General features: G+C 38.8%; 2 protein-coding genes and 1 long non-coding RNA gene across 3 annotated transcripts; all 3 read right to left on the minus strand.

Annotated features, from left to right (window-relative positions):
* Positions 1-8,772: 8,772 nt before the first annotated feature.
* On the minus strand, positions 8,773-13,768 carry LOC124881061. The gene is made up of 8 exons (XM_047386550.1): positions 13,642-13,768; positions 13,374-13,558; positions 13,036-13,173; positions 12,344-12,485; positions 11,164-11,341; positions 10,605-10,746; positions 10,096-10,228; positions 8,773-8,877 (listed from the first exon to the last, which is right to left on the minus strand). The coding sequence occupies exons 1-8, from the start codon at positions 13,753-13,755 to the stop codon at positions 8,773-8,775; spliced, it is 1,137 nt and encodes a 378-aa protein (XP_047242506.1). The 5' UTR covers positions 13,756-13,768.
* A 21,661-nt stretch (positions 13,769-35,429) lies between these two features.
* On the minus strand, positions 35,430-35,936 carry LOC124880254. Its single transcript, XR_007041275.1, has 2 exons — positions 35,691-35,936; positions 35,430-35,616 (listed from the first exon to the last, which is right to left on the minus strand). It is a non-coding gene; the product is annotated as an uncharacterized LOC124880254 (long non-coding RNA).
* Positions 35,937-40,918: 4,982 nt separating this feature from the next.
* LOC124881062 lies at positions 40,919-50,586 on the minus strand. The gene is made up of 8 exons (XM_047386551.1): positions 50,564-50,586; positions 50,296-50,482; positions 47,962-48,019; positions 47,411-47,552; positions 45,421-45,558; positions 44,036-44,094; positions 43,859-43,944; positions 40,919-41,688 (listed from the first exon to the last, which is right to left on the minus strand). The coding sequence occupies exons 1-8, from the start codon at positions 50,584-50,586 to the stop codon at positions 41,617-41,619; spliced, it is 765 nt and encodes a 254-aa protein (XP_047242507.1). The 3' UTR covers positions 40,919-41,616.
* Positions 50,587-70,929: the final 20,343 nt, after the last annotated feature.

Genomic DNA, 70,929 nt, shown 5'->3' on the forward strand with positions numbered 1-70,929 from the left:
CAGTATTCAGTTTATGGCTTACACACACACACTCTCTGTCTGGTTCTTTAAAACTCGTTTGCCACAACAAAGACAGCAACTGCAACACTGGTGTTTTGCTTCTCAACTACATGCAGAAACAGATCAGGAGACGGTTTAAGGTTTTCACATATTTTATAGGAATTTTATTCTTGTAAAAATGACCTTGCCATTGGCTGAACTTGTACTGTGACTAACTGTAGTGCACCCTACCATCCCATAGACCTTTAAAACTGTCTCAGAGCTTATCTGCTTAGTTGTGTTTCTCTCCTAGATGAAGCCAAATAAAGAAGCCACTAGTACTGCCATTAACGTTTTACCTTTCTTAAACACAGAAAGTACTCGTGAATCAGCGCTTCTGTGTCATTTTGTGTTTGTGGTCTGTCTTTACAAACCAGTTGTGACAGATGGCCGCTCACACTTACAATCATATTCTCTTAGTTGGCAAAACACACGATGTAACGCTCTAACTTCGACTCGCAGTAAACACCCACCTCTGTCCAGGTCCTGGTGGATGCTGGACTACATTGTGTGGTCTGCTATATATATATATATATGTTTAGAGTTAATATATAACTAATTTTGAAAATAAAATAAATATTAAAATTAATACTCTTCAGTTTTATTACCTTTTGGAAGATAACCTCATATATATTTTCCTCAGAAACAAACTTCTAGGTTGAATTAAAATAATCTAAAATCTAAATCTGTCAGGGGCATTAATATTTTTTAGCTTAACTGTATATGACTAAGGAATAAAACAAGAACAGACTAATTTATTTTAAGACACTAATAATTGTTGGAATTATGAATCTGAGAATATTATTTAATGTTAATATTTTAATATCTTATCAAATAATATTTCTGTCTGTTAAGGGTTGTCCTGTGAATACCAGCCCAGTAAGGCGATGGTATTAGGACAAAATAGAAAGGTGGGAGACGAGCTCTGACATTATTGAACAGCAAAACTCTGCACACATATGTAATGAATTCACACAATTTCTTAAAATACAAGAATTTATTAACAAAAATAAGTCAACTCAAAGTCAAACGTATTTCAATCAACAAACTCTTTACTATGCTAAAACAATCCAACTAAACTACCAAGCAGAATTAAAGAATAAGGAAGACTAATGGGCTATGTACAATATAAACAAGTTGATTAAAGATTATTGAAAATTATGACCAAAAGAGTGATGCAACATTACCATGCAATGTTTATGTTTGAGAACCAAGGATTATCTTGAAGAATCTGGAAGTGAAGTTAAGTTAGTCTTGGAACCAACTTAGAAAATAATCAGCAGACGTTTAGACAACCCTTCAGATAAAATATTATTTTGATAAAATAATGTTTTAAATAATGATCTGCTGAATAAAACCAACCTTCTGGATGACTAATTCTCAACAGTGTCTAATTAGCTGCCTTTAGTTATTGAAATAATATTTAAAGAAATATTATTAAGGGAATATTTAGGAAAAGAGCCAAATCTTTCTGGAGAAATGGGGCTTAATGGTGTTTACTTAGTTATCAAGTTTAGTAAATGATGTTTAGGGACTATTATTTACTAGATTGAAAACTAACAACCTTTCTGTTAAATATTATTTAGCACCAGAATCAAACACACACCTTTAAAAATACCATTAATAAAAGGGTTAAAATGCATAAGCGCGGACGGCGCATTATGATCAATCTTCTGTATTTAAAATCACCCTTCAAGTAAAGTTTGACTTAACTTTAAAAACACACACAGAACACAAACAGGGCACGTGTGCTGCAGATAGTCTGCTAGCACTAAGATAACCGAGTTTCACACAAACAAAACCAAACTTCATAGAATGAAAACGTTCAGTTCATTTCATCCTAACTGTTAATCTGCCCAAACCTAACCTCTGACCATGATGAGGAAATGTTGTCCAAGGGGCGGTCTCTGCTGTCTTCCTTCCAGACTGGGAGACCGCGTCTTTGCAGGGGTTTCTCTCGAACACCGTTTGCTTCTGCAGGCCTTGGAGAGAAAGTCAGCAATGCTTATACTTTAATTTCCCCTCTTGAATGAAATCACCGGGTACACAAACAGTGCTTCACTCATACTTAACTAGTGCATATGATCTAATGTCCTGATCTTATGACACTCTTGGATCCAGTTTGAAGAGTTTATGTCTGTTTGCCAGCAAAAGACATTGGCGCACTGTTCCCCTCCTATCCCGATGAACACCGGTGTGGAAGAGGGCGGATGTAGCAACAGTTGTGCTTTTATTTGGGTAGTGGCGTCACAGGAAATCCGCAGTTATCCCGTTTCCTGGCTGTGCCGGAAGAAGGTTAATGTACTTTATTTTGAAAAGTTCCACAAGAGTTTGTACCGGAGTTTAATGTTGAAATCCATGGCTGGGTCCCAACATAATAATGATGATTTTATGCAATTATTAGGAGTTGTAAAAGAGAAACTACCTCAGAACAGGAAGGACTATGGTCAGCAGTGACGTGTTGGGTTTTGTGGGTTTTGTGGTATCAGAGCAGATTCTGTCCTCGTCCTGCATTCTGACTCTGAACGAAACAATCCCCTTTCTGTTGTCTGTCCAGGTTGCCCCAGAAAACTTACAGAGGCACATAGAACATTTTTAAATGTTACTACGTTCTAATTTCACTCTTTCATTTTTTTATGTTTTAAACTGATCAGCCCTGAATGTATTTCTGTATAATTCTAAGGGGGAATTCATCCAGACTGACTTAGCAGGCTCCCATAATTCACCCTGGTATATATTCTTTCCTTCTGACATCAGTCGCCACTGATTTCCTGGATTTGTTCAAGATAACTTCTGAATTGTTGCAGTTGCCTCCACAAGCCTCTGCATCAACGTCTGCACATGTGCTGAAGCTGTAAAGGTAGCGAACCACAGTCTGTGCATTTTAAATAAGAGCCTGTTTAATACAATCATGAGTTAATATAAATAGCTATTAAATGCTTAAACTCACCAGGTATCCACCTGCTTGAAGGTCTTTAATAGAGTAGCTGTACACAAAGCCATAATAAGCAGCCGCAGTACAAAGGACAGCATGGTGACTGAATCAATGCCTTCAAACACACAGACTGGACATTATTTTAAAAAAAACAATTAGCTTTATCCTTGAAGAGAAAGCCTCTCAACCACTCCTTGTCTCTTTGTTTATTGAGTGTCAGCAATACTGAAAGTTACACAGGTAAGGATCTGGGATCACCCCCTCAACAGTCAAATAAATGAGTACATAAACTTCTATAACAATCATACAGTTATTGTCATGTTCATCTGAGTTTCTGCAGTACCAAAGAGCAGACGAACGGTCGGGAACAGCATGGTGAGTTGAAGAACTCATTTTAACAACTAAAACCGAAAACGACCTACAGGGAAAACAGACAAGGAGCCAGGTATCATTCAGTGTAATACACAGTGTAGTATACAGTGTACAGGGTAATTTCAAGGTAGATAGCAGGTGGAACCAGTGGCTAACAATGAAAAACAGAGGCCCAGTTTCCCGTACAGGGATTAAGCCCAAGTTCTAAATGAAATCACATTTTAAACCAGGACCTGAAACAGCTTTTGTAGATATGGATAATAGTGGTTCCAGAAGACTTAAATTAAACCATGCCAGAGGCAGGTTTAACTTCATGGTAAAGGCTGTATGCTTCACAGGGCAAAATTGATTATCTTGACTACATCAATGATGCTGGAAGACCACCACCAAGACCAGAGGTCAAAGTTGGAGGCTGGAAGTATGCTGTGGGGTGCGGTCTAAGCCACCAGGTGAGATGAAGCAGAGAACATTTGAGCGAGCCAGTCATTATCAAGTAGCACTCCTTGGTGTTGTGCAAAATATTTTCCCCTCAGGTTTGTTGATGTTTCATGAAAATTGGATTTTACATATTCTTAAAAGGTGCTTATGTGATTAAAAAAAGAGAAAAAGAATGTTCATCATATAGTATCCAGAAATCTTTATTTCTATAGCAACATCCATAGCTCATGTCAACAGAAAGCAAAAATGACAGGTTCAAGTGTAAATAATGTGATGTCATAATTGATGCTACTACTGCCCCTTAAGTATGTGTGGCTGGAAGTTCGAAAGCATTCTCACCACATACCAGATGTGATTTATGATTCCTAATCTTGTATTAGGAATTTTGTCTGACACAATCTTAAACTTTTTTATTTTAGCAATAGCGCTCTCTACATGCACCCTGTGCTTTGCAATGCACTTTGTCTCCAGAACATCTCCTGATGGCATTTGCCTCCTGGACCTCGAAAATGGTGGCAAGTTTAACTGCAGTCTGACTGCTCGCATTTCGTCCTCAATCAAAAAGCCCTTATCAGCCATTATGCCATCCCCCCTTTGAAAATAACCATTGTCTATGAGTGTCTCTAGCAGTGGGATGATTCCACACTGTCTGACTATCTCCTTGTCAGACATGGATCCTGTGAAAAGGGCAGATGAAAAATTATATTTTATCTGATCTTGCATTGTGAATGGTTGCCTAAGTTAGTTCCAAGACTAACTTAACTTCATTTCCAGATCCTTCAAGATAATCCTTGGTTCTCAAACATAAACATTGTATGGTAATGTTGCATCACTCTTTTGGTCATAATTTTCAATCATCTTTAATTAACTTGTTTATATTGCACATAGCCCATTAGTCTTCCTTATTCTTTAATTCTGCTAGGTAGTTTAGTTGGATTGTTTTAGCATAGTAAAGAGTTTGTTGATTGAAATATGTTTGACTTTGAGTTGACTTATTTTTTTAATAAATTCTTGTATTTTAAGAAATTGTGTGAATTCATTCCATATATGTGCAGAGTTTATGCTGTTCAATAATGTCAGAGCTCGTCTCACACCTTTCTATTCTGGGCTGGTATTCACAGGACAACCCTTAACAGACCGAAATATTATTTGATAAAATATTAAAATATTAATATTAAATATTAAATAATATTCTCAGATTCATAATCCTAATAGTACACTTGCACACAATTTTTGAAGGAACTGGGCTGGTAGGTTGTTTCAAACATCTTGGAGAACTAAGCACAGATCTTCTGTGGATGAAGGCTTTCTCACATCCTTCTGTCTCTTCATGTAAACCAGACACACTCCATGATGTTGAGGTCAGGGCCCTGTGGGGCCATACCATCACTTCCAGTAAGTCTTGTTCTTCTTTATGCTGAAGATAGTTCTGAAGCAAGTTCTTAATGACTTTGGCTGTATGTTTGGGTTTGCTAGCTCTTGCTAGCATTTTGTAAATTTATAAATATGAACAATAATTTATATTTTTGAAAGTATTCTTTTGTTTACAGCATTCTTTACTCCTGCCTAAAACATTTGCACAGTACTGTACATTTACTGTACATCCTCAATCTCCTGTTGGATCCAGAGATCCATGGAGCTTGCCTGCTCTTTGTCCACGATGTCCTTATTTGGTGGAACTATTCTTACAAGAAGGTCGTTTTCAGAGCGGACCCAAGTGCAGATGAGCAGGCAAAGACAGCAAGGTGAGTTGTGACGTTTTAACAGTATAATCCTATGAGGAACAAAAAGAACTGAAGAGTACACCATGGCATAGGTGAGGCCAGTGAGACTGAGGCTTATTGCAATATGATTGTGGCAGCGTAGCAACCAATAAACATGAATTAACAAAGCAGAAGTAGGAAAACAATCTAACCAAAGGAAGCTCGTACAGAACTAAGAAAATAAACTAAAGATCACTATGAACAGAATGCAAGAATTATTAAGGAAGTAACCCTAACTAAAGCACCAACTGGAAAACAATGACCAGAGGAAAAACACAAAACAAAACACAAACACCTTTAAATCATGACACCTTGACTTACAAAACTGTATGGAGTCATATTCAAGTGTTTTTGGATGAGTTTTAGTACTTTGTAGTTTGAAAAGGTTTGCGCGTAATGCCACACACTTTCACGCAATGTTAATTTTTATACATCCCGAGTTGTGCGTGAAACATTGTGCTGCAGCATTTTTTTGTGCACAAGATTTATACATTAAGCCCCTGAACTGAGTGAAACTAATAATGATAGTAAAAGTGAAGGAACTAACCTGATTTACAATGATCAGGTTAGTTCCATACATACCTTAATATACACTTTGGTTTCTGACGATTACATCGCAGACACATATTCATATCTCATTACCTTCACATAACATCAACATGCAGACTGAATAACCTGCAACATTTACTTTACTTACATTTACATTGTCTCTCTGCAGGCAGTAAACAGCTTGACATCCTAATGTCTTGTGTCCAAAATTATTGCTGCTGTAGTTGCAGCTTTAACTGTCATGAATCTCAAATGGATAATGTAGAATTGTTGGCCCCCAAGTGTACACTTTTGCTGCATTTCACTACCAGGTTAAATATAGTAGAAATGTGTTTAAGGCAGCAAAATCTCCAGACTGGGGCATCAATTTACCCACCAGCAGGACAATGGTCCTAAACATGCAGTCAGAGCTTTAATTTGTTGGTTTAGATCAAGGAGTATTTATCTGTCAGAATGGCACAGTCAAAGTCCAGACTTACACCAATGAAGAATCTGTGGCCGGACTAGAAAATTGCTGTTCATAGTGCTGCCTGTATTTGTTTGCATCCACACATATGTCTTCTTTAGCTTTGTGTCACACTTATTTTTTTCAGATCATCAAACAAATTTCAATATCAGAAAGATAACCTGAGTGAATACAAAATGTATTTTTCAAACGATAATTTCATGTCTTAAGTGGAAAGTTATCTAAACCAACCTGGAACCTTTGTTTAATCATGAATAAACTGTGAATAACGACAAAATCTGAGTTCATTTTCCAGTAGCCACACCTAGGTCTATTACTGACAGACCTGCTGAATTAAGAAACCACTTAAAACAAGATCTCAAAATCCCTTCATGCCTGAAAACCCACCAATGTGGATGAATTGAGATCATTCTGGAAATCAGAGGGGAACAAAATTCAGCAATATTTTCTTAATTTCTTTACTTATTTTGTTTTATTTGAATATTTTCAGGTTATCCACGGCATAACAAAAAATGTATACATTATAGATTAGTTTCACATATTCAAAGGAGTGGGTGGAAGTATAAACATTTTTCATCACAGTCCATGCTTCAAGATTATCACACCTTACTGTTCTAATTTATATAGTACATAGATTAAATATAAAAATACTATATTATACATATAATAAGTCGTGTTGCTTGGAAGTTTAAAAAATATAAGATTATATTAACAGAGAGCTTATAAAGTTGTCAAACTACAAATATTGATGAGATAGCTTTGGGTCAAAATATGGGAGACTGAAAACAGTTTTAAAAATGAGGAGCAGTTTCTCACCTTGCTGCACTATTCAGGTACCAGTGGAAACAAACACATCAGCAGCAGGTACAGACGTGATGAAGAGACAGATAAAATATTTCTTTACAAAGAGATCCAAGACCTGATAAGATTAAGAATTACTTTAAACTAAGAACATTTAAGAGTAAATCAATAAGCAGATTGTGAAAGATTAATTCTTCTCATGTATTTACTGATATTCTGATTAACATGTATTACATGAAGCCTGTTGAAGTTAGGGTTTATTCTCAAAAATAGGTTATGATATCTCCAGGTACAGTGGGCCCCTGTGCTCAGTGCTTCTTCATGTAATGGTTACCAGCAGGGATCACCTTCATATTCATGGGTAGACACCAGTGCGCAGCGGTCCTGTAACTACCACTGACCCGTCGTTCAGCAGGTGTACAGTTATGCCTGGTGGAAACCCTCGTCTCATCAGTTCTTGTTTTATCTAGAGAAGGAAACACGATGTTTAGTTGGGATACAGTCAAGACTGAACTGTGTCTTTGATCAAACAAAAATAATTTGTATAAAAAAATCTGGCTTAATGATATTGGATGCTAAAAGTTTCCTTTTTAACAGTATTTTTGTCAAAATTCAGCTTGAGATAGAAAACAGGTGCAGCGGAAATAAACAAAAACAACAACAGCAAAATCAGTCTAAACAGGGTGGTTTAAACTGTTATTGTTTGCATTAATCTCAATGTAGTTACTGACCAAATTTTGTATGATGTCATGATTGTCCTTCAATGACAGCGCAGTTGAGATCTTCATTTTCATTTTCATTTTCAGAACGTTAACAGAAGTCACTGGTTCTGTGAATACAAGTGCAGAATAGCAGAAACACGATCAGTTCAGGAAATAAAGAAAATTCAATAAGTACAAACAAGGGAAAATCAGACTTACTGTCTCTAACTGTCACAACGACACATCGAAGCTCAGACTGATACACAGAGCTGTTGAAACTGGAGGTAGATTTGTAAAGCAGCTTTATTATTAGGATACTAATTATGTTTGCTTTTATACATTTACCACATTCAATAAATTACATTGTTTTCAAAAGTGCTCTTTAAAACTTTGAGTTACGTTAAATTACTGATTGAAATAACTGTTTCATGTAGTTTCACACTGTAATGCAAAGGTGGTTAGAGGTAACTTGAGGCCCCTGAAAAGGTTTTGTGCGGCCCTTCCAACTACAATTCAACAATGATACAACTTTGGCCCCCCAGCACAGGGTTGCTGCAGATGTAAATGTTTTCTTTTTAATCAGGGAAAAATTATTCCCCAACAGATTAAAATCTTCTCACAGTGGAAAATGGCTTTATGCATTGTTCAAACTCCTGGGTACCACTACGTCTCAATATTTGAAGGGAGAAAACAACATCTCTTCCATCCTCAAAAATGAGGAGGAGGTTCTTCCTGCTGAGAAAGTTTGGTCTGCCAAAGCAACAACTTCTTCTCCTCCATCACATTGTGCTTTGGAGTAGCCACCAAGCATGACTTTAATGAACAATAAGGACAGCAGAAAAGATCATGGGCCCTTCTATCCACAACCCCTGCAAGACTAGTACACCTTAAGGATAAAATGCAGGCCGGAAAAACCATGTGTTTATTACCATTGTGTTTATTAAATGCTACTGTCTGGCACAAGATGCAGAAGTGTGAGACAAGGACCAGCCACCACAATAGAGTACCAGAGTGTATGTCCTTTAATTCTCCCTAACTTTAAAATATTGCACTCAACTAAATAATACTCTGATGTCTGCAAATATAGACCTGCCATGATTTACCTGAACTTTGTCTGTTTTAAGTCTGTAAATTCTCATTCAAAATTATTTGGCTCAACTGTATACTTTTAATTTCTTGTATCACAGACTCTTCCAAATACCAGGATATTTTATAGAAAGGTATGATGGCTTAAAAATGGTTCTTTGAGTGTTGAAGTCTCAAAATAATTTAATACAACATGAATGTGCTTCGTACAGAACCGTAAGCATTGAGGGAGAAAAAAAGTTAAATAATCTTTCTTGCGCACGAGGGGCCTGATCTTCAGAAGGTTTGCATGTATAAAATCACTTGCAAATTGGATTGTGTGCGCAAAGCTGATCTACAATCCAGATGCAACTTGAATGGCGTATGTAAAATAAGTGGAAAAGCAGGCGCAAACTTTTTAGCGTATTTACCTTCAACAATATGCTTTAAAAGGCAGGTGCAAACTGGCATGCAAAAATGTTGTTCTGTGGTATTTAACAAACAAAACTGAACATTAACAGCCACAAGAGACCAGGAAACGTTGGGAGCCAAAGGGACATTGAAGGAAAAACAAAGTAAACTGTCCTGTGCGCTCCTTGTGTGCAACGCAGATTACTTAAACACTTTTTCTCTATCAATGTTCCTTTACGGCTCTGTACGACAAAGCTGTTTAGAGCTGTATTTTGATGTAAGATTGACAGCGTCTGTCAGCTTTTCTAGGTTTTAAAATGGATATTTCATGGTTTAACTGTAGCTTTTAATATGATTATGTCTTTAAATGTTTTCAGAGATGTTTTGTAGCACTTTGAGATACTTGTGTAAATGTAATTTAGTATCATTACCTCCAACTCCATGACTTCAAACTTCATCGTTCTTTACGTTTTACACAATGTCCGAACTTCATTGAAATTGTGGTTGTATTTTAACATTTCTTTTCATACACTTTGTCCTAAATACTGACCTTGCCTGGACAACAAAACAGATGGGATGGCTCTGTCCATCTTCACTTGCAGATGGTTTCCACGTCAGAGAAAAGCTTCCTGATCCTGAAGAACTCTTGACCACATTGTACGGCCCGCTGACCAGGAGCCCAGTGATCCTTTATTAATCAGGAAATATGCCTTTTCAGCACCTACAAACAGATCGGCTGTTTTCTTTAAGGTATTAATATTGATATTTTGACAACTAGAGAACATGTTTTTTATATTTATTGCTGTTTAAACTAGAACCTATTTTCATAAATAGATACATTTTAGAAAAGCTGTGAAAATATTAAAACAGAACAGAAATTGGGTTTACTACATATATTTGCCAGGATTTGTATGCATGTTGTCACTGACACAGCAGATAGGGTCTAAGTCCAGTTTAGGTCAGACGTCCACAAAAGAAACCTTTTTTGACAAGGAACTGTGGTGTTTACCATCTTTTGTTTCATTTCTACTGAATCTATTTTCATGCATTTTGCATTTCCTTACTCAGACTGAGTTGCAGCTGCTGTGATGTTGATCTTCAGAGCCACACTGACGGGAGTGTAGAACTGAGCTCCGTGTTCTGGAGTTGGTACCAGAAATCTCGGCAGATAAACACCTTCTGAGCAGGATGGTGCTGCAGGATCCACTGGAACACATCAGGAAAGAAACAACTTCAGTCATCGAGAACTGAAAATGTAAATGCAGACCTGTTTATCTAGAAATCATGTCCATGCCTCGTCATGCTAAAGGACGGTCATGTGTGTTTATACATTTTCAAAATGTTTTAAATTTCTTCTGCTAATCATGAAGAAACACTCTTTAATTTTGCTGCACTACAATTGTATCCACAGCAGATTGACAATAAACTTGGACAACATTTCAGCAATAAAAGTCATTTTTTATTGGTCTTATGCAATATTCTATTTTCCTGAGAAACTCAGTTTTGGGTTTTCCTTTGATGTAGGAAATAATTATGAAAAGGTTAACAGAACAAAAATCCTAAAATAAATCACTTTTAATGTAGCTCTTAATGGCTGTAAATATGATAACCATCAGAGTTTACCTTGAAAAGCAAACTGGATGGGTATCTTGCTGATTGCATCGCTGGTAGTTTTCCCAACCTTTGACCTGTCAGTCTGAGTCAGGGTGATTGCCTTTCTGGGAAAGTCCTGCATCACCATCTGGACTGCATACCAACCTTCAATACTGTTTGAATTTGCACTGAATGACAGGGTACAACTCTGCAAGTACATAGAAAATAAAACCACAACTTCAAGACAAGCTCAATGTTTTGTGCCATAATGTTTAATTGTATTATGCATTGAAATAAATCCCTTTTTTCCAACCATTGACACAGTTTTAATCCCAATAAATTACTCTATGAACAAAGTAGCTTATGCCAAAGGTGAAAAAACTGGAGACACAAATATAGATAAATGTTTAGTTTGGCTTTTGAAGAGAGATCCTGTGAATCAGTAATGTACTCTCAGCTGTAGCAGAAAGATGTCATATTGCCAGGAGCTTGTTGGAAAATTAACTACATACTCGCATGTGGTGGGACATAAACTAATCAAAGGGTTGTGAGTCCATTAGAACATTATTCAAACGTGAGCCCAGAAAGCACAGGAACAAACCATCCTTGTTGCTGCTGCAAAGCTGCATCAAGGACACCAGCCAATCAAAGACTGGAGTTTGACTACCTTGGTGTTGATTGTTAAGCTAAGACAACATTTTATCCCCATAATTTTGTGTTTTTTTAGTTTAAAGACTGTGGACCTCTGACTAGCTGTTAGCTTACCACTCCTAGCATTTAATTAATTTCTGACAAGCTCACAATGATGAAAAATCTTCACTTTGAAAAATCCAAACTATTTTAAACAATAATCTGTAATAAAAAAAAATACACAAAGTTTAGTCATATTTGTTGACCTGAAGCTTGATACTTGAAAAGAGTGCAGGTTTAATCCAAGGAACATTTATGTAAAAAAATGAATAATTGTTCAATTATTTTAATTCAAATTTAAAACATTTTATATATATTTAAAGGTTTATGTTAAACTTAAGAGTGAAAAGTGAAAAGGTTTACAATACAATCCAAATAGACAAAATAATTAAAATGATTTAGAAAATGCTGATTATTTGCTAGTGCTTCTACAAAATCACTCTTATGCAGCTTTTCCATTTATTTCTGATTCCTATAAACTATGGATTTGTATAACATGAGATTAGTATTTGTTACTTACAGAGGAGAGGCTGAGAACAGGTGGAGGTGTGCAGGGTGAGACACATTCTTGCAAGTACATGTTAGCATATCTGCATTTAACCTCATCTCCATCGGGGTCAAAGGCCAACAGGTTAATATTTCTCTGACAGTTTGAAGGAACTCTGAGGGAGAAAAAATATGTAGAAACCCGTTACTGTAGAACATCGCTGTATTTATTTGTTGCCGTCCTATAAAAACTTTTTTGCTCTTTATTTCAGCCCTGATTAATCTTGCAGTCAAATCATACTTTTTAAGTTCTCTCATCAAACTGAGCCAATATTGAGGCAATTATCCTTCTCAGCTGATATAAATCCTGCTAAAAAAATATGAAAACAAATACCACACAATAAATTAAAGGTTCTGGTGTAATCAGTTGATTTTCATAAACATTTTATAAACAACCATACCTTGTAAAATAAAAAATGAGTTGAGATATATAATTTTTTTCTTGTTACTCCATGTGATGTTTTTGTCAAACATCAAACCTGCTTCTGACAGGTAACTGTAGGAGTTTAACTAACGCTATGAAGGAAAAATCTTATGTTCAAATGTTTTTGACAATTTGTTTATTGAAGTAAATTTTCTGTTTCTGTATACCATTAATTACATATAAATACATCATTATCTTATAATATAATTGCAAACATGTGATCTAAATGCAAACAGAATGACCTGAGGGCTGGAAACATGGTGGTCTGTGGTGATGAGTTGGGTCTGTTGGTGTCGGACCGGTTCCTCAGTTCAACGTCAGTCACAGCTTTCCAGTATACAGCGCCATTTAGATTATCTATCCAGCTATTACCAGCATGTCTGGAATGAATGTTCAGGATAGGTTCTCAGCTTGCAGACAAAGACCACTCATCTAATTTCAGTTTTCTCTCAATAAATCATTGAATTATAAAGATTTAGTATTTAGTTGAGCAAATGAAGCTTCTGAGGTTCTAATCTCTCTTCACACAGAAGCTTTAAACAGCCAAATATTGTTTTAAACATTTTAAATGTGGACTCACTCAAGCTGAAACATAGAGTTGTTGGGAAGCAGCCGAGATGTGATTCTTTCACTCTGACACCAAGTACCATTGAGTTCCTCACATTTGGTATCTGGAAGAATCCATCTTTCCACACCACAGTTGCCAGAGCAAGAAACTGAACCAACTAAGCAAGTTTTGTAGTTAAACTTGTAGCGAAGGATCACCTGTAGGTTTTAAAGAAATATCAGGTGTGATCAAATTATAAAAGACTTAAACATACAGGAATTTATAAATAATCTGTACTTACAGAGACTGATCCATTTGCATAAGTTTCCTGAGGGTAGTAGGTCATCAAAGTGCCATAATAATGACTGGCTTGTGTAACACTGACCAGCAGCAGCAGCACCACAGAGAACAACATGTTGAACCAGTCAATGTTTCCACACAAAGATTGAGTGACTAGAGACCAGGAGCATTTATACTCCCAGACTGCCTCTCATCCAATCCCTCCCATTTACTACTTACAGTTTTAAATAGGGAAGATTTTCATGGTGGAGTTTTAACCTGAACGTGGACCTGCAAGAAACAGATAATATTAAAAAAATAAGAATTGCAGGGAGTGAACTGATGTGATCAAATTTCTGCTTCAATGCTCTGCATCCTTTTAAGAAGTCATGCTCGTTCTCAACCTCAATGAGGCTTTGTTTTAATGGCTGCAGTTCATCTTCCTCATTACTTAGATGAACCTCATTAAACACACCTACTAGATGAACGGATTTCTGATCATTGACTCTTGCTTTTCATTTGCTGTATTTTTTTTTTGTTGGGGTCTGGGAGACTCTGTCTCCTCTTCTGTCTGCTGCTTATTATGTTTCAACCTAGACGGTGCCTAAGCATGGTGGTAGGAAGCGGTGACAGGTATATCGCATTAAGGCTCATCACTGGAGAGTTTAAGAGGAGTCTGCTGCCAGCACTTCAACGCCTGAGTGTTAAGGCAGTTACCGGACTCACCATTGCCCTGGATTAAACTCACTTCATTGAAGCAGCCCTGCATCTCCGTTCCCAGGCTCCACCATCTCTCCCTCCGGCGGTTCATCTACTCACTTCCTGTAAGCACAAGAAGTCTTATTTTACTTCAAGTTTCCACATTCATTCACAAAACCTACCTGTCCTCCTCCTCGTACAGTTGAAGTGCTCCCGGATTCCTGCCTTCATTATCCACTCCTATCACAATAAACTTGTAAACCTTTTTCTGTTTCCCGAGTGTGTTTCCGCATGTGGGTCAAATCTATATCAAAAACCATGACAGTTTTTCCTCTAACTGGGACATAATGCTCGGTCTGCAGCAGCAGTTCATTAGCTGTCAGAGTAAATTCCTGTCCATTAAGGTGGCCTCCCTAAGTAAATGGTTTGCCTTTATATTATGTAAGAAAATGTTTTTTGGTTATTTTTTTTAAGTATGGATCCTTGTTTGAAGAGACAAAATCTGACAGCATGGAAAAGGACTTAAGTCTCTAACAGAGATCTCCTTTATACCAAATTATGCCAGGTCCAGAAGTCATTTGTCAGGTAGGAAATAGTGATGTAGAAGGTAAACTAAAAGAAAATGTGGAAAAGTTGATGACTTTAGTTAAATAAACCAATAATTTCATCTCTCATTCACTGGACATTTCACGGGAAATCTGTATTCTTTTCACATGAAAGAGAAATATGTGCTAAATCAAATTTCCCAAGTTTCGTCACCAACAAAAATAGCATTTTTTTCCCTCAACCACTGAATTTTGACATTTTAACAACTGGAGAGCTGAACATGTTTAAGACTGTTATGATTGTTTTTGCAGGAACTTTGTCTTTACTGTGAAAGAAATACAAAGATTCGCTAATTAAAATTGATCAAATTTCATCACCAACAAAGACAGCATTCTTTTACCTCAACAACTACATTTTGACTATTTAACAACTTGATAGCTCAAGATTTTAAATTCTGTTGTGTTTTTACACCCATGTCTCCAGGTTTGTAGACTTGTTTAAAAGTTTCATTTAAATATAACATTGGTTCCCATCATTTATTTGCATAGCTCCCATCTGTGAAAGGGTGTTGTCACGGAAGGGAATTTTAAAATAGATAATATTTGAGTGAAGCCTTATTCACTGGAAACATTAAAAACCGTCCTGTGTACCATTCTTTGTTTGTATGCAGTTTAATCTATTGTAAATGTGCTTCATATTAACTTATTTAGACTGATTTGCCTCTGCTCTGATGTTGATTTGCATAGCAGATGATGGTGTAGCGCTGAGCTCTGGTGATTAGAGATGGAGGCAGATAATGACCAACAAACTCAGTCATGCTTGTCATGATCTTTGGGTGTTAGGTTTTAGTTGTTCTCACCGTTTGCTTGCTGTTTATTTATGTTCTTCAGTTCTTGCCATATTTAGTGTTTATTATTTTTAGATATACTATATTGCCAAACGTATCGAGTCACGCCACCAAATCAATGAATTCTGGTGTTCCGATCACTTTCCATGGCTGCAGGTGTATAACGTTGGGTGTGGAGAAACTTGACTGGCCTGCACTGAGTCCTAACCTCAACCTGAACACATTTGTAATGTTTACCAAATAAATCTGTACAATATTTGCATGCAGAAGTCATATATGATTACTTTGGCATTGTCTGACTTTACATTTATTTTAATAGATTTCAATTTAAAAACACCAAAAAGCTTTAAATCCATAACTGATCCCAAACTGAAAATAGCAAAGTGGAATGATTATGTTTGAAAATCAGTCATCCGATACTTAAGTGATAGATTGTTGTTATTTTTGGAAATGAGAAGAAGTCTCTCTTGTGTCAAAATGTGACCTAGCTTTCAAATTACCCCAAGTCCACTTCTGATTGCTAGATATGTTACTCGCAATGAGTCTCACCCAAAACCTTGTTTTTCCGTGGAGCTGAGATCAGGACCTCAACAGTTAACTGAAGGTTCTATGAAGAAGATCTCATGACCCAGCCAGGAGGAGACTGATCACCATTTAAAGAGTTTATCTTTCTCTTGTTGTTTGCAACATACACTACTAGATTTTTCTTTTTTTGTGTAAAGTTTTGCAGAATTGCAGATTGTCCTCTTCATATCTAGACTGTGTGCTCAGTGTCATATTATATCATATTATATACATCATACACTGATGAGTAAACTGGGGAAGAGTTTCTTGTCCAAGACCACTTTGGCATGCTGCAGGGATAAAATCCCAGACTCTCCAGAGCCCAGATATCTTATGACTAAACCAAGATACTCGGTTTAATAGTTACATGTTTGGCATCAAATAATGGTCCAGCCAGTAATGCCTAATAATGCATCTACTGGCTGGACAGGAACTGTAAAGGCACTAATAGATTAATATAGAACAGAAATTGTTTTCAATTTCCTGCTGTACAAATCTAATATCAGAGTATCTCGTTGTAGCTGTAAACACAATAATCAGGATATTATGGCTGTCCTGCTGATATCATCATTGGTAGTCAGTCTGAGTCAGAGTGATTTCCTGTCCTTCATCACTATCTGCAGTACATAGGAACCTGGATTACTGCTAAGTACAAATGTGCAAGAAAAAACCAAACAAACACAGTATTCTGCATATTTTGTGCCAGAAAATTCAATGCTATTAAACCAATTATTGCAGTTAGCACTAATAGTTTTATTCTGCAAAAACAGTTAAAAGAACAGAAGGTTCATTATATTTCATTTTACTTGAGGCATGGTGGTTGCAATATTACTTAGGCAATTTAAAGACTCAACTTTCATTAAATTAACTGTAAAATGATTGCAACCTGTTATCAATTACTTTTTTGGTTAAAATATAATTTCTAAATAGTAAAACCTATCATAAATGTGTAACTTAATGAGATTAGTATTTATTACTGACACATAAGAGGCTGAGAACATTTGACACTGTGACAAAGTTGTGTTAGTGGCAAAATGACCAGTTTTACATTTCTTTTTTTAGAGAATATATAAATATATTAAATCTCATTTCAAAATAAATTTTGTCTAAAATATCCAGAAACAGAGAAGAAAACGAGCTAAAAAATTAAAGGATTAAGTTATATTATGAACCACTAGGTGTCACTGTTGTTATAATCTCCAGTGAGCCTTTTGTCCCGCCGACATTTGCATATTTGCTCAGTTGCATTCCTTCTGTACAAAGTTTATCTAATTTCTAATCAAGCAAAACCAAAGTGGTAATAAGATAAAATCAGTGCTACATTAAAAAATACCTGATCTGTGTTTATGCTCTGCCATTTGAAAGAAAACTAAACTGATTCTGCATGATGAAAATCAGTTACTTTTTGACAAAGGCAGCTCAAGCTCAATGAGTTCTTGTTCTAATTTTTGTGAGTTGTTGCAGGAACTTAGTGTTAACAATATACCAGAACAGAGTAAAAAGAACATAGCAAAATAAGCACAAAAACATTAAATGTAGAGAAATGTACATAAATAAATGTGTACATGTACAACAAACTGCAGGGAGAAACTATGATAAAACCTACTCTGCTTTCTAAAATCACAGTGCAGACACCTCATATATTCAAATATTGTTGACTTCAAACAATTAAAACATAAAAATGGAAAAAATAATGGATAAGCAAGTAGAAATCATTACAATAGTGTTTTCTGTAAGTCAGTAAAACATTTATTCAAACGTGAAAGCAATATGTTCATACAAACATACAGTATACACACATACATACACATTTTCGTGATACAAGCAAATCAAATTAAACAATGTATGTAACATTATCCTTTCTCTGTATGTGGACTTTAACTCTACACTAAAATATCATTCATTATTCCCACACTTTTTTAAATGGTGCAGAAATTTAATTTTAATGTATACACCCTTAGATGATAATTTCTTTCCTCTACATCTTTTGAATTTTTCTTGGTAACTGATCATTTTTACAGTTTGAGCTATTTAAAATTTCCCTTAATCAGGAAATGTCAAGATCTGCAAGGATTAGACACATAGGTGTCCTCTAGCAAGTTGTTGCTGTAACCGCCCTCAGGAGGCGAACACTCATGGTTGATGGCAGTCCTCGTCTGACCAGTTCATCTTTAATCTGGAGAGGAAAACACAAGGTTTTGTTGAGTTGAAATTAGTAACACGTTATACAAATACTTGATAACTGACAGTAAAATCAACCTAACTTCTGGGGTTTGACATTTTTGGACTTTGGTTGTGGTTTTGTGTTTTGTTTACTTTCAGCTAGATGTTTCTATTTTGGGTTTTGTAGTCATGTTGTTTATTTCTTTCTGTTTCCTGATAGTTCGGTTCTCTCTCTCCTGCCTCCTAGTGTTCTGTAGTTCTTTCTGGCCATCAGTTCCCTTGGCGTTGTTTTATTATATATTACTTAGAATACCCCTCCTTGAACCGCCACCTTAACGTGGTGGAGGGGTTTGAGTGCTCAAATGATCCTAGAGGCTTAAATGTCTGGGGCTTAAATGCTCCTGGTAGGGTCTCCCATGGCAAACAGGCTCTGGGTGACGGTTCAAGAATCCTTCATGAGGACTAATATATCGAGGCATGTGACGTCGCCCGGTACAGCGGAGCCGGGGTCCCACCCTGGAGCCAGGCCTGGGGTCGGGACTCGCCGGAGAGCGCTTGGTGGCCGGGTTGCTCCTCGCGGAACTCGGCCGGGCCATGCCCAAACGAGAGACGCGAGGCCATCCCCCAGTGGGCCCACCACCTGCAGGGGGAACCGTGAGGGACCGATGCAAAGAGGATTGGGTGGCGGACGAAGGTGGAGACCTCAGCGGCCCGATCCCCGGATGCTTAGGCTGGCTCTAGGGACGAGGAATGTCACTTCGCTGGGGGGAAAGGAGCCTGAGCAACATGTGGAAGGACGTCAAAGTCCAGACAAATTATAAAACCACTGACCTGCTGCCTGATGGGGACCCCTCAATTTCTGAGGTCCTAAACAAGTTCTTTGCCTGCTTTGACACCCATAGGGAGAAAGGCACACATCTCTTTACCCCGGCCAGGAATGAGACAATGCTGGTACTGGAATTGCTTCAAGTGAGATCCATTTTGAGGATGGTCAATGTGAACAAAGCAGCTGGCCCAGATGGAGTGCCTAGGTGGGTTCTGAAAGAATGTGCCAACCAGTTCACTGAGGTGTTGATTAATATGTTTAACCTCTCGTTAAAACAAGCAGCTGTGCCAGTATGCCTCAGAATCTTTACCATCATCCCGGTACCCAAAACATCCACTGTGACAAACTTCAACAACTACCACCCAGTAGATCTGACATTAATTGTTGCAAAATGTTTGAAGAGGCTGGCGCTTGCACAAATGAAAACCATCATCCCACCTGGTCTGGATAAACATCAGTTTGGAAAAGGTGGATAACCTGGGGTTTCTGGAAGTTACACTGACAAACTAGCTGACCTGGACCAACAACACACTGCACATTTTTCCAACAACACCAGTCTAGTATGCCAGCTGCACAGGTGAAGAATACCAATCTGGAGGTGAAGGCGGCACAGCCCACAGCCCATCATAAAGTCGAAGCTCCCCAGACACTCTGTACACCAACAAACTTCAAAAGAAAGGCCACAGCATCCTAAGAGACATCACCCTTGCCACCTCATGTTTTAACTGTTACCTTCTGGTAGAAGGTTCCAGAGAGTCAAAACAAAGGCAAACAGACTGAAAAACATTACCCCACTCACGCTGGTGAATGGGGTAATGGATGTACTGTATTTTCCTTTACAGTTTCCGTTTTCTGTTTTTGGGTCCCACACAGAGTTTCACTGTACTCTGTATAATGACAATGACGAGTCATTCATTCATTCGATGACTGAAAATAAGATTATGATCAACATTATAGTCCATTAGGTAACTGACCTGGTTCACAATGATTTCATAATCATTTTCCAGTAACAATCTTGTAGAGATCTTGCCATTCAGAGCAATCACATGATCTAGAAGGACAGAGTTAACATTAGTATGCACAATGGAATAGATATAAAAAATAAAAAATGGTTTTAAAGCACAAGTCTAATTCTGGTATTTTGGTGGACACTCTAAAAAATGTACATTAGACTTACATGGTGTTGAAGGATGTGTTGAATTTTTAATGGTGGATGTCATAGGTGAAATTGTTTGGGGTTTGGTTGTGGCTGTCATTGTACCCATGTTTGGGGACTTGGTGGTTGTAGTTGGCATAGATATGTTTGTAGTTGGTGTGGGGGTGGGGGTGGCTGGAGGATGGGTTGTTGTTGTAGTATGTATGGGTGTAGTTGTAGTCATGGTTGGGGCTTGGGTCGCTGTGGTACGTATGGGTGTTCCAGTTATAATTGTAGCTGGGGACTGGGTTGTTGTTGTTGTTGAAATAGGTGTGGTTGTAGTTGGTGCAGGAGTAGTTGTAGTTGGATGTTGGGTTGTTGTGGTAGGTATGGGTGTAGTTTTAGTTGTGGTTGAGGGTTGGGTTGTTGTACTAGATATTGGTGTGTTAGTTGTAGTCATGCTTTGGGGTTGGGTTTTAGCGGGTATTAGTGAAGTAGTTGTGGTTGGGGAATGGGTTCTTGTAGTAGGTATAGGTGTTGTAGTCGTGGTTGGTGGTTGGGTCATTGTAGTAGGTATGGGTGTTGTAGCTGTAGTCATGACTGGGGACTGGGTTGTTATAGTTGGCATAGGTGTGGTTAAAGTTGGTGTGGTGGTAGTTGTGGTTAGAGGTTCAACTGTTGTGGTAAGTATCGGTGTTGTAGTTGAAGTCATAGCTTGGGGTTGCGTTACTGTAGTAGGTATGGGTGCCATTGTAGTTGTAGTTGTGGTTGGACGTTGGATTGTTGTAGTAGGAATGGATATCATTGTAGTTGTAGTCGTGGATGGAGACTGGGTTGTGGTAGTTGGCATAGTTGTGGTTGTAATTGTTGTGGGGGTAGTTGTTGGTGGTAATTGGGTTGTTGTGATAGGTTTAGTAGTAGTAGGGTGCTGGGTTGTTGTAGTCTGTATGGATGTTGTAGTCGTGGTTGGAGATTGGGTTGTTGTAGTAGGTATGGGTGTCATACTTGTAGTTGTGGTTGGGTGTTGAGCTGTTATAGTAGGTATGAATGTTGTTGTAGCTGCAGTCATAGTAAGGGGTTCGGTTGTTGTAGTAGGTATGGATGTTGTAGTTGTGGTCATGGTTGGGGATTGGGTTGTTGTAGTAGGAATGGGTGATGTTGTAGTCGTGGTTGGGGTTTGAGTTGCTGTGGTAGGTATGGGTGTTGTAGTCATGGTTGGTGGTTGGATCTTTATAGTTGTGGTTAGAGGTTGGGCTGTTGGGGTAAGTATGGGTGTTGTAGTTGAAGTCATGGTTGGGGGTTGAGTTACTGTAGTAAGTATGGGTGCCATTGTAGTTGTAGTTGTGGTTGGACGTTGGATTGTTGTAGTAGGAATGGATGTCATTGTAGTTGGTTGGGTTGTAGTAGGTATGGGTGTCGTAGTCGTGGATGGAGACTGGGTTGTGGTAGTTGGCATAGTTGTGGTTGTAATTGTTGTGGGGGTAGTTGTTGGTGGTAATTGGGTTGTTGTGATAGGTTTAGTAGTAGTAGGGTGCTGGGTTGTTGTAGTCTGTATGGATGTTGTAGTCGTGGTTGGAGATTGGGTTGTTGTAGTAGGTATGGGTGTCATACTTGTAGTTGTGGTTGGGTGTTGAGCTGTTATAGTAGGTATGAATGTTGTTGTAGCTGCAGTCATAGTAAGGGGTTCGGTTGTTGTAGTAGGTATGGATGTTGTAGTTGTGGTCATGGTTGGGGATTGGGTTGTTCTAGTAGGTATAATTGTTTTTGTAGTTGTAGTCATAGGGGGTTCGGTTGCTTCAATAGGTATGGGTGCCATTGTAGTTGTAGTTGTGGTTGGACGTTGGATTGTTGTAGTAGGAATGGATATCATTGTAGTTGTAGTCGTGGATGGAGACTGGGTTGTGGTAGTTGGCATAGTTGTGGTTGTAATTGTTGTGGGGGTAGTTGTTGGTGGTAATTGGGTTGTTGTGATAGGTTTAGTAGTAGTAGGGTGCTGGGTTGTTGTAGTCTGTATGGGTGTTGTAGTCATGGTTGGAGGTTGGGTTGTTGTAGTAGGTATGGGTGTCATACTTGTTGTTGTGGTTGGTTGTTGAGTTGTTATAGTAGGTATAGATGATGTAGTTGTAGTCATAGTTAGGGGTTCGGTTGTTGTAGTAGGTATGGATGTTGTATTTGTGGTTGGGGATTGGGTTGTTGTAGTAGGAATGGGTATTGTTGTAGTCGTGGTTGGGGTTTGAGCTGCTGTAGTAGGTATAGGTGTTGTAGTCGTGGTTGGTGGTTGGATTGTTATAGTTGGCATAGGTGTGGTTGTAGTTGGTGCAGTGATAGTTGTTGTTAAAGGTTGGGCTGTTGGGGTAAGTATGGGTGTTGTAGTTGAAGTCATGGTTGGGGGTTGAGTTACTGTAGTAAGTATGGGTGCCATTGTAGTTGTAGTTGTGGTTGGGTTGTTGTAGTAGGAATGGGTGCCATTGTAGTTGTAGTCATGGTAGGTGGTTGGGTTGTAGTAGGTATGGGTGTCGCAGTCGTAGTTGGAGACTGGGTTGTGGTAATTGGCATAGTTGTGGTTGTAATTGTTGCGGAGGTAGTTGTTGGTGGTTGGGTTGTTGTGATAGGTGTAGTTGTAGTAGGGTGCTGGGGTATTTTAGTTTGTATGGGTGTTGTAGTCGTGGTTGGAGGTTGGGTTGTTGTACTAGGTATGTGTGTTGTACTTGTAGTCGTGGTTGGGTGTTGAGTTGTTCTAGTAGGTATAATTGTTCTTGTAGTTGTAGTCATAGGGGGTTCGGTTGCTTCAATAGGTATGAGTGTCACTATAGCTGTAGCCATGGTGAGGGGTTGGGTTGTTGTAGCAGGAATGGGTGATGTTGTAGTTGTAGTCGTGGTCGGGGGTTGGGTTGTAGTAGGTATGGGTGTCGTAATTGTGGTTGGGGACTGGGTTATTGCAGTTGGCATAGATGTGGTTATTGTTGTTGTAGGGGTAGTTGTGGTTGTGGGTTGGGTTGTTGTAGAAGGTGTAGTTGTAGTTGGAGGCTGATTCATTGTAGTAGGTATGGGTGTGGTAGTTGTAGTTGTGGTTGGAGGCTGGGTCGTCGTAGTAGGTGTAGCTATAGTTGGAGGCTGGGTTGTTGTAGTCTGTATGGGTGTTGTAGTTGTAGTCATTGTTGGGGGCTGGGTCGTTGTTGGTGTATCTGTAGTTGGAGGCTGGGTTGTTGTAGTCTGTATAGGCGTTGTAGTTGTAGTCATGGTTGGAGGCTGGGTTGTTGTAGACTGTATGGGTGTTGTAGTTGTCGTGGTTAGGGTCTGGGTCGTTGTAGAAAGTATAGATGTAGTTGGACGCTGGGTTGTTGTAGTCAGTGTGGTTGTAGTTGTGGTTGGAGGTTGGGTTGTTATGGTGGGTACGGGTGTCATTGTAGTTGTAGTCAAGGTTGAGTGTTGGGTTTTTGTAGGTATAGGTGGAGATGTAGTTGGTGCAGGTCTGGTTGAAGTTGTTGGACCTATGAACAGAAGAACACATTACTGGAAATGTTATCAGTTCAGAAAACTGATACAATTTAAAAAAATTAAGAAATATCCCATAAATAATTCAACTCACTGTTTCCAACTGTTACAATAACACAACGTAGCTCAGAATGATACAAAGAAGGGAAGACACTGTGGAAGTAATTTCAAAAAGTACATTTATTACTGATAGTTATAAAAGTCATAAAACAACAGTAGTTTAAAAAACCCAACATACATCACAGATTAACAGTTTACATCAATGTTCATCTATCTATATTTTTATTTGTTCCTTTAACATAATTGAATTTCATTTTTTTGCTCTGAAAAGTAGAAACTCTAATCTAATCTAATCTCGAATTAGTAGAATCCTTAAAAAAGTATTGGTTTATGGTGACATTTCATTCATTCAAGCTTCAGCTAGCAAATCTGTCTTGGTTAACCATTGATGTCACTTTTAGCAGTGTTAGGTGCTAAATATAATGCCAAGCTAAAAACAAAAAAACAGGCATAGACTATAAATCTATCTGACTAAGTCACAGTTTGATATGCTGAAAGGTTTTTATTAGTTTTTTTCCTCGAGACTTTGTAATAATTAAAGGTGCTGCTTATAACTTAAATATGTGGTAGGATCTGGACAAATGTCTTACTTTCTCTGAACAACATTTGTCATAATTTGCAGCTGAAAAAGACTCGCTCATATTAATCCTCTTTAAAAGAAATCTCATTATGTTGGTTTAACAACTGGAAACATTTTAATGCATCAGATTGGACTGAACAAATTTTTCCTGTCTCAAACATATTCATGTCTGTTGTTAGAAGTCCTGGATAATTTAGATGATTTATGTTAATTATATTAATTATATGAATATTATAAAGTTACCCTATTTTATATAAAATATATCTGAACAGGTTTCTTGTACATTTCAAAACAACGTGATGTTCATCAGACTAGATACTGACTTTGCCTGGACAACAAAACAGATGGCATGGCTCTGTCCATTTTCACTTGCGGATGGTGTCCATGCCAGAGAGAAGTTTCCTGATCCTGTTGAACTCTTAACTATATTGTATGGCCCGCTGAAGAGGAGCTCCGCTGACCTTTAACAAACAGGAAATACAGAGAGTAGTTGGAAATATATCCAAATTTCTCCACCTCCAAAATAGCAGTTTCCTGGGTATCAGCAGCTGTTAAATATTCTAAACGTGCTGACAGACATCTGACTCAGGCAGGAAAACTTTGTTTTAGATAAGATCAGATTCCTGACTAGATGGCATGATGTACAAAGAAATCCTATAAATTTCTTTGTTGTGCTAACATTTAATTGTTCTTTTGTGTTTCAGTCTTACGTTGCTTGAGTTGCCTCTGCTCTGATGGTGATTTCTAGCATCTGACTGACAGGGGTGTAGAGCTGAGCTCTGTTTTTTGGCGTTGGACTCAGGAATCTGGGCAGATAGAGACCTTCTGTGCAGGATGGTGCTGCTGGATCCACTGCAACAACACAGGGAAAGCACAAACTCACCCATGTTGATATATACTTAAGGAAATAAAAATTTATCTATTTGTAACCTTGATTCATGTATACAGTCAATATTGTTTACTTTTTGTTATGATTTGGGGTTGTTTGGTTTTTGGTTTCTGGGTTTTTCTTATTTCTCTCTCAGTTTTTGAATCATGCTTCTGTTTATTATTTTTCTGATCATGTTTTAGTCTTTTTCATGTTTTGTCAAGTTTGATTTTTGGTTCTGGTCATGCTTTAGTTTTTGTTTGTATTCAAGAGTCTCTGTTCTTGCTCCATCCACGTTCTGTTCAGTCTGTTAATTATCTTTATCCGGTTCACTTGCTTCAAACTAATCGGTCTCCTAGCTCCACCTGGTTTACTTTCCATATATTCACTCCTGTTCAGTTGTTCTTCGCGGAAACATTATACAGATAATCCTCTTGTCCTGTAGTCACGCCACGTCTGTCTTGCCAGCCGGGTCATGTATGTTTTTGCCTGTTCTGCCTGCCCGTTCGTTGTTTTGTTCCTGCCTCTCTTGAGAGTGAATTTTTGTTAATGAAATTTTTTTAACTTAGTGACATGCTGCCTTCTGATCTGCATTCTGGGTCCTATATCTCGCAAGCCATAACACTTTTGCTGGTCATTCACATTTTGGGACTTTGAGTATTGTTGAATAAGGGTTTAGTATTTGTGCAGCACCTTGTTATTTTTGGTTCCCACCTGGCCCTGTTTCTAGGGGGAGCAGTGTAGGTGAGAGAGTGTTTTTTGTAGAGGAAGCTCCATGTGCTGCCGCTCTGTGTATGCTGTCCTGCCATTCGGACAAAATAAAGAAGTTGAAAGAAGTACAAATATAGCTCGCCTTTCCATGCTACCTGTGAGACTGGAGAAGCTACCAAGAAAATAAATAAGGGTTATGTATTTATTTGATAGTCCACCACCCAAATGTATTAGTTCAGAAGATACACCCTAATCATATGTTTTTCTGTATTAAGCCGGGACAAATAGAGCACACAATACTTCAAATAAAATAGGGGATTCTTTATTCTAAGATAACAATTTTCTCTGAGTTGCAAAAATGTTAAATAAAGTTCAAAACATGGAGCTAAAATAGTCTTTTGTGTTGGCTTATCAGTATAACACTAGCTCAATGCAGCAGGAAGCTGCAGCAAGTTCAACAAAATGACTTAACAAGTTAAAAATGGTAAACATGGCAAAATGGTAAATAATCGATTCCAGACAATTATTACCTAGATTCTTGAATCTTTGCTCATGTGGCCTAAAACATTGTCTTCTACAACCAATACTTGTACTCATCGTCTAACGATTTATCGGAGACCAGGTTGCAGTGATAGCAGACTTAGTAGAGACACCCAGACTTCCCTCACCGTTGGGAGTCAACGGCGTTCCCAGGCCAGCCGAGAAACAAAGTCCCTCCAGCGTGTTCTGGGCTATCCCCTGGACGTCCCCCCTCCCGATGTCACATGCCCGGAACACCTCCAGGAGGCTTCCACCAAGGAAGGCATGACAGCTGGATAGAGGAGATCCTCAAAAAACTCCTTCCACGATAATGTCCCTTGTTGAGGTCAGCAGCTCCCCACCCCCAGTGTAAACAGAGTAGGTGAAGCACTGCTTTCCTCTCCTAAGGCACTGGACGGTTTGACAGAATTGGTTCGAGGATGAGTGATAGTCCTTCTCCACCGAAATCCTCCCATATCTAAGATTTTGCCTGTGCCACAGACTTTGCTGTGGCACGCTTGGCCTCATGGTACCTGTCAGCTGCCTCAGGAGTCCCACAAGCTAACCACAGCCAATAGGATAGCCCTTACTGCCAGTGTCCCCCATCGGGTTCAGGGATTGCTTCCCATCAGGAACCGCAGATCTTACCGCCAAAGCTACAGACGGCAGCTTTAACAATAGAGGCAGAGAATTTCAACCTCCCCAGGAATCTGGTCAAAGCTCTCCCGGAGGTGGGAGTTGAATACATCCCTGGCCGAGGGCTCTGCCATACATTCCCAGCAGACTGTCACTATACGTTTGAGCCTCCTAGGTCTGTCCAGCTTCCTCCTCTTCCAGTGGATCCAACTCACCACCAGGTGGTGATCAGTGGACAGCTCAGCCTCTCTCTTCACCCGAGTGTCCAAGACAAGCAGCCGAATGTCTGAAGACAGGACTACAAAGTTAATCATGGACCTCCTGCCTTGGGTGTCTTGGTGCCAAGTTTACTGATGAACACCCTTATGCTTGAACATGGTGTTCAGTATGGACAATCGGTGACTGGCACAGAAGTCCAATAATGAAAAACCACTCAGGTTCAGATCAGGGAGGCCATTCCTCCCAAACATGCCTCCCCAGGTGTCACTGTCGATTCCCAAATGGGCGTTAAAGTCCCCCAGCAAAATGATGGGGTACCAGAGAGGGGCACTATCCAGCAACCCCAACAGCAAAACCCAGAAGGCCCGTATCATGTGCCTGCAGGTCAGTATGATCTCTGAAAAAAAGTTTCATCGCTTGGGTTTAAACAATAAAAACATCGGGTTTGATGCTCTATCAGTTAAATGAAACTGGTTGGAATCATATTTCAGTGTATTTAGGTGAGGTTTAGTTTTCTGTAGTTTATTATTGTTGATTTAAAAAGTTTGCATGGCTGCCGCACACTTTCACAGCAGGTCAAACATTTGCGTGGATTTTCACACACTTTCACACAACTTTCATTTTTGAACATGCTGAGTTATGTGTAAAACATTGCGTAGCAAGGTTTTTGTACTCAAGCACCCTTCGTACATGAGGCTCCTGGTTAAATGTATATAAAAAGTATCTATTTTTTCAAGTAAGGTCCCTTGAGATGACACCTGTTGTGAATGAGCAATTCAGCTAAATTTTATAAATTTTGTTGTGGCACTAGAGGCCTTTAGTTTTCATTTTTTCAACAGTAGGTAGACAGGAGAGAGGGCAAATAAATTTGGCAAAGGCTTGGTTTGAAAAGAAGGCAGCGATGAAATACGTTTGTACCTTTTAAAGCAAACTGGATGGGTAGTTTGCTGATAGGATCACCAGCAGTTCTCGTCACCTGATGTCCATCAGTTTGAGTCAGGTTGATGCTCTGCTTGGGAAAGTCCTCCATCACCAACTGGACTACATATGAACCTTGGCTGCTACTAGGGGATGAGCTGAATGATAAAGTACAAGACTGCAAGAGAACAGACAGGAGACCAAGCCGTCAAAATAACCTAATTGTTTTGTGCCAAATAGTATTCAGCCTCCTGACGTCAATTTTGTTGTTTTTGTTTTGTTTTTATTTTCAGATTATATATAAAATGTATCTATTTTTCAAGTTAAATGCATGGAGTTGGCACCTGTTGTGAAGCCTTTGAGGATCTTTATAGGCTATAAAGATCATCGAGGGCCGGAGATTTTAGCAGAAGAAATAAATCCCTACTTATAAAATCATAACAAGACCACAATTTCATTGTTTGCACTGTGCTATAATATGATTTTTGACAAACTTGCCTAGCTTATCTGGATCTTCAGACCAGTTTGAGTTACAGTTGAGAAAACAAGATTCAATTGCAACAGTGTTCACAAAAAAGTTTGGCTGCCATAAAAATACAAACAATGCATTGTTAGTCAGAACTCAGTTGTTCAGGTGAAGTAGAACATACGTGCATCTGACAGATTTGACATGAGTTTGGATGTTGGTCCTTACAGAGGAGAGGCTGAGGACCGACGGAGTCGTGCAGGTGGCACACTCTGACAAGGAACTAGATGCATATCTGCATCCAACATTGTCTCCATCGGGGTCAAAGGCCAACAAGCTTATGTTTCTCTGACAGTTGATAGGAACTCTGCGGCAGAAAAGATATACAGAAATTCTTCATAAAGACTCTTCTAGAGTCATGGTAAAAAAACAAATACACTTTATTTTTCATTCAAGGGTTTTTTTCTTCCTGGATATATTAAAGTTGATCTAGTTTTCACCAGGATACATTATTTATATCATATTTTACGTCAATAAAACACAAAGTAAGTCCTACAAAAGATTTGACTGTATAATATTTTGGTATACAGAGAAATCCATGACTAATTGAGTGGAGGGTATCCTGGTCGTGTCCATTACAAGCCCAATACATGACTCCATTGCTGTGTTTGACAGGTTAGACAGATCGACAGATTGACTGAGAGACTGTACAACAGTACATCTCCAAAAGCTATTTCCTGTAACTTTAACCTTTTGGCATTTATTATGAAAATAAAAAAATTTCTTTTTTATTTTTATTTTTTTCAGTCACAGAAATGCAAAAAGTAACTACGTTAATGTATTTAGTTTGTGTAAAAGAACGATTGGTTTTTTGAGCCTAACATCTAACAGAATTACCTCAGAGCTGGGAGGATGGTGGTCTGTGGGGGAGTGTTTGCTTTGCCAATGTCAGATCGGGACCTCAGTTCAACATAAGTCACAGCTTTCCAGGAATCAATCCCATTGACATTTGTTATCCAGTTTCCACCGGAAAACCTGTAGAGGAGTAGATTTTAGCTGCAACGCAGACAGTCTGATGCATTATGCTGTTTGATGTCTTTAATAATTATCACGTTTATTTGTAATTGTACATTACAACAAAATTTGTCCTCTGCAATTACCACCTTTCTTAGGGGGCGGTGGGCAGCTTTTTGCCTAAGGGTCTTGCTCAGAACCCAAAGTGACAGTCTGTGTTTCAGATCAGGGAAGTTGCTGCCCCTCCAGGACACAAACACCCTGTTCTCTAAACAATAGGCCACCGCTCCCCTTATTTAACGTGAGATTTAATTAGCAAAATACAGTAACCATGCTGATCTTTACCATAAATGTCTTATCAAACAGCCTGAGATTAGCAGGGCCGCTAATGTTTTGGAGTAGGAGCGTTCATCTAATCCCTTTCTGTGATATTAGAAGAATATAACTTAGTCAAGTGTTAAGCAGGACTCACTCAAGCATAAATGGAGAGTTGTTGGGAAGCCACCGAGGTGTGATTCTTTCAGTCTGACACCACGAACTAGGAATTTCCTCAACCTTGATTGAGTTAGTATTCAGGGTCTCAAAACCACAGTTGCCGGTGCAATACCATGAACCACCAGTGCACGAGTAAAAGTTCAGCTTGTAGCGAAAGATCACCTGTAGATTTAAAGTAAAGTGGTCTTTAGTATAAATAAACTTTTACAACCAGATTTTGAAATTCATCCTTACTTACTTACGGAAACTTGTCCATTCGTAGAAGTTTCCTGTGGGTAGTAGGTCATCATGGTGCCATAAAAATGTGCAGCATGTGAACCGCTTACCAGCAGCAGTAGAACCAAAGAGAGGAACATGGTGACTGGGTATGTATCTCCACATGGAGACTGTGTTTTAATAGAGACAAGGACCATTTATACGTTTATAATCAGCTTGTGATCCACTCCCTCTCACTGTCTACTGTTTGTCCCGGAAAAGGAAGGTTTTATGCCGGGGTTTTACATAGAAACCTAATATGATGACCTTTTGTTCAACCGTGAGATAATGATCAGATATAAAATAAGTAAATAAAACAACAAGGATGTGCAGGCAATGTAAGCGTCACGGCCAGCATTACACTGAACAGTAAATACACAGATATTTGGATTTAAAGGTACATCTAGAACAATTTTAATTATAAAAACTTTAATATTTTTTGTCCATCATTTCAGAAAGTGAAACTATAGATTTATTATAGAGTGAAATATTTCAAGCCTTTATTTATTGTAATTTTGAGTATTATGGCTTATAGATGATGAAAAGAAAACTCAGTGTCTCAATATTAGAATATTATGAAAAAGTGAAATATTGGAAATTTATGGTGTCACACCCTAATCAGCTAAAGGTTTCCTGAGCCTGTAAATGGTCTCTCTGTCTGGGTCATAGGCTACACACTCATGGGGAAGACTGCTGACTTGACAGAAGTCCAAAAGGCAGTCACGTGTCCATATGGAGGGTAAGCCACATAAGGTAATTTCTAAGGAAGCTGGTTGTTCAAAGACTACTGTATCCAAGCATATTCATAGAAAGTTGAGTGGAAGGAAAAAGTGTAGTAGAAAAAGGTGCAACAGGAATAACCACAGTCTTGAGAGGATTGTCAAGCAAAACCCATTTAATAATTTGGAAGAGCTTCAGATGGAGCCACTCAAGGAGCTGAACGTGCCTATGTCGTACTGTTCGGCAGGCCAGCTAAAAGCCCTTCCCCACAGCTACAGAGGTTATCTGCAAACTAACCCTTTGTTTAACCACATGTGGATGTTTCCTCAATGCCCAGGACAACTTCTCAGCACGGTTCACGTATCTCCTCAGGTCATTTTTGAGCAGAGATCAGTTTAGAGTTAAATAATCTAAATAATGTTTGTTTAATGACGATTGTTTTGTTTGTGTTGAGAAACTCAGCTGCAGTAAATGCTAGTAGACTAGCCCTCAGCTACGGATGTGAAATGAGTGTTATGTAGAATTGCTGACCTAAAGTTTACTCTTTTGCTGCATTTCACTACTGTGTTAAATATGGTACAGCCATGGTCTGTCGGGGAAGGGTCTTTTACAGTGAACTGCTTCTCATTGTGGACAGCAAGGTCCTTTACACTGTCTGTTCCAAGGTGGGAAATCCTAATTAACCTTTATCCACAGTGTAAACCTTTACTAATGTTTTAGTTATTAGTTTAAATAGTTGAATCAAAAGCAACTCTAAACAAATGGATTCTTAACCTTGATTTAAAAGAACTCATGGATTCAGCATTTTTGTTATAAGTGGAGCTGAAGAAGTACATATTAAGGATATAAAGCATGCAGGGAAAATTATGACTCCTATGTCTGCAAACTCTCGCTAAACAGGAATTGATTCAGTTTTACGGTTTTCAATGTGGGATTATGTTACTGCAACAAAACCTACATTTAATTTAAGGATGTTTACATATCAGGGGAGGCAAAAGAAAATACATTGATCCTGTAGTTTGTTTTTTAATTTCATTTATTATATTTCAGTAGTTTTTTTTTCTGCACACTTTGTACCAAATACTGACCTAGCCTGGAACACGAAACAAATGGGGTGGCTCTGTTCATTGTCACTTGCAGATGGTGTCCACGACAGAGGGGAGCTTCCTGATCCTGAGAACTCTTGACAACATTGTACGGCCCACTGTACAAAGGCCCAGTGATCCTTTCTCAAAAGGAAACATACAGTTTTATTAAATGATGATTCCAGCTTTATACCACCTACAACCGTTATACGCCAGCCATGAGATGAAACCTGAACTTGAACTGTATAGAGAGAACTACAGACTGGTAATTACTGTACCCAGTTATGATCCCGCGGAGTCAATAAGACAAGCTGTCTTGAACCTCTCTTTCTGAGCTTCTGCAGAAAACAATCTGAACCAGAGATTCCCCCAGATGAGACAATGTCTCTAATCACGTCGAGTGAAGCGGTTTCTTCAACTAGCCTGAGAAAGCACAGCATAGTAACCGCCAGCATCGCACACCTTCCTGCACACCAGTCCGAGGAGCAGAGGATACTCCAAGCTGCTACAGAGAGCAGTTGTCTTTGTCTGCTGTCTGCCACACAGCCAGACTGGGCCTTTTTGGTGTTTTGCTTTTTTCATGGTGCTAAAAGCTAAACCATTTGAGTGCGAACTGGTCTCTATACCTTGAGGTTTATTTGTTGTGTTTTAAAGTTACAACAAACATTATTTTAATAAGTAGCTGAAACATAGATCGGCCATGATGCACTGCTGGGGCTCATATACACCTTAATATTTGTATCAATGGTATTTCCAGCACATGTGAAATTAAAAGGGTCGCGAAATAAGCTAGTTTTTTTTAGCTAAAACAGCTAACTGCTATGTTAGTGCCAGGCAAGTCAGTTATTTACATACGACTCGTTGCCATTTTGTATGAGTCCATAGACGGTCTTTCCCACCGTTTTTGTAGTCCATTACTCCATGTGATGGCTAGTTAACCAGTTAACCTAGTTCATCAATTTTTTAAAAGATTATTGATGTCTAATATAACAAATCATTCTTCAAAATATTATTTTACTGAAATGTTTTATCTACTCTTTTGAGTTGCATTGTGAATTGGTTGTTAGAACACACACAAGTGTTCTTAATTAGTTCCAAAACTAATTTCAAATATGTTTAGCTTTGAGTTGAATTGTTTCTGTTAATAAATGTTAAATAAGATTAAAATATTAATAATAATATTTCATAACGAAAAGATGAGCTGTTAATACAGAACTTTTGGCAACTGGAGAATACGTATTTTTATATTCATTGGTGTTTCAACCTGAACCTTCTTCTATGTTAGACTATTTTCACAAACAAATACATACATTTAAGAAAAGTTGTGAAATGTTTTAACACAGAACAGAAGTCAAAATGTCAAATGTCAGAAGCAACTTGTTCTGACTAGGAAATGCGCTGTGTACCATCTTTTATTTTGTTTCAACTGAATCTATTTACATGCTTTTTGCATTTCCTTACATAGACTCAGTAGCATTTGCTCTAATATTGATCTACAGAGCCTGGTTGATGAGACTGTAGAACTGAGCTCCGTGTTCTGGAGTTGGTACCAGAAATCTCTTTGGTACAGTACCTGTTTTTGAGGGTGGTGCAGAGTTTGTGAAGCTGACACGTTGTCATGGTGTCAAACTCATACCATTGAACTGTGTGAACTGAAGCTAATTTAGTAGGAGAAGGTGGGTTATGATAGTGTGAAATTCACCTACCATATGAATGGAGCAGTTGTTATCTCTCTTGATAGTACATCTAAAGGGAAAAATTTGGTGGAAAAAGGCGTTGTCATTCATGACACTTTCACATGAGTTCTCTCGCTGGTTAGTCCCGCTAAAAAGATTACCATCTCAAAAGCACCCCATTTAGCCAAGGGGCTGCCAAAGTATGGCCAGCTAGTTTCACCTATAGAGAAGACAGGTATTTATAAGCCTTAAAGACACCGGCAACAAGCTTAACCTATCTTTTAATTTCAAAATAGATGGGTTTAACTACATAGTTTTTGCTTCATCTGAGAATATTAAATGTTTTGGTTGTGGTGGAGATGGACATTTATTTTGGTTCCTTCCCAGAAAACCTCAGGACGACACAGCATATGGATGATGCACTTGGAGGGCGGGTGTCGACTGGGGCCATTGGTGACCCAGCTGCCTCTGATTCGGGCTGCAGTGCCGTTGGTGGATCCGCTGCCGCTGGTACAGACCCTGGTACTGCTGGGGCCATGGGCACTGATTCCACCACTGCTGCAGAGGAGGAGTAGCCCCTCTACAAGATGAGATTTTTTGCAGATGCTAGCCTGGTGCTAGCAACTGTGATCGTTTTAATGAAAGCAATAACTTAAGAGAGGTTGACATTACAGATAGTGATATAAATAATGACCAGTCTGTGAATAGTTGTGACACCTCTAAGCCTCTGTAAAGATGATAATATGAGGATGTTTTTGAAACTGTTCCAAAAACAGAAAATCTGTGACCCTAACAGCAACACCAAAGTTCCAAGAGCTAAGAGAGGAAATAAAGCCGAGAGGAAAGTCAGGAGTTTGAAAGTGACTTGTCTCTGAGCTAAGATCAACAGAATCTGGATTGTCCTGCTGATATCAAGAGGTTCCTTAAAAAATAAAAAATAAATGTCTCAGGATGGTTAAATTAGAGGAATACTTTGCAGTCTTGAAGCTATTTGTTGACTCTTGACAAAGAAAGCTGGAAATTTTGTTGATGCGATAACAGATCAAGAGATTTACCAGTTAGAGAAACGGATTTTTAAAGTAGCAACTTTAACACTTACTGTTGATGAAGATGGTTAGACAAATGCTCTCCATGTCCCTGCTTTTTATTTCTATTTTATGTGTGATTTTAAAAAAGGCACATTCATTTTAAATGTTGCTGGAGATTAGGTAAAAATAGGTAATTTTTTCAACCTTATGGATTTTCAAAAATGTGATATGATTGTTCAAGAAACTTAAAGTACTGTTGACAATGAGAGTGACTGGAAGAAGGGCTGAGGAGGAGAGATCATTTTTAATCATGTTTGTCATAGTCTTAGATAATTGTTTGACCCACATGCATAACCACACTGGGGAGACAGGAAAACAGTTTAACAGGTTTATTCATCTGGTCACGTTCTGAGGTTCACAGGGAGCATTGGTCTGGTCTCACAGACATGCTCACCTAGCTTCTCTGTAAGCTCTGGAAGAAGAAGAGCGCAGGTTGGTAAACTTAGTCAGGTGGAGAAATATTTCTATTAGTTTCAGTCGGCTTACTTGTTGCCAGGGGAGCTAGGAGCTGGGAAAAATCTTCTGGTTGCGGTCTTAAGAGCAGGAGTCCGGGAGAGGTCCAATAATAGAGCTGATGTGTTTCTTTATCAAAGGTTGACAATCCTACTGAAGCCACAGGGTTGCCATATTTGGCAGGGTCTTGAGTAACCAGAAGGTTGAACTGTAGATCTTGTAGGTTTCTGGTCCAGGGGTAGCCTTTAATCCACCTGCACCTCACAGGTAGAAGCACATGTTGGCACAACACTCAGGTAAGGAAGGACTGGCGGCCGGTTTCCTAAATACTTCTCATCTGGCAAGCACAATCAGCAGTAGATCTGAAACACCTGTCACTGGATCCACTCCTTAGCTCCACGGCGACCTGAGGTGGTAAAAACAGGGAAAGGAGAAACCCCAAACTCCCAAGCTCCAACAATGTTGTAGTGGACTTGTGAGGAACTTGTTCTCTGAGGAGTTCTTGCTGATTTCTTATGAAGCAAAGGAAATAATTGATGGATGTTTACTAAAGGTTAAAGCCAAATATGAAAATGTGGGTTTAGTTTTTCTCAATGTGCATGCCCCAACTATAGAGCCAGACTGGTCCTATTAAATATTTTGCGACACTAAACCATTGTGGAGATGATTAGTGGGGATTTTAATTGTACTGAAACCCATTTTGCACAACAACCACCAAGAGCCTCATTCTGATTCTTTTTGAAGCCTTAGACTGTCATGTTGGGTTCAGAACCAGGAGACTCTAGAGCAGCACACCAGAGAGACAGGAAAGGTTTAAACAAGTTTATTGAAATTGTGTTTTTGTTGGCAGTGTCAGGATTAAATGGCCAGCAGGCTTTAGGGATCGGTTCACTAGGAAAAGGAGAACGGTTACTATTAGGCAGGTGTTTCTCAATGTTAAAGATAAGAGTTCCAGGCTTGCTTGTAGATGAGTGTGTTGGTTCTGAGGAGAAGTGAGCAAGCAACGGAGACTGAGGCGGACAGGCAAGCATGCTGTTGGAGCAAATTCCTCAAGTTGGTGAATAGCGTTGGAGGGTGGACAGGCAGGGCAGATAAAGTGAGGAACAATCTTGCAATCTTATCTTGTGGCTCCAGAGTGGTCCTTGGACTGAGGTAAATTCACTCAAGTATTTACCATACGGCAGTAGGCTGAACAACAGCGGGTTCTCCAGGAAGCGGGTTTGCTGACAGCCAGCATAGTAAAACCAGAACCACGGAGAATTCCAGTCACTAAATGGATGCAATCTGCTGGGTTTCCTTAGACAGAAAACCTTTTTATCCAATTTGAATAAATAACTAACTTTGACTGCACTGTTCAATGGTTACGATTAATTGGAATATATGTACTTGACTGTTGTGAAGTGCCTTGAGACAACATGTGTTGTGAATTGTCGCTATATAAATAAAAATGAATTGAATTGAACTGAATTGAATTAATCCAGGGCAGGTGCAATGTCCTGTTAAAGTTGTCAGCATATGCTGATGATATAATTGTTTTGGTAAATTCACAGGAAGATAGTAACGTTTTAGTGAATACTGCTTCTCTTTCTCGCAGAAAGAAGGTCCTGGGTTCAAATCCCGGCCCAAACAAAAACTTCTGATTAGAAGTTATTTACTAAAATCTTAACTCACACTTGTTTCACGTTTGTTTCCCAGTAATATACTGGAATTATTTGAATGGAGTTAAGATTATCTAATGCTGCACTGGTCTAATGCCATAAGTCCTGCAAGAAAATAAAAACAAAACTTTAAAAAATGAAGAAATTAGCAACTGGTGGTAATTGTATACGTGGTTGAAGATTTTCACAATTTTAAAAACAATCCTACTTCGTAGGAAACACAATTAAAATGTAAATATCTATATCGGCTTCTTTTAAATGATGTGTTTTCGTTAAACATCAAACCTACTAAGGACAGATAACACTAGAATTTAGACTAACAGTTAGGGAAAAATCTGATGATTCATTTATACTGAAAAGACCTGTGTGAATTGCACAATTTATATATAATTATATTTTAATAATATTGACAACATGTGATCTAAATGCTATCAGAATTACCTGAGGGCTGGAAACATGGTGGTCTGTGGTGATGAGTTGGGTTTGTTGGTGTCGGACCGGTTCCTCGGTTCAACGTCAGTAACAGCTCTCCAGGATCCAATGCCATTTAGATTAGTGAACCAGGTATTACTGGCATATCTGGAATGGATGTGAAGGACAGGTTTTCAGTTGAAGCAAATGAAGCGTTTGACGTTCTAATCTCTCTTCACACTGAAGCTTTAAACAGCAAAATAGTGTTTCAAACATTATAAATATGGACTCACACAAGCTGAAACTGAGAGCTGTTGGAAGCAGCCAAGATGTGATTTTTTTCACATGAGTGAGTGAGTTTTCTTAGGGTAGTAGGTCATCCTAGCATCATGATAATGAGTAGCTTGTGTAACACTGACCAGCAGCAACAACACAGAAAGCAAAATGTTGAACAAGTCAATGTCTCTACACAAAACTAGAGTTACTAGAGACCAGGAGCATTTATTCTCCCACAGGCTGCCTCTCATCCACCCCCTCCGATTTTCTACTCGCAGTCACAGACGTGGAAGATTTTCATGGTGGAGTTTTAACCTGAATGTGGCTTAAAAGACCACTCAGCTTTAGATACAAAAAAGAAAAAAGATAGTGATCCGATATTTAAAAAACGGAATGCAGTGAGTGAGCTGACAACAGTCCTTAGTTCATCAATTTTCTGCTTCGATGCTCAACATCCTCTTTTAAAAAGTCATGCTCATTTTAAACTTTAAAGAGCCTGTGTTTCAATGGCTGTAGGTAATCTCCTATTCATCACTCAGACCTTATTTAATACACTTACTAGATGCATGGCTAACTAATTATTGATTCTTGCATATTTGTACTGCTGTAATTGTCTTTTACGTCAAACTGCAATTCAATGTACAGTCTGCGTCAGCTATTTCCTGGCCCTGCAGGTGGTGTTCCAAGGTCAAAAATTGGATCTTCACTGTTCATTTTTGTTACAAAGGTGTTGACTTAGTTCATTCCTTTGTGTTTGGTTTGCTAGTTTATTTTTGTGTTTATAGGTTTATACCTCTTACATCTGTTAGATCTCGCCCCTGAGTTTCTTTGAGCATCTGTTCACCTCTGCATTTGGCTCCTTCCCTTAACCAACAACCAGGACAATGCTTTTGTCATATTCCAACTACAAATATTATTATTATACTGGAATCTTTCTATTTGTTTCATTATCTTTTACAAGTGCATATGTTCATTTCTGATGTGTCAGAGGAAAGTTTTACACAAATATAGGTTTGGCTGCTTTCAGTTCATTTAAATAACCCCCAGTCATGAAAGAGTGTTGCTGTGGATGAGATCTCTGACAAAACAGATAAGATACAACAACTTTGTTTCGGATCTTAGGCCATTTCATTGGTAGATCTTCCCTCAGAACAGGCACATACAGACATTTGTAGGGGCAGATACTCAAGCCAAAGAAAATGACACCGATCACCAAATTTATTCATAAAATAAATAAAAAGAGTAGGAGATATTTAACTTACATAAAGCATGTCAGGCAAGAGCAGGGAGAATAAGGCCATATATATATATATATTCATTTCAAATCAGATACCTTAATGTTAACAGTAGGCATAATATTATGTTAATAAAATAAATATACCGCCTCTCGCCCATAGACTGCTGGAGATAGGCACCAGCTTCCCCGCAACCCACTATGGAATAAGCGGTAGAAAATGACTGACTAAAATAAATAAATAAGCATTTAAATAACATTTTCATATTTATTCATCATTTTATATTTGCTGCTCTATATCCTAGAATATTAACCCTTCTATATAAATTAGTTTGTGTTGTTAATTACCTACCAAAATAATTCTTCTACTGTTGAAGTATAAATACTTGCATGATAAAAACTCCTTGAATAAATGTGACCTTTCTTACACAGAACTGTTTTGGCCAAGATGCTGTAATTTTAAAAATATTGTATGTTTGTTTCTATTTTCAACACTTAATTGTGAGAGCTACTTGACATTATACTGCAAAATATTCTTCTGGCTTTCACATTAAAATAATTAAGATTTTAAATGGTACAAAATGAGTGAACTGGTCTAACTTGAAGAACAGTAAACTCTTTAAATGATCTTCCTGTCTGTATTTCTACTCCTTCTCTCTCTATTAAACTAGACAAACATCAGTAAACAGCTGGACAAGTCTTTGAAATCACAGATTTCATGGATGCAAAATGTGAAGCCTATACGTTATACAAGGATGCTCTTTGTATGAAAAGGTAAACGTTTTCAGTTGGTGTGGTGTCTAAATGCCACCTCCCTCCTTTTTTTTTATCAACATTGGGCCAGAAGCCACATAATGTTTTCAGCTGCGCTATAGACGTTAAGTATTGTGGTTAATTAAGAAACAAACAACATCTGGAATTACACAAACGGTGCCATTACCTGTCTGATGCTATGGGTCAGAGGACAGTGGCTGATGCTGCGGTGTGGCCTGGCCCTCAGCACTGCATGAGGGCTTAGTGGAGGAGGAGGAGGAGGGTGGGGGGAAAGGCACTGGCTTGTGGATCAGGCCGGTGCAGAACTCTCACAATTCAAAAATACGCTTGTTATATATCGAGACACTACTGATGACAGAGAGGGTCATTTTTATTTTTTAATATTGATAACAAAAAAACATTATCATCCAGGGAAAAAGGGCAGGTGCTTGATCACCATTAGGGTTGGTCTATCTGTTTATGTGCCTGCCTGAGAGTGACTGAGAACACTGAGATTTCCTGTAAAAACAGTTAAAATCAAGATAATTGATAATTATAGTTAATGCTTCTAAAACATAAATAAATGTAAACATTCCTAAAAAAAAAAAGTTCAGTAAAGAAACTAATTGGAGAGAATTAAACCAGAAATGGACTGCAGCCCATTACAAGCTGTATTCTTACAATCATCCACCAGGGTACAAACATGTTTACGTCCCGCAGATCCAAGTCTAGTCAGTTGCCCCCACTCCACAACTTAAAAATTACCCTGTGCCTCAAGCATGGGTGCGTGATTATAATATAAAATGAGGTATTTTGTTTAAAAGCCATTAGGACACAGTTTCTACGAGTGGAGAGAATCAACAGACGACTGCATGACAGCATGTGGAGACAGGTCACAGGTCTCGGTAGTCCACAACCTCACTAAAGTGAAATTTTGATTTGCTTTATTGAGATATATGCAGGTTATCAACAGGATAAAAATAAACGTGTATACATTATAGATTAGTTTAATATTATCAAAGAAATGGATGAAAGTATAAACTTATTTAATCCGTTATTTCTCCATGCATTGCCAAAACCACACCTTACTGTTCTAATTTATATAGCACAAAAATAAACATTAGCATACTACATTATACATAGAATAAGTCCTGTCACTTGGTAGTTAAAACAAATATATAATGATAATTAACAGACTAACGTTTTCAGACTGCAAATATTGATGAGACTTCTTTGGGTCAAATAATGAGAGACTAAATTAATCAGTTTCTCACCTTGCTCCACTATTCAGGTCCCAGTAGCAACAAACACAGCAGAAGCAGGTACAGAAGAAATGAAGAGACAAAAAAATATTTCTTTACAGAAACATCCAGGATAAGATTAAGGAATTACTTAAAACTGTAACAACATTGAGAGTAAATCAATAAGCAGATTGTGAAAAATGTATCCTTTTCTAGGATTTACTGGTTTTTTGATTGTAGTTAAACTATATTAAACAGAACATGTATTGTATGAATCCTGTTGAAGTTACAGTTTATTGTCCAAAAATAGAATATGACAGATGGAGTGGGCCCCTTCTCCATGTAATGATCATGAGTGGCCACTAGGGGGCGGCATTCTTGTAACTTTAAGGTCTGTTGCTCAGCAGGCGTAAAGTTAAGCCTGGTGGAAACCCTCGGCTCATCAGTCCTTCTTTTATCTGGAGAAGGAAACACAATGTTTAGTTGGAATACAATCATAAATGAATTGTGTCTTTGATCTGCCAATAACTTATTTGTATTAAAAATCTATCTTAATGACATTGGATGCTAGAATTTTCCTTTTTAACGTAAGTAAGGTAAGGTAAGTTTATTTATATAGCGCTTTTCAGTAACAAGACATTCAAAGCGCTGTACATGAGGAGAAACAATTACAATACAATCACACAGCAAACACAAAAAAAAAATTATATCCAATAACATTAATAATCCTTCCAGGTTTACTGGTAGAAATTGGTTCCAAGCCACTCTTAATAATAAAGCATCTTATGAAAGAAGATGATCATATTGATAGTCTCATCATTCCACTGAATTCTAACTAGGGAAGCTGAGTCACTGGTACAAAACCGCTTTAATCCACATTTTCAGGTGCTAATAATATATTGCTTTTACTGGTACTGAAGTTGAACTAAGTAATAACAGTCCATTGTAGTCTAACTACGAAAGCTGGGTCATTGGTTTAATCCTTGGGTGTTTACTGGTAAGAGCTGGTTCTAATCCAATCTTTCTAATAGAGGTAATTAGCTCATTAAGTCCTCTGTGGTCAGGAATTCATCCTGTGCTAGAAGAAAAATGATGAGGTCCCATCATTCAAATAAGCTGGGTCACTGGTATAAAACAGTTTTAGTCAAAACTTTTTAAATACTAATAATGTTTGGCTGTCACTGGTATGATATAGTTGTAATACAATCCTTTTAAGAAATCTAAAATTCTCTGGTCATTGGTGTAAAAACAGCTTTAGACCAAATTTTCAAATACTAATAATATTTGGCTTTCGCTGGTAAATCTGAAAATCTATGAAAAGTAATGAAATCACACATTTAGGTAGATGAGAAAAGAGACCACATTAGGTAAGAAGAGGGAAAAAAATCAAATTTCACACTTTATCCTTAGCAGGATTCAGTTTGAGATTGCAAAAGAAAAAAACTCAGCACAAAGAAGCAACATTTATACGAAACAACATCATGCAGGGGATCCAGTGAAGGTGGTGTGAGGGGTGCATATGTTAATCTTGAGCATGTGTGTGTGTGCAAGTGAGTGTGTGCAAGTAAGTCCATGAAGCACTGTCACAGAGGCCATTGTCCTTGATGGTTCGTTGGAATGTTCATCAACCGGCCACAAAGTTCTGAGCAGGTCCACAGATGTCCTCAGGGAAGGGAGGGAGCAGAGGGAGCAGAGCGTCATATTTACATGACTTCCAGGAGAAGTTGAACATAGCCAGCCATCAAGGCCGTGCAGGGGAGCCAGATTCAGAAAAACAACAATTATTTGGGTTAGGCTGACTCTTAATTTTCCGTCAGCCTTGAGAGTCTCGCTGGTGCTTCTCAAAGGTGAATCCAAACAGCCAAATTCCTGGTCTTTCTGCCAGATCCGAGCGAACAACTTTCTCCAAGATTTATCCCATTTCACCCCTGAGTCCAGGAACCGCAACCTGCCTGCGATCCTGTGTAAAGATCACATCCAGTCTGTGATTCAGCTCACGTAACATCTCCGTCTGAGTGTTGATTGCTGTGTAGATCCCATCATACATGCGAGGCAGCCTTACAATGGCCAGAACAGCTGCTGACATTTTTTGAATTTCTTGATATGCCAGAACTCCGAAAAGCAGAAATCCTGTTATCAAATATCCAATTGTTCACACATCTTCGACATCCTCGACTGACAATATTGACAAACACACAATCCTCCACTTCTGCCAGGAGTCCATCGTGTATCCGGAGAAAAATGTCCCGTCTGGACAAGAGGGTTCCCCTTCACTCTGTCTTCTCGTCGAGAAAATTTGATCAATTGCATTGAGAGACCAGCTGACCAAATCCATAACTCAGAATTTTAGAAGATATTCAAAAAAAGGCTCCAAAAAGAAAGACAAGACACAGAGCTGAAGCAGGTATGGGAGGTGCGGGAGACAAAGAAAAATCGTCCACCTCCACCGAGAGCAGAAAGAAAAAAAAAGCTCACTATATTTTTAACAGTATTTTTGTCAAAATTCAGGTCAAAATAGGAAACAGGTAAAACAGGAGGTAAACAAAAACAACATTAAACAGCAAAATCAGTCTAAACAGGTTGGGTTGAACTGTCATTGTTTGCATTAATCTCAATATAGTTACTGACCAAATTTTCGATGGTGACATGATTGTCCTTCAATGACAGCGCAGATGAGATCTTCATTTTCAGAACGTTAACAGAAGTCACTGGTTCTGTGAATACAAGTGCAGAATAGCAGAAACACGATCAGTTCAGGAAATAAAGAAAATTCAATAAGTACAAACAAGGGAAAATCAGACTTACTGTCTCTAACTGTCACAACGACACATCGAAGCTCAGACTGATACACAGAGCTGTTGAAACTGGAGGTAGATTTGTAAAGCAGCTTTATTATTAGGATACTAATTATATATTTGCTTTTATACATTTACCACATTCAATAAATTACATTGTTTTCAAAAGTGCTCTTTAAAACTTTGAGTTACGTTAAATGACTGATTGAAACAACTGTTTCATGTAGTTTCACACTGTAATGCAAAGGTGGTTAGAGGTAATTTGAGGCCCCTGAAAAGGTTTTGTGCGGCCCTTCCAACTACAATTCAACAATGATACAACTTTGGCCCCCCAGCACAGGGTTGCTGCAGATGTAAATGTTTTCTTTTTAATCAGGGAAAAATTATTCCCCAACAGATTAAAATCTTCTCACAGTGGAAAATGGCTTTATGCATTGTTCAAACTCCTGGGTACCACTACGTCTCAATATTTGAAGGGAGAAAACAACATCTCTTCCATCCTCAAAAATGAGGAGGAGGTTCTTCCTGCTGAGAAAGTTTGGTCTGCCAAAGCAACAACTTCTTCTCCTCCATCACATTGTGCTTTGGAGTAGCCACCAAGCATGACTTTAATGAACAATAAGGACAGCAGAAAAGATCATGGGCCCTTCTATCCACAACCCCTGCAAGACTAGTACACCTTAAGGATAAAATGCAGGCAGGAAAAACCATGTCTTTATTACCATTGTGTTTATTAAATGCTACTGTCTGGCACAAGATGCAGAAGTGTGAGACAAGGACCAGCCACCACAATAGAGTACCAGAGTGTATGTCCTTTAATTCTCCCTAACTTTAAAATATTGCACTCAACTAAATAATACTCTGATGTCTGCAAATATAGACCTGCCATGATTTACCTGAACTTTGTCTGTTTTACGTCTGTAAATTCTCATTCAAAATTATTTGGCTCAACTGTATACTTTTAATTTCTTGTATCACAAACTCTTACAAATACCAGGATATTTTATTTAAAAAAAAAGTATGATGGCTTAAAAATGGTTCTTTGAGTCTTGATGACCACATCAACACATAAATGCTTCGTCCAACAGATAATTAATCTTCTTCCATGGTCATATGAGTCCTCAGAACTACAGTATATCCCATAGAAAATCTATCTAGTGATCTAAAGAAGATAACAGAAGTACAGGTCTCTGGACAATCTCAAAATAATTTAATACAACATGAATGTGCTTCGTACAGAACCGAAAACATTGAGGGAGACAAAAAGTTAAATAATCTTGTAAAATAAGTGGAAAAGCAGGCGCAAACTTTTTAGCGTATTTACCTTCATCAATATGTTTTTAAAAGGCAGTTGCAAACTGGCACGCAAAAATACACTTTGTCCTAAATACTGACCTTGCCTGGACAACAAAACAGATGGGATGGCTCTGTCCATCTTCACTTGCAGATGGTTTCCACGTCAGAGAGAAGCTTCCTGATCCTGAAGAACTCTTGACCACATTGTACGGCCCGCTGACCAGGAGCCCAGTGATCCTTTATTAAACAGGAAATATGCCTTTTCAGCACCTACAAACAGATCGGCTGTTTTCTTTAAGGTATTAATATTGATATTTTGACAACTGGAGAACATGTTTTTTTTATATTTATTGCTGTTTAAACTAGAACCTATTTTCATAAATAGATACATTTTAGAAAAGCTGTGACAATATTTAAACAGAACAGAAATTGGGTTTACTACATATATTTGCCAGGATTTGTATGCATGTTGTCACTGACACAGCAGATAGGGTCTAAGTCCAGTTTAGGTCAAACGTCCACAAAAGAAACCTTTTTTGACAAGTGTTGGACCACTTGTTTGCTGAGTATTGGATTATCTGCCCGTTGTTGGACGTCATTGTGCCCCTCCAATGGCATCGGCCATTTTGTACCCAGGACAGCCCGCTCCTACATATCCCATCAAGCATTGCGACTGATATGACTGGGCGTCCCCAGTCTGACGTCACAGGATGCTATATAGGAGGCGCTCATGTTTGAAAAACTGCCTTCCGCTGGAAATGACCTGGTGATTGAAGAGCGCCACTTTAAGAGAAGAACTCTGTCCAGAGTTTCATTCATTCTCTCTCGTTGGACAACGAACTATTCATAACTGAAGTTTTTGGACTAAGAAGGCCAGAGATTTCACTTTTGTCGATCGAAGACGTGAGTTAACACGTAACTGGAGACACGGAGCTTCGGAGAGACGAACCGCTACCGTGTTTCATTTCCAAGTCGACTTTGATGGTCAGATCATATTTTTCCTTTTTGTCAAGAAGACCGAAGGACAAAGACTGACCGTTCCCCTGAAGTTAATTGTGGACGCACAATTAACTCAACCCCACGTTTCCTCGCTCGAATTCCCTCGCTCAGGAAGAAGACGACACAAGTAAAACCCATTTCTTTTTTTTCTATATTTCTTTATTAGGAGGCCTGGGCAGGGTCAGAGGTTGTAGAAGCGATCAGAATCGCTGGTTAGGATCTCATGTGTTCTGAATAATATGTGCATGTAACCTTGCTTGTTGAAACTTTGATGTGTTATGTAATATCGGGATCCGCCGTGTTCCTAGAGCTGTTTGTGTTTACTATCTGAACGCGGGTGCGTTGCAAAACTGGACTGTTAAAACGACCTCATGGTAAAATTCTCCATTTTACCTTTGTCTTCAATCTCACTGTGCTAGCTTGCCGCCAAAAGTTATCAATCCTTTGTTTCAGGAGTAAAGGGGGGAAGTTTTATGATCAGAAGATCATAAAAGACACTCTAAGCTGCTTTCCAACCCCCCACCAGTCATCACCACAACCCCTCTTCATATCCTCTCCCTTCATCTGTTTTGCCATAAACTGCTGGTTGACTCGATACATACCCACTACCGTTTGTTGATTTTGTTTATTTAGATGTGTTTACCCCTGTGTTTGTAGAATTTTGCATGTTGAGTAGGTGACAATTAATAAATATTCACATAGATAAAGAGAGAGCGTTTGGTGTTTCATTGTGTGCAAAAAGTGATGTGTCAGTCAAAATAAGGTTCAAGTTCCACACGTTTCGGCAGAAACGGTCGATTAAACAGTGACATCTCCGGCAATAGTTATTAACTATTACGGAGTATTTAACGGTTGTAATTGTCAGAGGCGTCGAGCCACAATTACAACACCAGAAACATCTCTGGTCTCGATTCGTAAATGAGGATTTATGGTTAAGAAATTGATTTTGTCAGATTATGATTTGTAATTATAATTATTGATCAAGATTATTCAATCAATAATCATACTCCCAACACAAGGAACTGTGGTGTTTACCATCTTTTGTTTCATTTCTACTGAATCTATTTTCATGCATTTTGCATTTCCTTACTCAGACTGAGTTGCAGCTGCTGTGATGTTGATCTTCAGAGCCACACTGACGGGAGTGTAGAACTGAGCTCCGTGTCCTGGAGTTGGTACCAGAAATCTTGGCAGATAAACACCTTCTGAGCAGGATGGTGCTGCAGGATCCACTGGAACACATCAGGAAAGAAACAACTTCAGTCATCGTGAACTGAAAATGTAAATGCAGACCTGTTTATCTAGAAATCATGTCCATGCCTTGTCATGCTAAAGGACGGTCATGTGTGTTTATTTTTTTTAAATGTTTTAAATTTCTTCTGCTGATCATGAAGAAACACTCTTTAATTTTGCTGCACTACAATTGTATCCACAGCAGATTGACAATAAACTTGGACAACATTTCAGCAAACATTTTTTATTGGTCTTATGCAATATTCTATTTTCCTGAGAAACTCAGTTTTGGGTTTTCCTTTGATGTAGGAAATAATTATGAAAAGGTTAACAGAACAAAAATCCTAAAATAAATCACTTTTAATGTAGCTCTTAATGGCTGTAAATATGATAACCATCAGAGTTTACCTTGAAAAGCAAACTGGATGGGTATCTTGCTGATTGCAACGCTGGTAGTTTTCCCAACCTTTGACCCGATATGTTTGGCATAAAAGCAACACAGTTCATCACCCTGAACACACCATCCCCACTGTCAAACATGGTGGTGGTAGCATCATGGTTTGGGCCTGCTTTTTGTCAGCAGGGACAGGGAAGATGGTCAAAATTGATGTGAAGATGGATGGGGCCAAATACAGGACCATTCTGGAAGAAAACCTGTTGGAGTCTGCAAGAGACCTGAGACTGGGACGGAGATTTATCTTCCAACAAGACAATGATCCAAAACATGAAGCCAATGGTTCACAAATAAACGTATCCAGGTGTTGGAATGGCCAAGTCAAAGTCCAGATCTGAATCCAATCAAGAATCTGTGGAAAGAGCTGAAGACTGTTGTTCACGAAAGCTCTCCATCCAACCTCACTGAGCTCAAGCTGTTTTGCAAGGAAGAATGGGCAAGAATTTCAGTCTCTTGATGTGCAAAACTGATAGAGACATCCCCCAAGAGACTTGCAGCTGTAATTGCAGCAAAGGGTGGCGCTACAAAGTATTAACGCAAGGGGGCCGAATAATATTGCACGCCCCACTTTTCAGTTTTTTATTTGTTAAAAAAGTTTGACACATCCAATAAATTTTATTCCACTTCATGATTGTGTCCCACTTGTTGTTGATTCTTCACAAAAAATTAGAATTTTATATCTTTATGTTTGAAGCCTGAAATGTGGTTAAAGGGTGAAAATTTCAAGGGGGCCGAATACTTTTGCAAGGCACTGTATGTCACTCCAGTGCATAGCAGTAAAATAATGAGAGGACTTCTTTAAATCATCTGATCACATTTGATCTTCAAGCTGTTTACCTATTTCTGTTTATGCCCCAGGTTAACATAAAACCGACAGGTAAACCATGCCAAAAAGACGAGATTCCAATCTTTGGTTTGATGCATAACATGTTTATTATAAATAATTTATTACAGCTAATAAGATTTTTGTTTTTAGATTTAAAAGCTTGTCAGCCTGGCAAGGGCCACAGCCATGCTGACAGTTCTGATCTTCATCCCATCCTTTGTCCAATATATTCACTATCCCTTATATCTAAGGATTTTAAATACCTGACTTCAAACTAAGCTCCTGATCCTCTGTTTCATCTTTATCCGATACAAGTTATTATAATCACAAGTACCAGATAAAACTGATATTATTTACAGTTAAAATGTTTAGCATGTTTATATGGTCATAGTCTTGAACATAAACCAGACACTGTCTACTTATTGACTCCTACCTGCAGTAATTAGATGTGAATCTGGTTGGCACCAGTAATGCTATTGTTAGCTTTAGATTACGTCTGGTAACAACATTATCAATATATATATATATATATATATATATTAACATGTCCTGCCACACTGTCCAAGAAAAATGAGCATAGTTTCTCTCTAAACTCTATAACCTTTTTTTTTTATTTGCCTCCAAGTGCTTGTGTTGAGTCAATGTTGAGCTTTTAAATGAAGACAGTTTGATCTATAGGAAACTAAGTTTACTCTGTATAATAAAGTTGTTGCCTGTATTGTACTTACAGTTAAGCTCATCCATGAAGTAAGGCCATGGCTTTTCTTATTTTTCTTGAAGGACAACTTTAACTGCCAATGGTGTGTTCAGACCAAACATGAATGATGCGTTCGGAGCGAGTGATTTACTTGTTATACCTATGTAGAGGTGTTCAGGATTGAAGTGATGCGAAGGACGCATTCTAGCGATCTGAGCGGCGTGATTAAGGAGAATAGAGCGAAGCAAGAGTGAAGTCAAACCCGCGATTGACGCGAAGCGAATTTCGCTGGAGTTGAAAACTCTGACCTTTTCTGTCAATTCGCATTGCGAATCAGTCAGTGCAATCCCTGCAAAGAAAGAAGGGAAAACAATCCCTACAATCTGCAAACATCACATACATGAAAAAGACAGAAATATATATAATGTACACATAGGATGAAAAAAGGTTTGCTCTTAAGAGGTTTGTGGGTGGCTTTGAAAAAAGCCTTTGAAATTTAGTCCTGAAAAGGACTGTTCAATCCTGCCGTGGGGAGCCATGGTTCTGCTCCCTCCGACACGAAGAATTCTTTGAGTGCATCCCTGATACTCTATGCCTCTGTTGAGAAGTTGTTGGCAGCTACTTGACTCAAACCTTGCAGTCGCACCTCTCCAGCTGCTGGACCCCTCATAGCAGGTGGCTCATCACTCACTAAAGTACGCATTAACTTGTGAAGCACACATGTGTCCTTGACACAGCTTTCTATTGAGCTGCGAATTTTTTCACAGAGGACAGATATTCTGCAGCAGGGATACAGTGCCTGTAGTTAGTATCCAAAGGGCTGATTTGTCCCCCAACATGGGACAGTAGGTCCTCAAACTGGGTCCTGGATAGACGGAGGTACCGCTGAAAGCGACCGTCATCCAGACGCAGCTCCTGGAGTAGGTGCTGGTACTCTCCAAACGGGTTCCGCCTATGGACGTTCCAGTCAACCCTGGAACGTCAATGCCAGCTGCGTTGTTCGGCTTTCAATAAATAGAGCACCATGACTCACTCCATAAAATCCAGGTCCGCCATATTGAGTTGACACTGGCAAGCAGTAGATAAAAGCTCCTGCTATTTGATGACGTGGTGAAGCGAGTAGAGCGTTGTCGGCCATTGGCCACGCAAATTGCTGGCAAAATGTCTGGCAAGCGACAGCACCTGAATGAGGTGAAAAATTCGCAGGAACTGCTGCAATTGTTCTGTCATAATGATGGTAGGCCGAACCAGGTAGGCTGAAACAGTATGAGATCTCTTTTTGACCCAAAGGGGCAAGGATGCAACCCTCTTCATCCACAGGGTAAAACCCATCAAGACCTATCTTAGGTCATCTTAGGATCTATTCTTGTGTCACTTTATATGTTTCCTTTGGGGTCAGTTCTTAGGAAATATGGTATGTGTTTTCATTGTTTTGATAATTACGCTCTTCGCTGTTCAGTATGTTTCTCAGAAACCTTTTTGATCATTGAGAGTTTCTGGCTCAGAGGCAGTTTCCAATTATGCTTTTCTCCTGTTCTTATGTTTAGATTTCTTAGATGGTTCTTTTTTCCCCTTGCTGATCTCCATTTTGTTGTTTTTTAGAGACCTTCTCCTTTTGAACATTTAACAATAAATCTGTCGTTGCTTGTGTTGAAATTGTTTGATAGAGTGGTATTAATTTACACCTGGTTTACTGTACAACTGTGTTGGAAGTTAAGCTCATCCATTTCTCATCATTAATAGAAGAGAACAAGAATAATTCTAGGTTTCTCTTTAGTACAGTTGCTAAACTTACACAGAGTCATAGCTCTGTTGAGCCATCCATTCCCTTAGCTCTTAGCAGTCATGACTTTATGGGATTCTTCTTAAATAAAATTGATTCTATTAAAAATAAAATCTTTGACATACTCCCGGAGATGATTACTTCATCCTCAGCAAGTGAGACAACATTGGAAATAACTGCAGAACCTGATCTGTGTTTGGACTGTTTTGATCCTGTGGACCTTCCTGAGTTATCAGAAATATTAGCTTCATCTTCATCTTCAACTTGTATGTTAGACCCAATCCCATCCAAATTATTTAAGGAAGTGATCCCTCTGATTACCAGCACCATTTTAGATATGATTAATCTATCTTTAGTAAATGGATATGTACCACAAGCTTTTAAGGTAGTTGTAATTAAACCTTTACTTAAGAAACCTTCGCTTGATCGAGATGACTTGAAAAATTTACAGACCTATATCCAATCTTCCATTCTTATCTAAAATTCTTGAGAAAATAGTTGCTAATCAAATGTGTGAGCATTTATACAGCAATGACCTGTTTGAAGAGTTTCAGTCAGGTTTCAGAGCTCATCATAGCACTGAAACAGCTCTGCTGAAAGTGACTAATGATATTCTTATGGCCTCAGATAATGGACTTGTGTCTGTTCTGGTTCTGTTAGATCTCAGTGCTGCATTTGATACAGTCGATCATAATATTCTCTTAAAAAGGCTGGAATATGCTGTAGGGTTCAGGGGAACACCGCTAGGCTGGTTTAAATCTTATCTGTCAGTTTGTTCGTGTAAATGATAAATCATCTTTAAACTACAGGGTTAATTGTGGAGTACCACAGGGTTCAGTACTTGGGCCAATTCTCTTTACTATATATATGATTCCAATAGGTCAAATTATAAGGCAACATGGGATAAATGTTCACTGTTACGCTGATGATACTCAGCTTTACTTATCCATAAATCCTGATGAGCCCAACCAGTTAGATAGACTACAAGCATGTTTTGAAAATATAAAAACTTGGATGACTTTAAATTTTTTGCTTCTAAATTCAGACAAAACAGAAGTTGTTGTCTTTGGACCGGAGTATTTAAAAAAAGAAACTGCTTAGTCAATCACTTAAACTGAATGGCATTAAATTGACCTCCGGTAATAAAGTAAAACTCCTTGGTGTTATTTTTGACCAGGACATGTCATTTAAATCCCATATTAAACAGGTTTCTAGGATTTCCTTCTTTCATCTCCGGAACATTGCCAAAATTAGAAATATCTTATCCAGGTGTGACGCTGAAAAACTAGTCCATGCATTTGTTACTTCAAGGCTGGACTATTGTAATTCTTTACTATCAGGATGTCCACAAAATTCAATTAAAAGCCTTCAGCTGATTCAAAATGCTGTAGCAAGAGGTCTGATGAAAATTAAAAGAGAGATCATATTTCTCCTATTTTAGCTTCCCTTCATTGGCTCCCTGTTAAATCCAGAATAGAATTAAAAATTCTCCTCCTCACATATAAAGCCCTTAATGATCTAGCTCCATCATACATCAGAGATCTCATTGTTCCATATGTTCCTAACAGAGCACTTCGTTCTCAGACTGCAGGTTTACTGGTGGTTCCTAGAGTCTCTAGAAGTAGAATGGGAGGCAGATCCTTTAGTTATCAGGCTCCTCTCCTGTGGAACCAGCTCCCAGCTTTAGTCCGTGAGGCAGACACCCTGTCTACTTTTAAGGCTAGGCTTAAAACTTTCCTTTTTGATAAAGCTTATAGTTAGAGTGGCTTAGGTTATCAGGGAGGCAGCCTTCCTCCCTCCCTGTTGGATGGAATAAGGGGGAGTTAGGTTTAGCCTAAACCGGCTCAGTTATGGTTGAGCTGCAAACACACCCTCCATTTCTGCTACCTGTATGACCCCTTCTCTTTTTCAATGGGTATAATCAGTCTGACAGAGAGGTCTCCCAATCCTTGTGGTTTTTAGTATAACAATGGCCAGCAGTGGGACCCTTTGTGGGGTGCCTTGAAATGACATTGTTGAAAAAATAAGCGCCGTTTAACTAAATAATCTGAACTGAAACTTTCTGTGTACTTATGCTGCTAGAGGCTTAGGCTGCTGGAGGACATAATGACCACTTTCACCCTCTTTGCTACATTCTCACACTACTCTCCAATTTTGCATTATTTGCTGTTACTTCAGCTTTTAACTTTGTGCTCTCTCTTTTCTCTTCCTAGAAGCTACACCTGGCCTGATTCTGTGTCAACCTGTGACACCTTTCTGGAGAGGGGCATCGTCCAAGCTTCTGCTGGCAACAACTTAATGCTCACCCTCTAACGATGATCCACATGGCCCTGTCTTTCAGTGTTTAACCCTTTCTCTCTCCTAGACATGGCGATTGACTGAGCTTAACTGTGACTAACTCTATGTGCTCTCTTTCAGACTCTAACCTTGAAAACTGGCTCAGAGTTTATCTGTTCTTTCTTGGTGAAACGACTAAAGGAGCTACATCCATTAACATTTACTTTTCCTTCCTATAGAAAGGACTCCTGGATCAGTGTTTTTTGTTCTCTTTGTGTCTCTGCTCTGTTCTCTCAAACCCCCAGTCGGTCGTGACAGATGGCCGCTCACACTGAGTGAGCCTGGGTGTGCTGGAGGTTTCTTCCTGTTAAAAGGGAGTTTTTCCTCTCCACTGTGGCTACATGCATGCTCAGTATGAGGGATTGCTGCAAAGTCAACACCAGTGACTGTCCACTGTCTCTACATGCTCATCCGGGAGGAGGGAATGCTGCAAGTCACTGACTGGATGCAATCTGCTGGGTTTACTTACACAGAAAAACGTTTTATCCAATTTGATTAAATAACTAACTCTGAATGCACTGTTCAATGATTAGGATTAATTGGAATGTATGTACCTGACTGTTGTGAAGTGCCTTGAGACAACTTTTGTTGTGAATTGGCACAATATAAATAAAACTGAATTGAATTGAACTGAAGTCAGCACCCAAGGGAAATAGCCACATTTGGGATTAATTTGCTCCACAGGCAGACCACTTACGGGTGTCGAAATAAATAATATGCAGGGAGCCGCTATGTCTAGATTTGCCACCAGAGGGCATAAGTGATGACTACATAAGTGAAGTGATGGTGTAAGAGGTAGCTACCGGTGAGTCCAAGAGTCAGTCTGAACAGTGAGAGGTCAGCGGACACAGAGAATGACTTGAAGACGCATCAGACAACACCACCAGCTGGTGATGGAGTTCGACAAGGCTGTATTGCAGGTTTGCATGAAGCAGGTTGTAGAGATTCATAAACCTGGCTTATGGGGCATATAGATGCAACAGCGACCAATGACGGGACCAGACATCTCTAAGCTCCACATGTCATGTATTGACTCGAAATGCCCACCCATGCTCACCAAGTGGCATGTGGGGCAAACAGATGTATGGTTTCAACAATGGGCCACAATAACATCTGTACACCCCACATGCCAGGCAATTGTACGAAACGCCCACCCAGTCTCATTGCCTGGCATGTGGGGTGTACAGATGTAGGGTTCCAACATGGGTCTTCTATAACATCTGTGCACTCCACATGCCAGGCAATTGTACGAAACGCCCACCCAGTCTCATTGCCTGGCATGTGGGGTGTACAGATGTCTGGTTCCAACAATAGTCACCATCACATATGTACACCCCACATGCCAGACAAGGCACAAAACGCCCACCCAACCTTAATAAGTGGGATGTGAGGAGTACAGATGTTTGGTTCCAACAATAGCCACAATACCATCTGTGCACTCCACATGCCAGGCAATTGGACGAAACGCCCACCCAGTCTCATTGCCTGGCATGTGGGGCGTACAGATGTCTGAGTCCAACCTTAGTGCGCTGTAACATCTGTACACACCACATGCCAAGCAATGGTACAAACCCCCACCCAGTCTAATTGCCTGGCATGTGGGGCATACAGATGTCTAGTTCTAACATGGGTCCACTGTAACATCTGTACACCTCACATGCCAGGCAAGGCATGAAACGCCCACCCAATCTCATTGCCTGGCATGTGGGGAGTACAGATGTTTGGTTCCAACAATAGTCACCATCACATATGTACACCCCACATGCCAGACAAGACACAAAACGCCCACCCAGCCTAAATACATGGCATGTGGGGAGTACAGATGTCTAGTGCCAATAATAGTCACCATGACATCTGTATGCCTTACAAGCCAGGTAAATGGATCTCTACAACACATCCTCACACAAGCCTACAACACAAACCCTATCCAACTCCATCAAGAGCTGGCGATGCTGTCCAATGAGCCTGCGAGTCAGACTCTGTGTTTTCTGACCTTCACCCGCTGCTCTGACTGACTGTCGGACCCTCCAGTAGCTGCCTCTGACACCACTGCTTCACTCACGATGCCACCACTCATGCTCTCTGGTGCCTGTTTCTGATGTAGCGGCCTCCTCCAAGTCAAAAGTTTTGACACCCGTCATTTATCTGCCTGTGGATTATATTATGTGCAATTCAAACCGTTGTTATTGGGTGCTGACTTGATGATGCAATTGTTTTGTTTTGTTTGATGTTTTGCATTGTTTTTTATTTTTACTTTTGTTTAGATTTTTTACTTGAAATATTCCTTTAATTAAAAACGATGGATGATTTTAGATGTTTCTTTTTTTAGAACTAGAAATAAGGACCCTATAATGGAGGAACATGAACATTAATGTTGTTGAACTTTGTGGGGGAAGCCGGAGCACCCGGAGTGAACCCACGCATACACGGGGAGAACTCTGTCACCGTGCAGCCCTTGCTTTTCAAATCTTTTACATCCCAGTGATATTGGTGCATCCTTTTTCTTTTTTATGTGGAATATCCCTTTAGGGTATAATTTTTGATGTTCACAATTAGAAACATCCATCCTATCAAAGACAAGAGTTGAAGTCTACTGAGGCCGGTTTTCCTTAATGTGTTTGTACTGGCGTCGATGTGATGGAGTCATAGCTTTTTTGAAATGCCTCCACAGTGAAACCTCTTTTATTTGGCCCTCTTCTTGTTCAGAACCAGTTTCCTGCACAGATAACTCTTTTGATTCATGTGTTTCTGGTCCTTGAAGTGATGTGGAGATGACATCTTCCACTACTTCAAACTTCATCTGTGGAGCGGATGCTACTGTTTCTGGTTCTGAAATAATTTGTGTTTCATCTACAACCACTTCTTCAGAAACTGTTAAATTATTGACTGTTTGAGGCTCAGAGTCAGTTTCTGTTTTTGGCTTCTTACTTCTAGACTTTTCATATTGTAATTTCTTAAATTTCTGGATAGATTTCTCTTGGGTTTTAGAGGCTCTTTCTGCTTTGTTTACCTTCAGCACCTTTAAGATTTGCTTTTCCTTTGGACCACCCTCACTTTCAGCCGAAGCTGCATGAGCCTTAACTGATTCTGCCTCTGAAATTTTGCAGATATTTGTCTCATTTTGTTCAAAAACTGTCTGAGGGTTCCCTGTTTTTGTTTCTAAAACAATTTGCTGTGTCACAGTCTTAGCTTTTTTGACCATGTTTTGAGTTTTAGAAGTGACCTTTTCTTCTTCAGTGACCTGCTGCTGTTCAGAGATCAATATTTCATTTGTATAGATCTCATTTTTTAGGGAAACTGTCGGATCCTTGACTGTTTCTGGTACTGAAACATTTAAAAATGAATCTGTCTCTGTTTGTGTTGAAATCATTTGATGGACTGGTATTAATCTAGACCTGGTTTCTGGTACATCCATCTCAGTTTGTGTTGAACCAGCTTGATAACAGAGTGTTTTCAACTTTAAGGTTTCTTGTAAATCTGTCTGAATTTGTACAGAAATGATTTGCTTGGGCACATTTGGAAATTCTTTAAAGTCTTTAAGTGCTTCTTCATAAAGGTGGATCTGTGTCAAACAGTCGTCATACTTTTGTTCCGCCTGCAGTCTCTTTTCCGTTTGCACAGAGAGAGATATGCTGTTTTTCTGCAATTCACTCTGGAGATATTCTAACTGCTGTGTAAGGTTGCTTATCTGCCTCAGATAAGGTGGTGCTATTAGCGGTGGTGGTAGCCAAGGGTAAGGCATAGGCAGAGGGATTTGGGAGTTGTGCAACAATTGGAAATTCTTGTCTTCCATGTTACCATAACCTAACATCACATTTAGCAGTTTCGTTAAGTATTCCTGTACTTTGTTATATTCCAATTTGGACTTCTTAAGTGTCTCTTCATTAAGGCGGAGCTGTATCAAACAGTCATCATACTTTTTTTCCGCCTGCAGCCTCTTTTCAGTTTGCTCAGAGAGAGATATGTTGTTTTTCCGCAAGTCATTGTCGAGATATTCTACCTGGAATCTAAGATAGTTTATCTGCATCATATAAGGTGGTGGTATTGGTAATGGTGCTTGCCAAGAGTTAGGCACAGGGATTTGGGAGTTGTGGTACCTTTGGAAATTTCCCTCTTGCATGTTATCAAAACTCATTTGTGGATTTTGGTAACCTGCATGAGGTGTCCATTGTGGCCTAATTTGATGTGGGCTGGTGTTCGGTGGGGCTGAGGACTGATTCCAGAACCTCTGTCTGTTGTTTTGATGGTGTGTTGGGCAGTTGTAGGTGGGAGTCCATCCCCTTCTGATGTGCCGTAAGCGGGGATTATTCTCTGAATCCTCTGAACTTTGATGGTCACAAGCTTGTGTAAAACTTTCGTCCTGAGTGCTATCTGAAGTTTGAATGTCAGAGATCTCGGTCAGGTTCTCCAGCTGCATATTGTCTGGCTCCAAGAATGTTTCCCATTCTTTTTCAGTGACCTTTTTTTGTGCACAGATAACGGTCTGCTTTGTATAACTCTCATTTTCAGGCAGCTCCCCTAATTCTCTTTCTACACAATCACCCCATGTTTCCTTCTCAACAAAAGGCTTGTTTGACTTCATCTGAACTTTTGCTTGTTTCAGATTATAAGACAAATTATCTTTCGAGAAAATCAGGACAGATTTCACACAAAGCTCTGTGTAAATTTACAACAGAGTTGTGTGTCAAACAAAGTTGAAAAACTGCGAACTGAACTGCGAATCAGGAGAAATGTCTCAGACACGTCAGACAAGTGAGGTTATCTGACATAAAGAAATAGACTCTTGTGAGGTCACAGAACTCTGCCTTTGAGACCCTGGTGTGATGTCACATGTTGTGATGTCACTGCTTCTATTTTATTTCTTTTTCTTTATCATATCTAGAAATGGTACATCTAAAAGGAAAGCAAAGTTTTGATTTTTAGAAAAAATTAAAATACCAAAACTTAAAATTTTGAATTATTTTGAAGAGTACTTATGCTTGTCTTTGTATTGCTTTATGCTTCATTTCCCATAAAAGAAATATCATGATATCTTTAAACAAACTTATAAGAATCAGGCTATAAAGTTTTTTTTAATCATCTGGAGTTTATAAGCAACATGAATCCCTTTGACCCCGTTGCTAGGCAACATTCAAACGGGGAACCGTCCTCTGCTAAACTGATTCCTTATCCTCTCACAAATGGGGAAAAAAAAACCACCAGCTGCAGCTACACATTCCTTGCCCAAAACCTGACATGGTCTGCGACCACTATGATGTAATGTTTATAATTTCAATAACTGTTCTGTTATAACAGTATTTTTTAAAGGTGGTTTTAATTATCTAATTCAGCTCGTGTTCGCTGAATGAAAAGCGGAAGTGCGAGTAGGTCATTGGCTCAAAGTTCATAACCAAGTAATTTACTTTTTGTTTAAATAAAATAAAAAAATGCGTCAAGCATTCATTTCTAATTTCTGACATTAAATGTAAGGATTTTTAAAAGCATTGAGCGCTTGGCAACTTTGATATACGAAGTTCTCACGCAATGTCATAGGGATTGGCTCCACCCACGTATTGACCCCACCACTGACCTTGTTTTGGCGGTAATTTAAACTTCCCATTCAAAATTTTCCACTGACCAGCATCTTTTAAAAACCTCGAATATTGTGTTTTTATGAAAAATGTAGGCTACATCTTTAGAATTTTTATTACACTTGTACAAGGTAAGTAAACTAATAATGTTTAGGTTTTGGATAAAACACTCTTGCTACTGCAATCCAGCCCCTGATTAGCAGAGAGGTATTCATGGTTGTGTATATATATATATATATATATATATATATATTTCTGTTAACCCACAATTCAATTACATTTTAAGTCTGGACTTTAAAAATGTGTCTTAGTTCTGTGGAGTCTACTGATGTGCCTAAACATCGATGACTGAATATGAATGGAAAAGCTGCAAGATGAAGCCTTGCAGAATCTTTGTTTCAACATTATTTTAAAGTACTTCAATTGAAAATTCACACGACAAGTAGTAGTAAAAAATTAAAAAATTTAAAATAAAAACATACTGTAATTACAACACAGCATAAATGGCATACAGATTTGAGAGAAGAACAATTTAAACAGAATCTTTGAGTTGTGATAGAATGCTGAAATATCAATGTTTTGTGGCTTTGGGTGATTATATCAGCCAGAATAATATTTTGATTAATGCTAATCAAAGCCTTTTCATTCTTTAACTAGATGCCTCGACAGCCATCAATAGACAGGGATTCCCTTATTGCAGTTCTCTGCACTTCAAAAGATGCTATCCTTCTAAATGGCAAAATAGCCACTCCAGCTGCCACTATTTGGACAGAATTAAGTCAGCAGCTGGAAAACAAGATGTCTCCAAAAGCCCTGTACACTTTTGTAAAGTCAAACAGACACAACATCTGGTCATGTTTGGAGATCAGTGAGCAGGAAAGTGATCGTGAGAGCAGTGTGGGCACAGAGTTTGACTCTGGCTCCATTTCTCCTGGATGAGACGACTGCTCAGGTTTTCAGCTTGAAGTTCCTTTTGAGGAATGGATCAAATTTGTACCTGAGAAAGTGGAATATAATGACAAGTTTTCATCATCTGGCAAAAGGGAATATATGATTTTGAAGCCTGGCACTTGGAGTCATGTAATTAACCATCTGATTTGGAAAAAGATCAAAAGCACATGTACATTTGTGTTCCAGAGAGCAAAAGTTTATCCAACTGTCACAAGCAACTACATAGATATCAAAGGCTTCTGTAAAGAGTGTCAAGGCCATATTAAAATGACTTGTGCTAGAGAGCCAACGGTAAACAGCCAAACGCTGCTTCAGTGTTTCATTGAAGACACTGATATCTCCCTGCACACTGGGCAATCCAAGAGGTTCATGTCTGGAAACCTTTGTGCATAGATTTTAAAAGAGCTGTGTGAGGGCAAGATGGAGCCGGCTGTATGGAGGTCAGCGAAGGCATCAGATTTGATGGATATTGGAGATGCTGAGCCAAGTCACTTTCCAAATTTGGCCACCCTACGAAAAGCTAAGCAGGAGAGAAGAGATTTGGAATTAGGCGACAAAGATCCCATTTTGTCTTTGCAGTTATTAAAATATAGCACACCTCACAGTGGTAGTATAAGAGACATTGGTCTAGACAAATTATTCTGCCACTATTGGAGTCAAACACAGCTACATGTGTATAAGGCATTGTCCAAAAAATGCCCCTCAGTAGTTTGCTTTGACGCAACTGGCTCAGTTGTGAGAAGACTGGTGAGACCAAATGGTACATCTGGCCACATCTTCTTATATCAATTCGTTCTGACAGGGGACAACTGCTCAGTCCCAGTTGTGCAAATGCTGTCAGAGAGACACGACATTAATGCAATTGCAACATGTCTGACAGAATGGCTTCGTACAGGTGCTGCTGTACCAAAGGAAGCCGTGAGTGACTTTTCTCTGGCTATTCTTGGTGCTCTGGTGAAGGCCTTCACTCCTTACCCCGATCTGAAGACATACATTAACGAATGCTTCCGTGTGCTACTTAGGAACCAGTCTGCAAAGCTTCCTCCTTGTTTTATCAGGGTTGATGTGGCACACTGCATAAAGATGATGTGTCAGTGGGACTGCCTGAAAAAACAAGTCACACCGTGTCAAAGATTTCTTTGTCAGGGCAATAGCAAAGCTTCTTCAATCACAGTGCTTGGACCATGCAAAACAGCTAATACATGCCATCACTGTTGTGGCCCTCAGTGAGGCAGAGGGTGATGATAGTTCTGGAGTTCCTCTCAAATCAGAGATGTGCAAAGCATATCTAAAAACCCAGATCACAGAAGACTCCATCATCATTCCAGCTGAAGACACAAAGGAAGCGCATCAAGTGGATCCTTTTGACGAGATCCCGACTGACCTACGCGGCTGGGTATCAAACATATGCGAGGAGAGCAGGTCACTTGCTGCAGCCAATGGGGACAGGGATAACCTCCATTTCCTCCCTGATATTGTTCCACACATAATAAGACTAGCAAGTTACTTACCACTTTGGACAGGAGTAATGGTCCCCCTCTTCAAAAGCACCAGTCTCACAGCAAGCTCAGCCACTGTTGAAGCAGAATTCAAAAATGTAAAGCATGGTCTTTTTAAACACGAGAACTTACCCATTCGCTTTATTTCTCGTCATCTTTCCTTTATTGAAGGAAATATACGGATTTGTTCTGCAAAAGCAAAAAATGATGAGGAAACATCTGGATTAGCAAAAGTTTCCGAAACAAACTCTGTATCCATGACTACCCACAGTGCTCAGGCCAAGAGAAGAATGGATTCTCACCAATCTGTGGAATCCGATGAAACCACAAACATTCCTCCAACAGATGAAGACGAGGTTGAAAACTGGAGGGGACTAATTCTTCCACCCAAAAAAAAGGAAGAGGACTTCTTATCTCACTTCCTGCACTGAATGGCTCCATGCAGATCCATCTTTTGTGGCAAAAAGAGTGAAAGTGGGACTATTAAAAAATGGAAACCTGCATCAACCAATTAGAGTTGAGAAATCAACAATCTCTGTTCTGAACACGTGCATTTGATGCGTTTTGTCAGTGCTTATGCTGTGCTTTCTGTGACAGCTCAGCATTTCAAAATGTCAGGAACAACAGTGACAACCCCATCTTGCTGCTGGTAAAAGCCATTGCTACAGATGTTGTGACCCCAAAGATCTATTCACAGAGGGCAGAGCAGGAAGAACACAGATATGAAAATCCTTCCCCGACATGCTTGCAAGTTCAAGCATCATGAAATTACCAGGCTGTGACCCAACGAATAATATGGGAAACTTTTGCGTTTACAGAGGTGGACGTGGTCTGTCACATCAAGTGCACATCTCCGTGTCTCCATCCGTCTCGCTTACAGCAAGCCCTAAAGAAGATCATAGAGGACGGCTATGACTCCGTCTTCTCTGTGGTCCGGAGACACTAGTTCCGCTGGAAGGAGGTCAAGGAGGGAGGGTAAGTTCACCCACCACATCCTGCTTAGCTAAGAGTAAGTATGCACTGATATGAACATTTGGATATAAATCTTGGCCAATACATGATATCTACAGTATGTTATACGTATTTCCATACCCTTTCAACACCATGGAGAAATGACATTGCTTCTCTACTTCAGTAATGAACTTCCTTTTTACAAATTTCCTTTGAAAATTTAAAATTTTGTGTAAACCATATCTGCACTGCATGTGAAGTTGTCCTGAGTGCAGTCCTGTGTTTGACAGATCATGTGAAAATAATCAGCAGAGACAGGACTTGTTGAGGGTGGACTAGATAAATGAAAATATGAAATGTTGCTCCTCCCCATTCCTAACCGATGCAGTGATGTTGCCTCAGATAGCAGCTTAGAAGAAATAAGATTGGTTTGTTCACTTTTATACAAATAAACTACCAGTTACACAGAACAGAACATTCAGGTTTAACAACTCACTTCCCAGAATACTATGAGAAAAAGATCCAGAATGGTAAAGGATAACAGCCAAATCACAGTGATAGGTGATTCTGAAGTGACCTGTGCCCTTTGACCTAATTCACTTTCAAACGTTTATGCAGTGTGCATAAAGTTGCAAACTGATCCTTTTGACAATGCCAAAACACGAAGCACAAGAGTTTTATATCTTGGAAGGTGCTAGATAAATAAAGTTTTACTCTCAGTCTGTAATAATTCAGTTTTTTTAAAGAAAACAATGGGAAGAAGTCGGCAAAAAATATCTTAGATGAAGGACATCTACAATTAAGTTTTCTCCAAAGGACTGAACTAAAATGAGTACCAAGACCCCCTGGAATGATCCCTGAATTCAAATCCAAATCCAGGATTAAGAGGTTCAGTGAAGGTGGTGCTGAAGGTGTGGAGGTGGATCAGTGTGTCTGAGGAGACTCTGTAAAAGGACAGGGTCCCAGCATGATAGTCCACATAGACTGCTACTCTGCTGGAGGAGGAGGGGGAGGAGGAAGAGGAGGAGGAGGAGGAAGGAATATAAGCTGTACGATTATGCCAAACGGTGTAACTATCATCTGAGCAGATTAGACACCAGGAGCGATCATTAAATCCAAACCAGGAGTCGTCACTGTGTCCCTTTCTTTTGATTCCTCTGTAACTCACTGATACGTCAACCCTCCCACTCCACTCCACCTCCCATTAGTCTTTTAGCATGAATACAAGGAGATTACACTGTTGTTAATGATACGACTAATAGATGTTTCAACACTTTTAAGTACATCCAAAACTGAAAGTAGAACGACTCGTTGAGTCTTAATTACTGTTCACATTAAACTTATATGGACACCCATGAAGAACAAAAGACTTTTTGGATAGATGTTTTGATAATTTAGTTTTCTTGGTGAACATTAATGAACAAACTTCATGATGAAGACCAATGAACAGAGGAGACGGGGTCAGTGATAAAGTTAGAACTTATAATTGTCCTTGCAGTTTAGAATTAAGGTGTTGTTGTAGTTGTTGATTAAATGGTGCTGGTGTCTCACATAACATCCATTAAAACGTAGTTATAACCTGACAAAATGTGAAAAGGTTCAAGGAATTTTCCAAGCTGCTTTAAATGGCTTCAGTGTGAAAGAGACTGGTTCTTTTTGGAGTGAACCGGATGCTTTATTGAGTCAAAGACAATCCATGTAATTAATGACACCAGTAATCAGTAATGCTGATCATTGTTGTACCCAGTATCTAACAATAAGCCACTGTGTAGCTGCAGCAGAGGTTTCCCTACTTGAGAGTCTCCAGCTTCCAGTCTGCATTCATATCTCCAGCTGCCAGAAGCTGAACTCTTGCCTCTCCTGGATGATTGTAACTCAGGTCCAGCTCTCTCAGGTGACACTGATTCAAGGTCAGAGCTGAGGCCAGAGCAGCAAAGCCTTCCTCTGTGATCAGACAGCCAGAAAGCCTGCAGACACAAAAAACACAGAAATCTATCCAAAGCAATGCAGAAGTATTAATTAATAATGTCCTATAAAACCTGCCTGCTTGTTTTTCCCCTAATATCTTTATTGGAATATTCTGTTATTTAATTTAAAACAAACAGACATTGTGGCTGCTTGTTTATAATCAACAACTTGCAGAGTGTTTTGAAGTTTTCTCATGATTTAGAGGCAGTGGAGAGGAAATGGTAGGGATTTGGAAAGATATATTATCATATAATAGCAACTTTATAGCAAGCCATTTGTCTTTTCAACATCGCCAATATCAAGTGGTCTTTTTGCCAGAAACAAATTCTTAGCTTTAAGCAGTTCATGAAATATGTTTTGTGCCTGAATGATAATATTTTTATTAGCCCTACCCCATCTGTAAGTGAATGTGAATTTATGAAAAGAAAGCATTTTTATTTAATATATGTGTGTAGCGCTTTCAATATCCACAGCTAGATTTAGCGCTCGGGGTTCTATTTATTTTAATTTGCACCCCAAGAATATTGGTTTCATTTTACTTACCCAACACCCATTTGTTGATTTTATAACCATCTGCCCATGGTTGACTTAATAATAACTGACCCAACTTACTAGGACTTTGTAAAATTAAAGTGTTTATTTGCAAAGCTGCAAAATTAAAGTTGACCAAATATGAAATCTCAGAAATAAACCGTCCAACTAAATATTGCTGGAAACAGACTATATGTCTGGCAGAATAATTAAAAATAAAACGCAGGTAAACAAAACAGGGTCTGACAAATACCCTTTTCAGAAATAGGGACACTCCTTATTTCTAATATGAACCTGTAAAACATTTTACAAGTGTTGTGGAATTTTCTTATCAAAGTGGGTAGAAGTTGACTCATAACAAGAGAAAATCCGGACTTTGTCTTATAAGTTTTATTCAAAGGCATTCAGCGTTTGAAGACCCTGACACTGAGGTTAGTCAGTGAAACAGAGCCACGAACAGAAATCACAAACAGTATTTATACCAAAAATGAGGGTGTTATCTCAACTTCAAAGAGTTTTAGAAATATGGCCCCTAGACCCTCCCCGGGTCAGAGTTAACAAAGTTATTTATGAGGGCACCCATCTACCTTCCCTTGAAATATACACTTCAGGAAGTGTTAACCATAAAACTCTCCAGCATTTGAATTTAGAGTCCATCTGCTCTAAATAACAGAACACTAATAAAACACAGAGGTCAGAGGAGAGAGGTGAAGGGAATATCAGAGCACTTTAAAAGAATTTTCCATTACACTCCTTTCTTCTGATTACAAGATAATCACATAACTAAAAGAAAATTCTACAAAACCATCACCCAAGGAAAAACGACCTCCACCAACCGGTTATCTGGAAAGAAAGTAGCTAGAGCATAAGTAGTATCAATAGGAACTGGTACCAAAAATGGTTGATCATTAATAGCATGTGGAATCAAACAACAAACATAACAACAATCATTTCTTATCTTCCTCACGGTTTGATGCATCAGTTGCCACCAGACATTATCAGCATGTTCATAGTAATCAGAAAAGTGATGAATCTCTCTTCGAATCCGCTGATGAATATTATTAGTCAGATTAACCACACATTGTCTTTGCTGTACCTTTTCCCAAAATGAACACAAGAGTTATAAAAAATATTTGCAATACCAATCATTAGCATCAGAACAGACTATCTTCCATTTAACTGCATCGTGACCTTGAAGTGGAATGTCCTTTCTTCTGGTACTGAAAGCAAACAGTTTTTTTTTAAAGAAAACAAATTATAAACACAACTTAAAAAACAAAAAATCCTGCTGTCTCTCCTGAGTGGCTTCAAGCTGCCCTGTTACCAGTCTGGTACAGGTGGGCGGTCGTAGGAAGCTCCTCTAGAAATATATTTAGAAACAGGAACTCTAACCTGCTGGAAGTTAGGCTTCCATAGTCCAACTAAACAACGGTGGAAATGAACACATTCAAATTTGTAATAATACCATAATGATAAATATCAAGCAATAAACATAAAAGTTAGATAAAAGCATCCGAGATTTCCTCCTCAGAGTCAGTCTTGCTGTCAAAGTGGGAGGAAAGAATCTCTCACTGTGGTGTGTGTGCAGTGAGGCAAATGACTTTATGATTTCTAACTTTCAGGCAATGCGATGGCCTTAAGTAGATTCTGAAATAACGTTGCACTGCCCAAGGGATTATTGTGCCCTTGTAAGAACAGTGTTCTTCAACCACCTCTTCAATCACTCGCCAGTGATCAGCTTACAGTTCTTTGTCTTGTGGTGGTCCGCTGTCCTCACACCTTTCAGCCGTGGATGATCCAGTTGGAAGATGACTTGTGTCCTGGAAGCCAGATGACGCTGGAGGAGCTGGAGCTTTCCTGCAGCTTTCCTGGGTGTCTAGTAGGATCTGATATGGGCCATTCCAGCGCCTGGACTTCCTGTGTTTTCTCCTAGATTCTCTGACCAGAATCCAGTCGCCAGGAATAAAGGACTGGAGGGTGGAAGTGGCTGTTTCTGGTAATGCAGCCTTCACCGTCTGTGAAACTTGAGAAAACACAGTGGACAGGTTTTGACAGTAAAACAACATCCTATCTTCACACAAAGATGTGGAAGAAAATTATCTTGGCAATATCCCCATGTCCAAAATAGGAGACCTGCCACACAGCACTTCAAAAGGACTGAGATTTGCCTGTGTCCTTTGTCTCAATCTCATATAAGTGAGAACAATAGGTAGAGCCTTCACAACACTTGGCTAATTTTCAATTCAAAGTCCCATTCTCAAACCTAAGTGCTTAACTACATGAACTTCATCAAAACATCCAACAAAATCAAAAGAATTGATCTTCTGACTTCACCTGATATACTAGCAGTGACCATCAACTAAATATTCTGAATATCAAAAATGTGACATGATGTTTGAGGAAGGTCTGATTACAGGTCAACATTTCATAGTTTCAGAAAACCCAAAAAGAATTTCAAAAATGGTCTAATCTGTGGAGATATAAAATTTCACAAAAGAATCAACACCATAATTTCAGAGAGGTTTTCAGAATGTGGTCTTAGGGAGCTATGCACCATTTATATAAACAAAGTACAACGTCTCTCTCGCATTGTCACTAAGTCCTCACTGGAGGTCTGAGCTGCCCTTTTTCCCATGAGTGCTAAAACTTTTGGAACCCCATGTTACTTTATTCTGACATTCCCCTCTTCTGGCGCAGGGTCCCACCCATGCGACAATTCAGCAAAAAGTTTGTACAAAAATGTTCTAGTAACCAAGATCACATTACATAGAACCAAAGAAATGAATTCTGACATAACTATGTGTCACTATGAATTTAAGAAAAGCAACATAAAGAAAATCCAGATGTTTTTAACTGCAATTCAGTTCCATCAACAACTAAACACAAACTTTAGTTATTCATGTCATCAATGTCTCACTTAGAAATTAGTCACATATCATCCTAATTTGTCTTGTACAAAGATGAGTATTAGATTAATGGACATCCAATGTAATTTGGATGAATAAACCCTACAAATTGAATCTAATAAATAATTCCCACCAAGTATAAAGGCATGACTCTGATTCTTTATCAAAAATATATTCCTTACTTTTGCATATCTTGAACTGTCAGCTAGCTTAATGGCACCAGGGAAACTTTCAATCTAATAAACCACCAATGATTCTGCATGCAAAACTAATTCTTTTAACTGGGTTAAACTATTTCATTAACCTTTTAATAGTAAAACACATAAATCTAAAAGTCATGCTACATCCTTAATTATTATACAAAAAAACATGTTATTAAGGCAACAATCACTACAAGCATTTTGATTCTATTGTCTCTTAAACAGTGTTAAAACTCAGGAAGGGAGGTGCTGAGCGTTACCATGACAACAAAGGCATGAACCAACCTGGTAGGTGGGCGGAGTCAGGCAGAACTAACCTCTGATTGACAGCCTATGGGCGGAACCACAGTTTCTTCATCCCATCCCACATTAGTGTAACTTAAACTGCAAAACTGTTAACATGCACCTACCTCAGAAACAAGCTGCTTCTTAACTCTCCTGAAAACTCAAAGTTTTAATCAATCTGGGATTTAGAAACATTATTCTAAACATGGATTATTGTTTCATGCAACATATAATCAAACATTCATACCAACAAAACAAAGACAAAACACCAAAGACAGACAAATTACCAAATTTGAAGCTTCAAGAATTCAAAGAAATTTTTAACAATCTCTTTTCAGAATATGTTTTTTCAGCCATATCTTTTAATGCTATAATTGATCAATTTTGTTATGACAATCGTCAGGATCCTTTTTAAAAATGAGTGCACATAGTCCAAAAAATCTCAAAGTATTTAGAAGCACAGCAACAGTTTTCTCTTATATGAATCCAAATTTACTGATGCTGAAACCTTTTGCTAATTCTTTGTACTGTAACTCTATAATAATAACTACAATCCTGAGAGTTATTGTTATAATTCTCTTTTTGTTTGACTCAATTTGATCACAGCTGTATTGCAGAATTTCAGGTTAAATGCAAAGAAGTATTTTAATTCAATTCAATTCAAATTCAAAGATACTTTATTGATCCCCGAGGGGAAATTAGAAAAGTCAGCATTGACATTTTTATGGTATACCCAAACAAAACAAAAACTGCAGTGTTTGACTTAATCAGAAATTAAGATAAGAAGCTTGTCTCCAAACTGGACTTTTTCCCACATGGTGTTTAAAAAAGAACAAACATCATTTTCTTTAATTTGGCTATTTAAATTTTGAGAGTTGGGGAAAACTTATTACTAGAACCCCTCTTTTACAATCCAAATGCTGATAAATGTTCCAATATTTTATCTCTTAGTAATCTGAAATCACCTTGTGTACCTTTGTACTCATATGTATTTCTTTAATCTTTAAACCCTAAGAAATCAAACAAGGAGACTTGAGTTTGAGCCGACCTTCCTCTTACTGTTAAGAGGGCCTTTATTTCTTTTCTTTTCCTAAAATGAAGGATTTTACTTGTCTTGATTCTGTTGTAAAAATCCTAACCTTGGCTCCAAAACAAAACTCTTCAGCCCCAATCTGTGTTCCCCAAAGTAGAAATTTTTAGTATTATTGCATTTCAAAGCCACCAAATGACTGGAACTCATCATTGGCTTAGATCTATTTTAATAAGTAATCGGTCTACCTTTAATTAAATATTATAATTTTATGGACCCAAAATCTATGGCTTACGGGCTTCAGGAGTCCAGGAACCACATGTTGAGTACTACTGCATTGAACAATGGTGTTAACTTTCTGCAGAGATTGAAGGATTGGCTAAATATGTTATTTCTGCTTGGACAACAATCAGATTTAAAATCACTAGTTCACAGCTCCTAATTTACCTCAGATCATATTTGCTTCTAACACAGTTCATAAGAAGCTTCAGACAACATTATGCTAAAAAGCCAAAAACAAAATAAACAAAAACCAGATCTGTTTTAAAATAAAGAAAAAGCATGCTTAAAAAACTTGGTACTGTGGTGGAAAATAACTCCACGGTTCTGAAGGCCTTTTCATGCAGAGTCTTTTAGGAAACATGAGATTAGTTAAATTTTTGTGTGGTACCACTGTCCAATCAGATTCTTTCTAAATAACCCCATTTTTCATTCTCATTTTAAAGGTTTGTTTTACCAAGGGAAATGTGTTTAACAAAACCAATTACTCTCAAAAGTTTTAAAAGTTTTTAGCTGGTGATATCTTAGAAAACAACAAGTGTTTTAATATTTCTGTGCAGCACAGAACTGATTAGGTGTCCTTTCCTTCTCCAAAGGGAGAAAAAAGGAAACTGCAGAACCAAGCCGGTCATAGTTTTTGTCAGGATCTGATATAAGGTACAGTATAAATCAACACGCTGCATGAATCAGAAGAGGGAAGAAAAAACCTAATTTAACCTCTTCCCAGCAGCTGCTGTGAAAAACAATGAATTTGTACTTTCCATAAGCGTCAGTTAGCACTTGCGGACAAAAACTGCACCAAACTGTAAATACTGTGTCAGAGACTGTATGAAGACCATCTGCAGTAGAACTAAGCCTGTTTTAATGAGGTCTCTACCCATTAGATTTATGGGATACAAACTCTGACAACAGAAAATAATACCTGAAGGAGAAACCCATCAGGTTTTACGCATTCGCTGGGTTTTAAAAATACTCCTTCATGAGATCTGTCCTGAGAATAACATAGAAACACTTGGTTACTGCTGAGTTTTGGAGATGTTGTAACTTCCTCTGCTTTTAATAACTTTTAATAACTAGAATAATTGACCCTGAATATTCCACGATGAAAG

Source organism: Girardinichthys multiradiatus, chromosome 14, assembly GCF_021462225.1.
Source record: "Girardinichthys multiradiatus isolate DD_20200921_A chromosome 14, DD_fGirMul_XY1, whole genome shotgun sequence".
NCBI classification, from domain to species: Eukaryota; Metazoa; Chordata; class Actinopteri; order Cyprinodontiformes; family Goodeidae; genus Girardinichthys; species Girardinichthys multiradiatus.

Excerpts from the sequence above, each read along its gene's own strand:
- LOC124881061 (XM_047386550.1), bottom strand. The coding sequence starts at position 13,755 with ATGTTGTTCTCTGTGGTGCTGCTGCTGCTGGTCAGTGTTACACAAGCC. Across the intron at positions 12,486-13,035 it reads ACCATGTTTCCAGCCCTCAG|AGTTCCTTCAAACTGTCAGA; the intron begins GTCATTCTGTTT and ends TTTCTCCCTCAG. Across the intron at positions 11,342-12,343 it reads CTGTTCTCAGCCTCTCCTCT|AGTTGTACCCTGTCATTCAG; the intron begins GTAAGTAACAAA and ends ATGTACTTGCAG.
- LOC124881062 (XM_047386551.1), bottom strand. The coding sequence starts at position 50,586 with ATGGCGGACCTGGATTTTATGGA. Across the intron at positions 45,559-47,410 it reads GCAGCTGCAACTCAGTCTGA|GATCACTGGGCTCCTGGTCA; the intron begins GTAAGGAAATGC and ends TGTTTAATAAAG. Across the intron at positions 41,689-43,858 it reads ATGTCACCATCGAAAATTTG|ATAAAAGAAGGACTGATGAG; the intron begins GTCAGTAACTAT and ends TTCCTTCTCCAG.